General features: G+C 37.5%; 1 protein-coding gene across 2 annotated transcripts; it reads right to left on the bottom strand.

The window, feature by feature from the left end:
• Positions 1–1,942: 1,942 nt before the first annotated feature.
• Positions 1,943–56,079, bottom strand: CTTNBP2NL (CTTNBP2 N-terminal like). 2 transcript variants are annotated; one of them, XM_081306552.1, is made up of 7 exons: positions 55,989–56,066; positions 43,922–43,953; positions 43,184–43,307; positions 39,395–39,502; positions 10,188–10,418; positions 7,196–7,303; positions 1,943–6,100 (listed from the first exon to the last, which is right to left on the bottom strand). In XM_081306552.1, exons 4-7 carry the CDS (start codon positions 39,491–39,493, stop codon positions 4,619–4,621), a joined length of 1,920 nt encoding a protein of 639 aa, XP_081162678.1. In that variant the 5' UTR covers positions 39,494–39,502; positions 43,184–43,307; positions 43,922–43,953; positions 55,989–56,066; the 3' UTR covers positions 1,943–4,618. The 2 variants fall into 2 exon arrangements, with proteins under 2 accessions (XP_081162678.1, XP_081162677.1); XM_081306551.1 differs by lacking the exon at positions 43,922–43,953 and having other exon boundaries at positions 55,989–56,079.
• Between the last annotated feature and the right edge of the window lie 16,010 nt (positions 56,080–72,089).

The following is a 72,089-nucleotide window of genomic DNA, read 5'->3' on the forward strand; positions in this document are numbered from 1 at the left end:
CAATTATTCATCAGTAAATGGGGATAATAAACCTCACAGCATCCTTGGGAGGATTAGTAAGGTAACAGGTATGTGAAAACACTACCATGATGCTTGGTACACAAGCCAGTCCTCTTGATCCAAATATCATTGACATTCTGGCAAACCCATTTCAGAAGCTAAGACATCACTTCAGGTCACAAGTGAATAACAAGTTTTGAAACAACAAATAAGGGCTATAAAGCATTATAAAAATGTGACCCTAAAGGGCTAGGGCTATATGGCTCAGCGGTAGTGCACTTGCCTGGCATGTGTAAGGCACTGGGTTTGATTCTCACAATTGTGTATAAATAAATTAAAGGTCTATCAATAACTTAAAAAAAAAAAAAAATATATATATATATATATATATATATATATATATATATATATATATATATATAAAATGTGAGATCCCAAGCCAAGCATGGTGGCACACTCCTGTAGTCCCAGCAGCTTGGGAGGCTGAGGCAGGAGGATCGGAGTTCAAAGCCAGCCTCAGCAACTCTGCGAGACTCCGTCTCTACATAAAATACAAAATAGGGCTGGGGATGTGGCTCAGTGGTTGAGTGTCCCTGAGTTCAATCCCCTGTAACCCCCACCCCCCCCACCACCAATAAAGTGACCACAGAGCACCTCCATCAGCTGGCCCAACTCTCCATGAATTTTTTTTTTTTTTTTTTAAGCAGAGTTCCTTGTTTATAGTTAAGCATAATGCAGTTGGGTAGAACCATTACCCCAGTCTCCTTCCTCTTTTGCTTTTACTAATGATTTGTACATTGATAATGTGAAAAGATAGGTGGACAGGCTCTCAAATATTCTTAACTAGTTTAAATAGTAATTAAATTAAAAATCCTGTGGAACAATGCTCATTGCCTACCTCTGAATCACCTTGAAAACAGTTTTTTTTTCCTTTTTGTAGTGCCTAGGACTGGAACCTAGGGCCTTACAAATGCTTGGCAAAAAAAAAAAAAAAAAAAAAAAAAATGCTTGGCAAGTGCTCTACCACTAAGCTACACCCCTAGCCCCCACATCCTATTTTGAAGCCAGCATTTCAAGACATTTGAAGTTCTTGCTGTGTGATAGTGCATGCCTATTATCTCAGTGACTTGTGAAGCCAGTTGCAGCAACTTAGCAAGGGTTGGGGATGTAGTTTAGTGGAAAAACTCCCTTGGGTTCAATAATCCCCAGTGTGTGTGTGTGTGTGGGGGGGGGGAGAGTGAAAGAGTGCTGTTTTAAGGACTAAACACCAGAAGCACTCTTAATAAATTCTTTCTTCCTTTCACACATATATATTGACAAGGCAGCATTCAGGCTGTCATGGGAAACCGGATATAGCTAGTATTTGTTGAAATTATCATTAATTGGCTTAAATGCTGGAAACTTAAGATATGTAAACATGCACAGGGTTTGAACATCTTTTGTACATCAAAGGATTTTTCAAGTGCTCTTGTCTGGCTCTAACTTGCATTGCAAACAGTGTAGCACTAGACTAGAAAACAAGGAACGCATTAGTCATATGGGAAATAAGAAGCCAGGATAAGATCAGGCATTCTTATGCTGGAGTACATGACTCAACAATGGCTTCAAGTTTTTGGTTCCTGTGAAGCTATCAAACAAATTTTGTATACAGGCATATCTATTTTTTCTGGAAATAGAGGCTATAGTTTTCTAACATTTCCTAAAGGCCCAGAGCCCCCAGGATAGTTTTAACAATTTACAGACTGGATTACTAAAATATTTTCCCCTAGTTCTATGGTTTGAAAGAAAATAAATGTCCCATTATGAGGTCTAACCTGGATGGGTCTGTCGACTTCATCTGGTTTTTCAAAGCCATCATCAAGTCCTTCCTCTACACCACCACCCCCCCCTTCCCAAAAAATATGCCCAAATTGTGCAACATTTTTCACTTTGTATAAACAAGACTATTTTCCCCCAGACAGTATGATTCAACTTGTTTTAATGTAATCTGCTATAAAAATGAATGAAGACTTCTGCATGGTACATTTGGCTTTACAAACATGTTAAAGATTGGTTAATGCTTATATGTTGCACATCATTACAATCTGTTGACCAGTAACAGCTTTTTCAACGTGGGTTAATACCAAAATTGTGAATTGTGGAACTTTTACTTAGCACATACACACACAACCTACGGCAAACTTAAATACTAATCTATAATATCTAACTTGAATTACTGGATCCATTGCAGGATTGTGCTTATTTATCTCAGAAGATAGGCAACTAGCAAAAATACACATTTCTCTTGCATATCCCCACCCCCATATTACACTGTAAAAGAAATACATTATTCAGTGTACTTCCTAAGAAATAAACTTCCTTATAGCATCTCTATATATATCTATCCCAAAACAAAGGAAGAGCACAATGCAACTTTTAAGATTACCATTTAAAGCAAGAGAGGTAATAACTCTGGCACTGTAGCCTTCCATCCTATTTAGAAGGCTCAGCTATTTTATCAACACTGTTCATTTTGGCTATGCAATGGAATAAAGTTTAACATGATAGCTTTGGAAAGTTTAAGATACCCCCTCATCATTTTGATAGATACTCTGGGGCATCAATAGCATTTTCTTCTTTTAATGTATTTGACTTAATCAAATTATTAGCTGTGGAGTCAGTTGTATACTTTGTTGTGATATATACGTTAATTTTCACAATTGCCTTTCCCCTCTCAACTCAGATTAAGAAACAGAATTAAATTATAGCAGGTTAGGGGCTGCTGGAGAGGTTGGCTAAGAGAATGTATGTGAACATGAAGGCCTCTTTCTCCCTGTGGATACAAAAATCATATAACCACCATGTCTGAACTGAGAGTGGAGTCCCTGTTTGGAAGACGGGAATACTCAGATTTTGTGGACTTGGTCAGGAGTATACTAGCCATACAGTTGCAAGTCTTGAGGCTTCTGTCTTCACTATCATGGACATGGCAGTTTCAAGAATGAAAGAGGTTGGAAATTAGCAGCTTGCAAGCTAAATCCAGTTGCAAAAGCGTTTGTTTAACCAGTGGTACTTATACTACTTTTGAGTCAGTTCTTGTTATTTAAAAATGAGAAAGTTTCTCATGAAAACTTGGATTTCATAAAAAAATTGGAAGAGCTGGTAACCTGTGTCTAGCATTCTTACACAGCAGCAAGCAGCTGGAGCTGAATGGGGTGGCCCTTTTAAGTGGGGGTGGGGCACTTCAGTTTGCTACATGTTCCATAGCACCAAGCAGTTTGACATCACTTGAGGGAGTGATCAGTTTCACTCATTCACATGAACAGTTGAGTTCTGTGACACTGGGGTTAGTTCAGCTGTGCCTTTTTATGATGCTGAGGACAGGCTTCATCTGGAATCTCTCCACTTCCCTGTGGATGAGATTCCTCCTTTGATTGGGTCCCAGCCATATTTAATTGCTTTGGTAGGTAATCTTAATATGCAATTCTACTTGTCCTTTATGCTATATTGCAAACTCCAAAGATATAATCATACTAATATTTTTATGTGTTTTTAAGTGTGTGTATGTTAAAATGTAAAGGGGTATGTATCTATACAGATATATGTATATTTCCATCTAGGTAAAAGGTAATTTGGTTCCACAGACACAGACAAGTGCTGGCAGCTTAGAGAATAAATGAAACAATCTGGTAAATCCTGTATAGTTCTGACTTACAATATTAGAAAGAGAGTGAATTTTAAGTTATTGCTTTTTGATTACAGAATAAAGATTTCATTCTGTTGCAAAACTTTTATACAAAATGAGTAACCATTTCCTATTCAAGTAAAAGCAATCAGAAGTTCCTTACACAACAACAGTAGATGCTTGAAGACATTTTTGAATGGAGGTGTGATTTCATTCTATTCAAGAATTTATGCAGGAAATTGGGAACGACTTAATTTTTCAAAAGTGTAAGAAAATCAGCACCCCAACTCTTTAATGCTCAAGAGGGTTTCTCAAGGGCTCTATAAAGCTTTGCTTTATGGAGAGTTCACACCCACCTTTAGAAGGATTCCCATCCTACTTATGCAGCCTTGTTTTCAGAACACAAAGCTTGTATTAAAATTAAAAAAAAAAACAGTAAAAGAGGATTAAACGCGGTGTTGGTTTTTAACATTCAGAGTTCACAGAGGATCTCTTTCTGCAATTAAATGATCCATTTTGTTTTTGCTGCAGAATCACATTCATATGGCAGTCTTATTTCAGGCACTTTTAAAACATGTTCATCTGGAATAAAAATCTGCATGAACCACTTCTGCATAATTCAAAATGAGTGTTGAGTAATTCTGGTCCCGAAATAAACAGCAGATCACCACCTGGTACTCAATTAACTTTCTTGATCACAACATTAGGGTGATTGCTGAGCTTGAATATTTTTGCAATGTCTTTCTAGCTTCAGTACAAAGATGTGAGCCATACAAATCCAAACTACTCAGTTTCTACTTAAAAAAATACAAAAAGGTAAAATACACTAAATGTATTATACAGATGGTTTCAGCTACTATCAAAATAAATAACATAATCTGACTCAATGGTCTCATTCTGACCTCTTGGACGAAATCTGATGGAATGTCAGATTTGGAGACTCCCTCCTGGGGACTAGCTGCTGGTAGGCAAAAGTATCTCAACGTCCTTGCCATTGGCTACCACAGCATTGGAAGAGCAGCTGCTGGCAAGGTCTTCTGTGGTGGTCAAAGAGGATGCCTGGGAATGCGTTTTGGTCAGTGGAGTTGCAGCAGATGGAGAAGGGGTGAGGCCAGGTTTTTTGGGTGGGATAGGTGGAGGGTTTCCTCTCTCAGCTCTGGGGATGGTAGGGGACTTGATTCCTGGAGACAAGGGGCTCAGAGGACTGGATACTTTCCCTGGAGTAGGTGAATGGCTGGTGTCACTTCTTGGGTTGGCAGTGTTGGCCAGATTTCGATAGTCTGTGCCAAAAGGAGAACTGTTGGGAGAGACGGGCTTGATTGGCCCTTGTTGGCTAGTGAATCTGGAGAGCACCTGAGTGACTGTGTTTCGGGCCAGCTGTTTGGCAGCAGAGTTATCTAAGAGGGTGGGGGATAGATCCCTGGATGGAGGGCTCTGTAGACCACTGGCTTGTTGGTCCTGGTCTGCTTGGGACTGAAATTTGTGCCGGGCTGCATGGAACCTCTGGTTGATCCCTACCTGGTAGGATGACTGGTAGCCGGGGCTGCTAGCTGACGACCCCAATAACCGTTTAGTTAGTACTGGTGAAGAGCAAGGAGAGGATGTTAGAGAGGAGGAGGCAGTGCTGCTGGGAGACAGTGAGCTGCCACTAGAAGGGAGGTGACTGGGCATTGGGGCTGGAGTCTCAGTTCCTATAGGACACCCACCATTTTCCACTAGTTTCTCTTGGGTCAGTGCTATAGATTTCTCTCGTGGAGGCACTTGGTTTTCTACACTGCTGCCTGCTGTCAACTCCCTGGTAGTTTGTATCTCCGGGTCACAATGGCCATTGGTTTTTGCATAAGAGTAAGGAGGAGTGGTGGGACCTGGCAGCCCCGCGTTTGTTGGCTTGGTTATGCTGCTTCCATGGATTCTTTCTGCCTGAACACTCTCTGTTTGGCAAAATACAGACACTAGCATGGGAGGCTCCGTTGCTGTGCCTTTGGACATAGTTACTGGTTTCGTCAATTGCTCACCACTGATACTGTGCTGGTGGGAAGCCTCTAAGTCCTTCACTATCTTCTTTAAACTTTCCATCTCTTCTTTCAGAGTTTTGGTCCGGTTCTCTTCTCGGTTCAGTTTTGCTCTCAGTTGTTCCCTTTCAATATCAAACTCAGACAATTGCTTCTCCACCTGGGCCTCAGTCTGCAAGCCTCGCTTCCTCTCTGCTGCTAACTCCTCCTCCAGTTTACTCACACGGCTCTTCTCTTTCTCCAATTTCAGGCTCAGCTCTCCGGCCTTCTGCCCTTCCTCGGCAGCCTTATTGGTGGCTTTCTTGCACTCAAGCACCAACATGGATGAGAGTTGCTTGTGGCGGGAGCGCTCCTCTTCCAGCTGACTAGAGAGCTTCTTTTGCTCTTTTTCAAACTTTTTTACTTGGGATTTTTCAAATTCCAACTAGAAAAAAATGCCACCACATATCTTGATTAGAGTATGAAAACAGAGATACACTGAAAATTGAGATTACTAAGTAGAGTGCCCTGGCTGCCTATTCCCCGGTGCAGGGTTACTATGAATGCACACACTGTGATTTCATCTTTGATAATTTAGGGGGCACTTCTAGCTCTTAATTATTTCAGGGTCATTAGTGAGAATTTAATGATTCCTTATGTTTCAGGTGTGTGTAGAATACATAGAACCCCTCAAAACAAAACAGAAAACTATTAAGCCAGATTTTGTAGTGAATACACAACACAACTTTCAAATTTCAACAGTAATTTTCTCTGGTTTTAAAAATGAACCAACATAAATGATTGCATTTGAATCATACTTTTCATAGAAATGTAGTCTGTTTTGTCTTCCCAACTTTATTTACTGCACAGAGTGAATGAGAGGAAATGGTTGGAGGAATCTTTTCAGTGAGTATTTTTCAAACTCTAAAACCCATTAATGGGTAGAAAAACCAATTTAGTCAACCATGATGAGAATTAAAAAAGAGGGCTAGGGCTGGGGCTGTGGCTCAGCAGTAGTGCATTTGCCTGGCATGTGTGAGGCACTGGGTTCGATTCTCAGCACCACATATAAATAAATAAAATAAAGGTCTATCAACAACTAAAAAAAAATTTAAAAATAATAATAATAATAAAAAGAAGTAGAAGAGAAAAGGCCAGCCTAGGCAACATAGTGAGACCTTGTCTCAAAATAAAAAGGGCTGGGATTGTGACTCAGTTGTAGAGTGCTTCTGGGTTCAATCCCCAGTACTGTAAAAATAAATTAAAAAATAATTAATTAAATAAATAAAAGGATTTTATAAAAGTATAGATTTGCTTAATATGGAATACTACTCTATACTGTTCTTGAAACACAGTGTAATTCTACATCCTAAATGTTCTAACAAATTAAAAGTTAGAAACTTGTTTAGTTATGTATAATCCAGTAGTTTCCTGACTTGACCACAAAGTCCTGTTTTTGAGCAACACCAACTTATATCCTTCAGGATAACCCATGAGGAATGCTATTCTAGGCTGCTGTGATCCCCTCCATCTTAATTACCTGCTGAGTCAGCCGCTCTCTCTCCTTTTCCAGCATGTAGGTGACATCATCTCCTTCAGCAGTGTCCTGTGCATGCCTCTGCCTTTCTTCTTCCAGGTCTAGGATTACCTTTAACAATTTTAGAAAAATTCATTTCCAAATATCAAGGAATCACACTTATAATACTAAGTGCCTAACTAAACACTGGAGATAATTCCAGAGGTTAAATAAATACATAAATAAATAAAATCCAGCCAGGGCCATCAAGGAGCACACTGTCTAGTGGTGTGAGACATGTCAACTATGTGCTACAGAACAAGATATTTACTTTACCTGAAGTAGATACAGAATGGTATGTAAACACAAGAGAGCAAATAATAAGCTACAGGAGTCCAGAGGGTTTCTGAGAGTTCACAGAAAGTCTGAGAAGTTTCAGGCAGTTTGGTGTGGTCAGGGGCCAGTGCGAGACAGCACCACAGAAAGCTCTACCTGAAGTTCTCCTCTGAATCCTCAAATGAATGAAGGACCAAAAAAGAAGCCTGAAACTGAACATTTTAAATAGGCAACATCCAAATTGTGTCATGCATCATTAACAACACATTTTTCTATAGGTAGATAAAAGGTGAAAAGATTCTCTTGACTTCGTCCTGCATGTAAAAAGACTTGGGTTACTGGGATCACAAGTGGAGATTTCTTAAGTCTTTTAATTAACTTGCCTCCTCATATTCTATTTATCCTCGTGCCAAAGGATGAAACCCATTTAAAGGGACATTTTCTGCATGATCCTGCTGATAAGTGCACATTATACTGAATGGAAATGGATTATTCAGTAACATCTGCTCAATGCCTTGGACGTGCCTTGGCCCAGATCTTCATGGCAGAGCACTGTCATCCCAATGGCCATTTCTTCTCATAATTTTTTTTTTATGAATGAAGAGAGAAAATATTTTGAGATATGAAACTCTTTTAAAAAATGAAAATATTCTGGAGTACTTCCTTCTAGTAAAAAGCATCAAAAAAAATTTTTTTTTTTTTTTTGGTACTGGGGACTGAATTCAGGGGCACTCAATCACTGAGCCACATCCCCAGGCCTATTGTATTTTTTGCTGAGGCTGGCTTTGAACTCTTGATCCTCCTGCCTCAGCCTCCCTAACTGCTGGGATTACGTCAGATTATTAAATTTAATACAAAGGCAGGCTTTTTGCCAAATGTGGTAAGATGTCTCCTTTCCCTTCTGAGAGCTCTCCAAAATTGCAGAAATTGAATGAAAAAACTAAAATCCCAAAGAGATACAGACTTTGATAAGATCCTCCATCTCCATATTAGGGACTGAATCTAAGTGTGCTCTACCATTAAGCCATATCCCAGCACTTTTTCTTCATTTTGAGATAGGGTTAGCCTTAACTTTCGATCCTCCTGCCTCAGTCTCCCCAGTAGCTGGGATTATAGATGTGTGCCACCATGCTGGTGGAAATTTGAATTATTTCAAATTTCTTCTATCTTGTTATCTAGAGCTGCAAATTATCCCAACACTGCATCTTCCATGGGCATGACATCTACCTAGCTCCTTTAGCACAACTTAATCACTTCATATATGAAGAGGAAATAAAGCCTGCCAACCAATCAAAAATGTGGTAAAGATTTTTCTTAAAGGATTTTAAGTAAAGTCCACCCCTCCAATTTAGGCAACTTACTCCAACCCAAAACCTTTTTAAGTTGGGCATAAATGTTTTCAGATTACTTCATTCTAGAGCAAAAGTTAAACTTTTTGGTTTTGGGCAACTCTGAGAATTTGATTAAAGTTATGGAAAAATATATTTCCTACAAAAATGCATAAACTTTTGACATTCTGCATATTTTCTGGGGGCCTGGGGAACATGTAAGGCCCCTCCATAGTTAAGAGCCTTTCATTTATTAGATTTATGAGATTTATGAAGAGAAAGAAAAGATCACAGGCAAGACCCAGAATTGAAAGCAAGTCATCAGACATGATTTAAGCAGGTGGCTTGAATGGAGGTAAATCATAAAAGTAAACTCATGTCTACCCAATTTTATAGCTGCTAACCTAATTTTTCCAATTAAAATGTTTCCTACAAAATGGACCAATACCCACAAGTATAAATCTGATAGCTGAAAAAAAAATGCAGATTCTAGCCAAGCATCTTTTACAAGTAAAATCTGAAAAGTAAATGACAAGCTGGGGAATAAATTCACAAGCACCAGCATTCCAATAAGATGAGATAGAGGAAAGCACAGGTTACCTTCCTAATGTAGAAACTATCAGATATGGACACACAAACACACCTCTCTGAGTCTTAACAGTGTAAAAGAACATTAAGGTAAACAACCCTATGGACTGTTTATGTTTTCATGAGCAATAAGATGCAATGAAACTCAAAACTAGAAATAAATGAAAATAGTCTATTGGCTTATGTGTTTATAGTGAGGTAAATTCTCCCTCTGAGATACAGCATTCCCTAAATACCTGTTAATCTTTTAAAAAAATATTAATTTTTTTTGTAGTTGGAAACAATACCTTTATTTTATTTATTTTTATGTGGTGCTGAGGATTGAACCCAAAGCATCACACATGCTAGGCAAGCGCTCTACCGCTGAGCCCCAGCCCCAGCCCAATATCTGTTACTCTTTGTATTTATCACTTAAGTAAGCAAATACAGAATATTCTGCTCAGCTACAAGCTTGATTAAACTCCAGTTTGTTGCCAAAGTTTGGCTGAAAAAACATACCAAATCTTCTGGAGTGACATACCAAGAAGGAATGTTACCTTAAATAATGTGCCTGGCACATTCCCTAAATTTACCACTTGGAATAACCTCTGTTTTCTTTTCTATCTCCTGGCTCCTACATAAGCTAAGGAACTTTTTGTTACACAGGAAGTCTACCCACAACCACTGAACTGTTGTGAAAACTGGCAGCTGACAAGATGATATCAGGTATGGTTTATAGTCTTCACAAGGATTTGTGCAGCATACATCTACCACACTGAACCTACCTTTCGGTGCCTGCTCTCGGCAGCAGCCAGCTGGGACAGCATGCGTTCCTGCATGTTCTTGCATTGCTTCATCACCACCTTAAGAATAGAGAGTGGGTTTGTGCACACTGGCTGCTTATCACTATCATTTTTCTCCTTCAGTGTTTCAAAATCTCTCTGTAGAGCCATCAAAGGATCACTGATATTATATTTTCCATATCGTTCTTCAATGAAAGTATCTCTGTGTTGGGCCTGGGAAAGAGAAAAATAAATAAGTATTTTGCATTTTAATTCTATTGAGGAGGGGAATCTGCTATCTAGTAGTTATACATTAAAAGTGGTAGTGTTAGTGTAAATGTAACCTGCTGGTTGCAAATCAGATTGAGCCATCCAAATATAAAAGAAATAGCATCAGAAAAGTGATGTGATATAATATTAACAAGCACAAATACTCATATAGAGCTAATTATGTATTAGACGTTGTTCTAAGCATTTATAGTCATGTCGACTTAATATTTACAACCCTATAAGATAATGCTAACCATCTCCACTTTGCATAATGGGAAAACTATTACAGAGAGACTAAATAACTGTTCCAGGTTATTCATCCAGCTGTCAGAATTGGGTCTTGACCAAGGCTGCCTGGCTTCAAAGTCTGTGTCCTTCACCACCAGGCCTTTTGTCTCTGCTTACGTCCACATCTATTACCAACAGGTCTATCTTATCTTTTCTTTCTGTTATGCCATGTGCATTTCTAAAGTATTAAGCATGATAATTTTATGAATTTACATAGTTAGTAATTCAACAAGGTACCAATAGATATGTAAAGGATGCTAAAAATAAGTATGATCACACTATAATCTAGAACTACTTGTGATTTGTACACATGGAACTTCACTTCGCTGTTGATGGGTGCCAGGCACTCACACCAAGAGGCGCAGACAAAATCCTTCTACCTGCTGCCAAATCCAACCCCCTCTTTTAGTCTCTGTTCAGATGCTATCTTCCATCTTCCCTTCTGACCCCTTCAGGGCTTGGTGAGTTTGGGGATGAAAGAGAAGATAAAAAGGAGATGAAGGGTGGTACCTAGAATCTGGTTCAAGGATTTGGGCCTGGGTGCCACACCAGGTGTCTAAGGATCAGGAGATGGCTGGAAAGATATTCTTAGGCTTCTCTTTTTTCTTATCTCTTCTAGGAAGAGCTTGCAGTACTACTTCATAGGAGCACCATATAGCATACACAGACCAACAGAGTGACATCAGTGATCATTACACAACAAAGTACTAAATGACAAACTTTTACATTAAGTCTAATTATGAAAACCTACTGTCATTTATCCATTTTGAAAAACTATTTTGCCAGGTGTGGTGGTGCATGCCTATAATCTCAGTAACTTGGGAGGCTAAAGCAGGAGGATTCCAAGTTCAAAGACAGTCTGAACAATTTAGCAACTTAGCAAGATCCTGTATCAAAACAAAAAATAAAACGTGCCGGGGATGTGGATCAGTGGTTAAGCACCCCTGGGTTCAATTCCTGGTACCAAACAGGAGAAAAGAATCCTTAAAAAAAAAAAAAAATTTCATCAGTTGTTATGGTTTCTTAGTAGAGCAGTCCACAAATAGGAGCCCATTAAAAAAGCGGAGATATTCAAAATTCAATGGCTATGCTTTTATTTAAAACAACCCTCAATTAATCCTCCCCTCCCCACTCCCCTGGTAGCATGTATCAATCAGCATCCTTAAATCAGAGAGATTATTCGGCATTTGATTTTTTAGGATTGGCTAATTTCACTTAGCATTATATTCTCCAGCTCCAACCATTTACCTGCAAATGCCATGATTTTATTCTCTTTTAATGCTGAGTAATATTCCATTGTGTATATATACCACACTGTCTTTGGGGAAGGGAGGGGGCATAGGGGTATGAAAGATGGTGGAATGCGATAGTCATCATTATCCTAAGTACATGTATGAAGACAAGAAGGATGTGACTCTACTTTGTGTACAACCAGAGATATGACATAGAGCACAATACAGTGCTCTATATGTGTAATATGAATTGTAATGCATTTTGTTGTCCTATACAACAAATTAAAATGAAAAAAAGAATTTAGACATACTGAACACTGTATGCAAAAATGGATTCTGAAACATTAAAGAAAATCCAAAAATAAGTGAGGCTATTGGTTATTTTCTGATAAAGATGATAAAAAAAAAAGACTGAGCTTTTATTAAAGAAAAAAAAAGAACCCTCAAGAAAATAAAGCAAACCCAGGATTTCCTCAACACAGAAGTATAGTTTCAGTGCTGAAAATGTGACATCTTCTTTTTTGTTGACTGTGCAAGTTAAAGTCTCAGGAATCACTTAGTCTTATAGGAACACAAATTTGTTCCTATCAGATGGCAAATGTTCAAAGCAGAGTCAGAAGCCCTGGGCTTTATTTCTGGTCTGACTACAACCATCTTAAGTTACATTACTGGAATATTTGGATGGTATTTGTACACTAGAAATACAGAGAAATCCATTTCCTTTTTTTTTCAGTGCTGGTGAATGACCCCAGGGGTTTTGCTCATGCTAGGCAAGGGCTCTACCACTGAGCTATGCCCCTAGCCCCTGTTTCTTTAAGTTACTAATAACTATTTTTCTAAACTTATTTCATGGGGGGGGATTCTATTTTTTTTTCAGATCCAAATTAAAAAAATTCTCAGTAAAATTTTAAAATAATCTCTTTAGGATAGAAGAAAAAAAAGGATCAATTTCTAGCTGGGCATGGTTGTGCATGCCTATACTCCTAGCAACTTGGAAGGCTGAGGCAGAAGGATGGCAAGTTCTGGGTCAGCCTCAGCACATTATTGAGACCTGATCTCAAAATAAACAAAAAGGGCTGGGGATGTGGCTCAGTGGTTCAATCCCCAGTACCAAAAACAACAGCAATAACAACCACAAAAGTAAATGATTCCCAAGCCAGCCATTTTATTATTAATTTATATCACAGTAAAAGTAAAACTTAACACAAGTTATATTTTTAAAAGCAATGATATCAAATAACAACACAGGACTCATGACTGTTTTTCTTTTACCAAGAATATGTTTCTTTAAATTCAGGTATAAAAACATGAGACTAATATCCTAGGATTCAATGAAGATATCTATTTGTACTTATTAAAGGCAAATCCATATTTAGCAAAATGCTTTGACAAAGGAAACAGGAGAAAAAGTCACTCTAAGCAGTGAAATACCTCTTTTCTTACTCATGACAACCATTTCTATAGAGTATTAATAAAAGGAGAATTCTTGATAGTGAAATTGGTTTAGTAGGGTAAAAAAGGAAACAGAAAAGAAATGGGATGGGAGAGGCAGGAGCTGAGACTGCAACTCATGACCTTGACACTGGATCTGCTGAGAAGCCGTCTCTCAGGTTTGAGTATATAGTTAACTAATCCTAAAAATATGACTTTTAAAAACCTACACTGTGATTATCCTGTATAATTAATAAGCATCAAAGTCACAAGTAATACACAAGGAGCTCCTTTAGTGAGGGCTCAGCCCGAGAACAGTTGTTAGGCTGTCTCTTTTCTCTTGAAGTACTTCATAGTAATTCCATAGTCACTAGTACAATAATTACAAGTTATACAAAATAAATGGCTTCACTATAAATGAAAAGGATCTGTGGAATAATTTTGAAAAGGCTCCTCGTCAAGCAGTTCATTTAAGTACATTCTAATATGGGGCCAAATAAAGGAATGATGAATTCAGTCTGTACTTATTATGTCAAATACCTACAAAATGGGAGATGGAATACAGTATTTTTAACTAACTCAATGATTTGATCAGGTGACTTACAGGATTACAGACTTAACATTACAAATAACAACAAAAAACAGATGTTAAAATCTGAAGAATAAAAAGAGCCTTAATGGTGGTCTATAGTGGTTATCTATTACTGCATAAATAATTACCCTAAAATTCAGCAGCTTAAAAAACATTTTAATCTCATCTGGTTTCTGAGGGTAAGGAATATGGAAGGGCTTAGGCTAAGTGGTTTAGGCTCAGGGTCTCATGAGGCTGCAGTCATCTGAAGCCATGATTGGGGCTGCTAGATCCATTTCTAAGCTTACTCACTTGGCATAGGACTTTGTTCCTTGCAAATGTGAGCTTCCTAACACAGCAAGTAACCCAAGAGACAGAGGGAGAGAGCACAAGCATACAAGCAACCAAGATGACTATCTCAGTGACTTTATAACCCAATCTTAGAAGTAATATACTATTACTTCGGATGTATTCTGTTGGTATGTATGGGAGGGGACTATGCCAGGGTATGATTTCAGGAGTATCCTTGGGGGTTATCTTAGAAGCTGGCCATCACAAGGCAAATGACTAGATATGCCACCACTATTATTTATTTATCAGATTAAAATTTAAAGACCTATACTTTAAAAACCGTCAAAGCTGAGTTTTAATAATTTAATGATATTTCAGCTACTTTATGAGAAATTTTACATGATTTTGGGCTTGAGGTTTTGGAAGGAGTTAGTAATAAAGTTAAAATAAATACATTTCTTGCAATTTCATTATTTTTACTTCAATGACAGTGTACACTTTAGCGAAACAGAAATTCCTAAATTGTCAGAAAATATGATCAAAACATGATCATCTTTAATTTCAGAGATTAGGAAAATAACTGGCAGGCTAGACAGATGTGATAATAGAGGGTATTATCACAACAGACAAAACACACTAGTCATCTATTACTCATTTATTTTTACTGTCACAGCCTAAATGAAACACAGCACTACTGAAAGCTTAAAATAAAATCACATACTATCCTTGGAATTTTCCATACTTGGTCTTCAAAAGTTTCAGCTGTTTTATTACTATCTTCAAAAATAAATAAAAGTAGACCTCTTCCCCTCTTCCTAATATAATTTGTACACAGTGCATCATGTGCATATTGCAGTTTTAATCTAGGAAATCAATCTCTTTATTCTTCAGATGATCATTTCCCATATGAAAAGTTGATCCAAATCTAAAGGTGAAGGGGCTGGGGATGTGGCTCAAGCGGTAGCGCGCTCGCCTGGCATGCGTGCGGCCCGGGTTCGATCCTCAGCACCACATACCAACAAAGATGTTGTGTCCGCCGAGAACTAAAAAATAAATATTAAAATTCTCTCTCTCTCTCTCTCTCTCTCTCTCTCTCTCTCTCTCTCCCCCCTCCCTCCTCTCTCACTCTCTCTAAAAAAAAAAAAAAATCTAAAGGTGAAGATTTAAGAATCACTTTATTGGGGGCTTATATTACAGAGCAAAGCTTTATTTTCAAAACTGAAGCTAGTACCAGAAATGGATTAAGAGGCACCTTTGCCATTTATAAGAAAATTATGAAGTGATAATTTAGAAATATAATAAATAAGAAATAATAACTAACAAAAATATTAATAGTGTGGGCCTTTAAAAAATGTGAATGCTAGCCGGGTGCGGTGGGACATGCCTGTAATCCAGCAGCTCTGGAGGCTAAGGCAGGAGGATCACAAGTTCAAAGCTAGCCTCAGTAAAAGTGAGGCACTAACATTCATGTTTATAGCAGTTCAACTCACAGTAGCTAAACTGTGGAACCAACCTAGATGCCCTTCAATAGATGAATGGATAAAGAAACTGTGGTATCTATACACAATGGAATATTACTCAGCATTAAAAGAGAATAAAAGTATGGTTTTGGCAGGTAAATGGACGGAGTTGGAGAATATCATGCTAAGCGAAGTAAGCCAATCCTCCAAAACCAAAGGCCAAATGTTCTCTCTGATAAGCAGATGCTGATCCCTAATGGGAGGGGGCATGGGAAAAATGAAGAAATTTGATTGGGCAAAGTAGTGGTGGTGGGGGGAGGGAGCATGGGGGCAGGAAAGATGGTGGAATGAGATGGACATCATTACCCTAGGTACATGTATGACTGCACATATGGCAGTCTGGCAGTCTACATTGTGTACAACCAGAGAAATGAAAAGTTGTGCTACAATTGTGTACAATGAATCAAAATGCTTTCTGCTGTCATATATACCTAATTAGAATAAATAAGTAAATAAATAAATAATTTTTTAAAAAATATTTAGGTGCAACTCAGTGAGGCCCTGTCTCTAAATAAAAAACAAAATAGGGCTGGGGATGTGGCTCAGTGGTTGAGTGCCCCTAAATTCAATCCCCAGTAACCCCTACTCCCCCCAAAAATGAATGCTTCTATGCTAAGGAACAAAATAACACAATTCCAAGATATCTTAAAAAAATTTTTTTTTGTAGTGTATGGACAGTGTACCTTTATTTTTATGCAGTGCTAAGTATCAAACCTAGTGCCTCACATGCTAGTCAAGTGATGTGTCACTAAGCAATAGCCCAAGCCTCCAAGATGTCTTTTTTATTGATGCTACTAAATGAATGTTAAAAGGGATCATTTTCATATATAAGTTGAATCTGTTAATTGTTGGATAAATCATTCTCTGGAGTTCCTAATAAACTATAAAAAGCTGTCTGAGCAACTAGAAATAAAGCAACGGTACTGGATAAAGATGCTAACTATATTATATGAATATCCTTGTGGAGTTTCTTTTTACTTTTTGAAAGACAACTAGACTTTAATGTTTGATTATATTGATTAGAGAGGACTTAGCCTCATTTGAATTAACTTTAAATTTGGGAAACTGGGCAATTCTTTTTTACCATCCTCCCTCTTTCCCTCCTTTCCTTCATTTTGTGTTGGATATTGAACCCAGGGTCTCATACAGGCCAGGTAAGCACTCTACCACATAACTACATCCTCAGTCCTAGAAAATGGGACAAAAATTTAACATGAGAATAAAGAGGAAAAATTTTCATGATATTAAAAAAAATTTCAACTGACTTTGAAGTAGAAAGAGAAAAAAAACCTGTAATAATCTTTTTCAGAAACTGATAAATAAAAGAAATTCTTAAAAACTTCCTTCAAGTCAACCTGCAAACATAGCTATTTATAAAAGCTATTATTTATGTAAGGACAGATGATCATTTATTATTATTTTACTAAAGTGCTCTAAATTCTATATGAGATTAAACTTGGTTTAGTATAAATAGTTCTAAGTGTGGCACTATTAGCAAGTGGACTTGCTCATTAGAACATACGAGTACAGATAAACAGCAGAGTGCAATTGCTTCAACATTATAGTTGCTTCAACATTCGAATTCCAAAAGAGTTCCTTGAAAAGTTCTAATAAAATTGAAATAAAATGTTGAGTTTGTCTTTTTGTTGATTTATTTTTACATCCTAGGAATGTGGGTTGAAATAAGTTACTTATGTATTCTGGACTGGATGATCCACATGAATACCTTTTTGAGGTGGAGAAGAAAATGTGTATAGGGAATTCAACAGTACAGAACAAATAAATTAATGGAAAAGGAGAATGCTCTGAATGTAAAGGATTTTAAAGTATAATTTTTAAAACATTTCATTCCTTAGAGTAGTTTTTAAATGGACATCAACCTGAGTAAATAGGCAAGGATAACCACATACCCGCTCCCTCCCCGAAAGCATAGCCTGCCCTATTATCAACATTTCTCACTAGAGTGGTACATTTGTTTCTATTGAAAAAAAGTATGATTTCTAGTGATCTTAATCTCTCTTTTTTAGGAGACCATCCATCTCTTAAAATGTAAAGAAAGTAAGCTTGTGTGGTAGCCCACACCTGGAATCCCAGCTACTTGGGAGGCTGAGGTAGGAAGATGCAAATTCAAGGCAGCTTGGGCAACCTGAGGAGACCCTGTATCAAAAAATTAAGAAAAAAGAAAAAAAAAGGCTAGGAATTAGAACAGTGGTAGTGTGCTACCAGGTTCAATCCTTAGTACTGCCAAGAAAACGAAAACAAAAAAAAATGTACACCTCATATTACACACAAAAAATACAGATGGACCACAGATCTAAAGAAAACTCAAAAAGCACATGAAAAAGTGCCCATTTGTAATTAAGAAGGTATAAATCAAAACAAGATACCAATATAGTCATGAGAATTGCTGAAATTGTAAACTGATAATTACAGACTGTTGGAAGGATAAAGAACAACTAAACACTGGTGAGAGTATAAAATAGTACAACTACTTTGGAAATTGATCTGGGAATTTCTCATCAGTTAGACAAAGAACCAGCTGCAATTCCACTTCTAAGTACAATCCGAAAGAAATGAAAACATTATCTATTAGACTTTTATACAATGTCCACAGTAGCTTTATTCATAGTGGTGCTAAACTGGAAATATTCACATATCAATCAATAGGAGAAAAATAGGATGTGGTGCATTCACACAGTGAAATATTACACAGCAATAAAAAGGAATAAATGGTATACAAAAAGGCATCATTGAACGTGAACAACATTATTCTAATAAAAACAACAACAAAAAAGCTAGATATAAAAGAATACATTCTGTGTGACTGTTCAGATAATGCTGTAGAACAGATAGAACTAAACTATGGTGAAAAAAAAAATCAGGAGAGTGTTGTCTCTGGGAATAGGAAGACAACTGACTGGGAAGAGGCACAAGACAACTTTCTGTTGTGATGAGAATGCTTTGTGTCTTGACTAGGTGTGGGCTACATGGCTGTGTGGATTTGTCAAAACTCATCAAAATGAACACTTGAAATCTATGCGCTTCACTATATCTCAATTGTACCTCCAGCTAAAAAAGGTTAAAATGTAAGTAAATGTAATAAAAATTGAAGAGAGAATTAAGTTGTGTGTAATATATGCTTTACGTACAATGTTTCTGAAAGAGAGGGGATAATAAGTATAATAATAATGATAACAGAAACAACAGGGTGCTAACACTTAGGGTTTGTTATCTGCCAACCACCATGCCGAGTTTTTACATGTCCAATCTAAATCTAACAACATTCCTTTTGAAGTAGACAGCTTCAAACATTGAAGTAGATATTACTTGTTTGAAGGGAGAAACTGAACAGTATGAACAGTAGCATGTGACTTTCCTAAGATCACAAATAATTAAGTAGGGAAGAAGAAAAGTAAGTGGTATAAAGCACTGGATATACTCGCTGAATGAGTAATACATAAATAAATATTCCCCAGAACTTTGTAAAAATGAATTTTAATTCACTGGGTCTTGCTCATTATCTTAAAAATGAAAGACAGCTGCTGGGGGATATAGCTCAGTGAGAAGAGTACTTGCCTAGCATGTGTGAGTTCAATCAAAAGAACAGCCAAGAAAATCACCCCTCCCCATCAAGAAACAGATTAGAATAGAAAACACTGCAGAGCACTGAACATTAGAAGGCCAAGTACTGTTACTAGGAAATTTTCTTCCAGCATCAAGACTATAGGTGTGTGCACATGTGTGTGTAGGTGTGTTCCCTGGGTCATAATACAAAGTCTACTTTTTACTATGTGTATGGTAAAAGTTTGAAAAACACTAGAATATAATGAAGAACCCAAGAAGTCTGACTCTTGAATCTATAATTTTAAACATTTTCAACCATAACAAATATGCAAATTCTAACAGAAATGAAAAGAAATAAAAATTATTGTTTTAAACTAACAAATGCTCTAAGTCTATAACCAGGAGAGGTTTGGTCTAACATCAAATACACAAAATGTGGAAAAAAAATCTTGATATTATCAAAAGTTAGACAACCAAAATGTCACCTGGAATTCTGGAAAAATTTTCTGAACATGTGGATGGTTCATGGGTGGGCATGCTTGGCATGCTTTTATTGAATACTTAAAGTTTTCTAAGTATGTTAAGAGATATGGAAATACAGTTCCATATCATCAAGCCCCCTATACGGATAAGTATAAGCTTAAGAGCAAGGAACAAGCAGCCTCTATTTGTTCAAATATTTTCTAAACAATATCATTAATGTTTGAGGAACAACAAGTACAATTTATTTAATCAGAACTTTCTAAGATTGAGACTTTGCATTCAAAGCAACAGGAAGGAAAAGGCCAACCCTGGAAGTGGGTGGGTTCTGGCAGATAAATGGGACTATCAGCAATTTAATGAATGACAGGAAACACCATGAGTTTGGGGGGAGGCACATAACCCAAAACTCTCTCTCAAGTATTACACAGTGAGCCCCAGCTCACAGATTACAGCCTGTGTTAGCCCTATGAACTTGAAAAACTACTTTCTTGGAGATGTGCTTAGGCTCTTTCATTCACTATGTATTAACATATAGTATATAGAAACTAACACTAAGGTTAAAGTATTTAAATAGGGTTCACTGGCTGAGAATGTAGCTCAGTGGCATGTGAAGCCCTGGGTTCAACCAGTACCAAACAATGAACTTACTAAAATAAGATGTGAAGGGACATTTTCTTCTTCCTCTTAGGGGGTTCTGTAGAGGGAGATTGAATCTATGTAACTGGACAATGGCTCTTAACTCTTAATTTGTTTGAAGAAAGGTTCTTAAATTATAGACTTTAAGGAATCATGGCAAGAAATAAGCTGCTCAAAAATGTACAGTGCGGGGGGGGGAGGGGGGCTGAGATTGTGACTCAGTGGTAGAGTGCTTGCTTAGCACAGGCAGGACCCGGGTTCGATTCTCAGCACTACATAAAAATAAAGGCATTGTGTTGTGTCCATCTTCAAAAAAAAAAAAAAAAAAAGAAAGTATGGTCATACAAAGAGGTCTTCAGCTTGACCAAGAGGTACAAAAGTTTACATTTAGAAGTTTATCAAGTAATAAGAAGAAGTTTGGGGGCTGGGGGCTGTGGCTCACACCTGTAATCCCAATATTTTGGGAGGCTGAGCGGGAGGCTGGCAGGGGGATCTCAAGTTCAAAGCCAGCCTCAGCAACAGCGAAGCGCTACGCATCTCAGTGAGACCCAGTCTCTAAATAAAATACAAAACAGGGCTGGGGATGTGGCTCAGTGGTTGAGTGCCCCCACAATCCCTAGTACCAAAAAAAAAAAAAAAAAAAAAAGTTTGGGGAGGTGCAGGGTTGGGGAGTAGAGAGACAGGGTAGAATGAAAAAAAGCCCTAATAGTAGTTTTCAGAGCCACACCATGAGGACAGCAGGATATCAGAGCAGGTGAAGAGAAGTGAGATGGTGTCATCATACAGAAGAAGGAATAGAATTTCTATGACAGAAAGAGAAGGAACAGGCCCATATCACAAGTCAGAGAATGGCAGGGTGGAAATTTCTATTATCACTGCAGCTTTATGTACAGGGAGGTTTAGTAGCTATTTAGTTTCAACTAGTAGTCACTCAGGTAGATTAGGACTCAAAATTAGGAAAGGATCATTCTTTGCTAAAAGAAAAAAATGGGAAGAGAGTAAAGATGTCAAGATTGAAAATGAAAAGGGGGGCTATAAGTGCATTGCGAAATATTTAGTAATAATTTAAAATGTGAACTGACACAGTCATTACTTACAGACACTAAATGTATGGTGAAATCAAGCAAACTAAAGTTGACCACTGCTACTATTTTTCTTTTTAAAATTATCTTAAATTTACTTTATTTTTTATTCCAGATTTGGTTAACATTGCATTTTTTTTAAAGTGCTCTCAACTACTGCTATTATTAATCCTAAGTAATCCCCAGTTTCTCTTCATAAAAGAAACGTACTAAAGGGGATTAGAATATGCACAGATCCGAAGAACATGAGTTTTCTTTGGAGACATTAGCTCTTCCTTTTTTATTCTGACTGGTGGCAATAGCATTAGAAATTTTAAATGTCACGTGATAAGAATGCAATTACCAAGATCCCTTTCCCATTTTAATCTTATAAGGAACAGAAAAACTGGCTCTATTCTGTGTCTTTAAGACTTTGTTTCAGCACTCTCTGTAGTGATTTCTAGGTCTGGTGTAGAAGAGGTAGTCATGTGTCCTATGAATGGAAGATACTACCAGTTGAAAACTAAATAATAATAGGAATGCATTTACTTTTTTCTTTTTATATGACTATAACACAGTGAACAAAGTTATGTTTCCCGGTTATTTGGTACCCTTTACTACAAATATAGAACAAACAGAACAATAATTTCCTCTCTGAAAAGCAAACTGTTCTTAGTACAGGGTGAGATGCAAATAATGTAACTGAATGAGAATTGTTACAATGGTAAAAGTTAGGAAACTTTATTACTACTAGTTAAGCCTCTCTTCTAAAAATATACAAATTAAAAAAATGTCAATCTATTTTGAGCCTTGAATAAATTCAAGTTAGATTTAAAAGGCTTGAATTCAGTCTCTCATATGGCAAATGCTTTTAAAGTACTTAGTAGGTTCTAGACACCTGGGGTGAAGTGCTGGGCAAGATTAAATAGTAGCCCTACATTCAGCGCGCGCGTGTGTGTGTGGGTGTGTATGTGTGCGTGTGCACGCGCAAGTAGACATAAAATAGGAAAGTCCCTATAATCTATGATGTTTATCACATAAATATAAATTCTCCTATTATCTAGTTCAGAAAACCAAAAAAGAAAAAAAACCACAAAGTATGATTCAGTTTTATAAAAATGTATTGGATAACACTTATGTGAGAGGTTCTATGAAAAAGAAGGAAAGGAAAATGGTATTCCAGAGTTGGACATGATGGTGCACGCCTGTGATCCCAATGACACCAGAGACTGAGGTAGGAGGATTGCAAGTTTGAGGCCAGTCTTGGCAACTTAGTGATACCCTTTCTCATGATAAAATAAAAAGTCTGGTAATGTAGTTCAGTGGCAAATCTCCTCTGGGTTTAATTCCTAGTACTATTAAAAATTAAAAAGAAAAAAAGTATTCCAAACAAAGGGAGCAGTTGAAGCAAGACAATAGAAAAATGAAAGTGAATAATTTGGTCTAGAGGTTAGTCTACAGCTGGTAGACGGCAGGACATGAGAGAGGATAAGGCCAATCTGTAAATACCTGAATACAATACCTTTAAATTTAAATTCTGTAGGCAGCAAGGATCCATAAGAAGTTTTAAAAGAGAAAAAAAAATGACAAAATTGAATTGATACTAATGATAGCTAGGATACAAAAATCAAGTCTCCAAAGCTAGAAAGTATCAGTTAGGAAGTTATATCTACTGACCAGTAAAAGGGCAATTTGGATCTAAACTCAAATATAGGAGAGGGAAAGTATATTTAAGAAGTATTTTTAAGGTAGAACTTATAGGTTGTGGCACCTGATTAGATATAGGGAGTAAAAAGAGACAAGACATTTTTAAGTACTTATGTTGGATAGTTGAGAACACAGGCAAAACAAACGGTCTTTCAGGGAAATATGTTGTGATTGCAATATAGGGCATTTAGGTATGTATGTCAAAAAGACACCTGCATATATTATTCTAGGGATAGGAGGGGAAAAAAATCAAATATGGGTGTTAACCACATGTTGAAACCAATGAAATGGAATAGATTACTTAAACAGGATGAGCGAATAGGTTAAGATAAGACTGGGCTAAGAACGAAGTCATAGGGGATATCTGTTTATGTTATTATTCATTCAGCTAACACACTCAGTACATACTAAGTAACAGTGCAATATGCTAGGTATAAACACAGAGGTACCTAAGAGGATCAGTTAAAATAAATGTCTACTCAGACAGCAACAGATTATGTGCACATGAAGGCAACATGATGGACCTCAAAGACACAGAAAGTCCAAAAAGAAACAACGGGCTATATAACATTTACAAGAACACATACAAACAAACAAACAAAAATGTATAAGCACAGCTGCTTGTAAAAGAGGTGAATGGGAATAGAGATGGAGGATAGAAAATTTAAACACACACACACACACACACACACACTCACTCACACAGGAAAATGAGTATTATTTTGGCTTCTATCCTTTAAGGTTTTGAAAGTCTAAAGGGTATGAGACAACACTATTACAATATAGTTATGAAAACCGCTGTGATAGATTTTGAACAGTAAACGAGGGGAATCATAGGAAAGGACATTTTATATGGTCACAGAAGATACCAAATTTAAGAGGCATGTGGAAGAAAAAAAGTGGTCTGAGAAGGAATAAGACTAGAATATCACCGAAACCAAGGAAACAGAAGTTTAAAAAGTTAAGATGGACAGCCAGGCATGGTGGCACAGGCCTGTAATTCTAGCGACTCAGGAGGATGAGGGAGGAGGGTCATAAGTTCAAGGCTAGCCTGGGCAACCTAGTGAAAGCTTATATCAAAATTAAAAAATGAAAACAAAAGCAAACAAACAGTAAAATGGTCAACAGTGTCAAATGCTTGAACACAGGTTATGTAATCTAATGAAAAAGAGTCCTTAGAGGCTCAGGGTATAGATCAGTGGTAGAACCTTTGCCTAGCATTCACCAGATGCCAGGTTCAATCCCTAGCATTGTATTTAACAAAAAAAAAAAAAAAAAAAAAAAAAAAAAGGAAAAGAAAAAAAGCCACTAGAGGTTACTTGTAACTTCAAAAGGTGAATTTTCAGTAGAATAGTAAAAGACAAACAAGTGATGAGGGACAAGAAAATGGAGGCAGAGTACAAATGACATTTAAATATTTGAGTGTGAAGAGAAGAGATAATTTGGTAGCTCAGAATGAAGGCAGGCTTGAAAGAAATCTTAAAAAAAAAAAAAAAAAAAAAAAAAAAAAGCCAGAATGGAGAGAGTGGTCCAAATAGGCTTTGAGCTGAGTACAAAGAGGTAGCATATAGTAAGAAACTGAAACCCTAAGAGAAGGCAGGCAGTAAGTGATGGAGTAAGGCATGAAGAAATAGGGAAAAGATAGGATATCGAGTACAAGTCGTAGCATTAATTAACCTTGGAATAGGATGATACAGGAAATGAGGAATGTAAAATCTCTAGGAGTTTCCAATCATTAAGAATAGACTTCTGGGCTGGGGATATATAGCTCAGTGGTAGAACACTTGCCTAGCATGTGTGAGGTCCTGAGTTCAATATTCAGTACTGAGGGGGGAAAAAATCAAAATAGAGACTTCCAAATTTAATAATAACATAACTGAATATTCATATCTACTAATTAATTTAGCATTTATGAACAAACGGCATGCTAGGTATTGGGTTAGATATAGAAACTTTTTGATGTAATGCATCTTAGAACTCAATGGCTGATGTTTGATTTCTGAGGAAGAAAATATGTTTTTTGTTGTTTAGTGATGGAATATTATGAGATACACAGAAGAAATTGTAGGTGGGAAAAACGTGTTAAAGGGTCGTAGAGGTCCTCCTCCTATAGTAACTAAATCTCATGAAAATCTAAACATGTAATTGCTTGTGCACATATTGTCAGTTTTATTTAGTTTTGAGTCCATGACCCATGAAAGAATCTGCTTTGGAAGAATCACTTTAGTTATTAAGCTATACAAAAGCAGAATTTGGAAATCAATGAGCAAATCTTTGGGGGAAAAACTGGGATATAGAGGTAAAAAGCTCTTGCTTCCCTTGGCATGATATACTGTCTCACTCCCTTAATTATATTGTAAAATTAATACAGATTTACTTGAGAAGTTACTTTAAATTACCTAGTTTAAAATTAAATGTTTTCCCCAACTCCTTGCCATTCCACTGCTTATCCTATATAAGACTTTTAACTATTGTAGATAAAGCTGAAGTCCTTTCTGACCACAACCCAATCTATCATTTCTCCCTCAGTTTTAGTATGATGGGTGTTTCCTTCCAGAGCATTTAAACAACAGGCATACATTTAGATGTGTTTGTATAAAAGCTAATTACATAGACAATGATATTCTGCAAAAAGTTTTCTGCAGCTGGGTTTACTTATTGTCTTGGAAATATAAATCAGTTACACAGCATTTTTTTCCTCTTTAAAATTACATATTACATAGTAAGCATGTACCAGTTTATGTAGTCGTACTTTAGGTTGTTTACAGTTTTCCAATAATGTATTAAACAATGATGCAATGAACATCTTTCAGTGTTAATGAGAGAATATTTTGTGGAAGGGACATATTTCTAAGTCTTTCTAAGGAAGTGATTTTCCATATAATAAAACTGCCAATTCATTCTGTAAATGCCTTATTTCTATAAACATTTTAGCAAGCATACAAGATGGTTTCTTCCTATCTTCCAAATTATTTCTACTGAACTGACACACTAAATGACAGATCATGGGTTTCGGTTTAGAAGCAACCTCTTTATCTTCCTTTGCTTCTTGTCTCTTTTAGGCGCAACTAGAAATAACCTCTGATTAATCCCAAATCACAAGGCAAACACATGTAAGGAAGACACAATAAGAGGAAGTCAAAATAACAGGAATAAGCTGTTTCCCTTTTTTATTTGTTTTACTTTCAGGCTGAATAAATGCAATGAAATTTCTCACTGCTGTAATCTTTTCTGAAGCTCTTCCCTAACTGCTGGAGAACTGTGTGTTCTCTAAATAAGTACCACTTTACAAGCTGAATTCCCCTTATCTTTCCTCCAAGGCATAAAAACAATGAAAACAAAAAGCCACATATACAAAAACAGACCCCACAGGAAGATGTCAGCAAAATGAGAAATTTGCTTATTCTTCTGGCACCTTCACTCTTGAACCCCCCTAAATGCTACTTATAATATTAATGAAGACACATGAGAAAAAGTTGTATAGTAAGTAGCTGATACCAGACAATTATTTTTAAGAGCTAGCTGATACAGATGAGTTTCAATGTTTTTATGAATGGAGCAAAGATGCTTAATCACTCAAGAATGCAGTGTGCTAGTTAGGCGTGGTGGCACATGCTTGTAATCCCAGCAATTTGGGAGGCTGAGGAAGAAGGACTGATTGCAAGTTCCAGGCCAGCCTGGGCAACTTGGTAGTGAGAGTCAAAAATAAAAAGGGCTGGGGATGTAGCTAAGTGATAGCATGCCCCTGGTCTCAATCCCCAGTACTGTATTAAAAACAGACACAAAACAACAACAACAACAACAACAACAACAACAAAAAACAAACGAACAAAAAAAACAGGCTTCTTTTCATGATACGCAATTTATAAATGACCTGCATATATGAACAGTTTTTCCTGCTTATTTTGGCTCTTTTCTGCTAGAGTACCCACCACTGACCTGGTACTTCTCTCTCACCAACTTCATGCCCTTTCCAGGGAAGATCATTTTGGGAGCTCCTTCTATTCTCAGGGAACCAAGCCAAGGGAAAGGAAGGAGAGGCTTTATGAGACATATTTCTGCCTTTACCAGCTGCAATTCGATACTTTTTTTGTTTTCTATGCACACTGTTTTGAAACTTACTTTTTTTTTCACCTTGAAGAGTGTTCCATAATATAAAGATCTTATTTTCATTTACTTATTTCTTTTTTCTTTCTTTCTTTCTTTCTTTTTTTTTTTTTTTTTGCAGTGTGGAAGCTTGGAGTGCTCTATCACCTAACAACATCCCCAGTCCTTTTTTTATTTTGAGACAGGGTCTTACTACATTACTGAGGCTGGCCTCAAACTTAAGATCTTCCTGCCTCATTCTTACAGTTGCTGAGATTACAGGGGTGAGCTACTGTGCCTGGCTATCTCTAGATAGAAATCTCTATCAAAAGAGTTTTCTATTGTACAATCATACCATAATTTCATTGACCAGAACTCTACCAAGAGATACTGATGTTGTTTCTAGCACTTTGTTTCTATGAATAATGCTGCAATTAATAGTGCCTTATTCACATACTTTATTGTACAGGCCTAAGAACATATGTGGCATAAATTTCTAGAAGTGAAATTATTTCTAGATAGATGCCTATTTAATCTGATAAATATTGTCAAATTTTCCTTATTGAATTTATGTACTAGTGCCAGTTTCTCTTCCCCTTTAAGGTTTGTAAAGGAACATACATTTTATCTTTTATAGTCAGATCCTATGGTTAATTTAGCTGAATACAATTAATCTTAAAAAAAAATTATTCGGAATTGAAATATATAAGCTCTAGTACTTTCATGTAAAATGGGTATTAAGACATCTACTTCTCAAGAGAATTCAACAAGAAGATATCACACAGGGAATCAAAGTGTACACTGTAGAGAGCTATACAAAATTCTAGCTCCTCTTAAGGAATAAACTTTTATTTTTTAAAAAATATTTATTTATTTTGAGAGAGAGAGAGAGAGAGAGAGAATTTTAATATTTATTTTTTAGTTTTCGGCAGACACAACATCTTTGTTTGTATGTGGTGCTGAGGATCGAACCCAGGCTGCACGCATGCCAGGCGAGCGCGCTACCGCTTGAGCCACACCCCCAGCCCAAGGAATAAACTTTTAGAAGAGCTTCTGACTTCATAGCTAAGGAAAATTCTTTTGGAATTTTATAAGGAACACATTTAAATAAATCTTGTTTCTAATTTCAGGATTTGGCAAAATGAAACAAAGTGAAATCTAGATACTACACACAGCAATTCAGAAAATTAAAGTTTGCATTTTAGACCAGTGTTTTTCAAACTGTGGGTCATAACCCATTAGTGAATCATGATACCATAGTTAGTGGGGTCACAATAGCATTTAAAGAAAAATAAAGTACAATAAAAAGGAAAATATTATTCCATAATGTAGTACCATATAAGTATTACAGTATAGTAAAATATAAAGTTTATAGATTTTAGTAAATTTTAGTTTTATCTGGATTGTGACAAAAAATAAAATGTATTTCTTTTTTTTTTTTTTTTTTGAAACTGGGGAATCAAACCGAGGGCTTTGCAAATAAATGCAAGGCAAACACTTTGCCATTGAGCTACATCCCAGCCCAGTAAAAAGTATTTCTCTCCGAAAGACACTCTTTTGATTCTGGAATAAAATGGTATATTTATTAAAACATTTTTCTTTCTCTGAGCTCTGTGATCTTTTTATTGTATAGTTTTGGAATTTAGGTTGGTTTTTCTGAAAAAGACAATTGAGCTACTTCAGGAAGATTGGAAAGGAATATTAACAGTGTTAGAAACAATAAAAAAAGGAAAAATTGAACTATAATTTGATTAACTCTAATTTCCCTACAAAGTAAATAATACATAGCTAAAATATATTTTTAGGAAGATATATATGTATGTACACATATAATTCTTCAATTGAGATTCAACAATATTTATTTTGTGACTAGAGACATTATGTCATTAAAAGTTCTTCATATACATCATATTTTAAAGTAGTTACATAATATTCCACCATGTAAATTTATCACCTAATTCATGTAGCCATTAACTAAGAGTTTACTTTTTATATAAAACAACATAACTGTTATTGTGACTGTTTGGGGATACTGGAAATATTGCAATTAGGAAAATAATTTAGCTACTGAACTCAGCAAAATTTTAAAAACTGCAGAATTCTAGTTTCTAAAAATCAGAAAAAAAAAAGCTCTACTTGATCTCAGAGAAGGTTAATAAGAAAAGATGATAAGGCTGTCTTTTAGATAATATTTCAGACACAAAGGAATGACATAAAAATCATTACTGCTCAACAGATACAGAAAAAGCATAACAAAAATCCAATATTCATTCCTGATTTAAAAATCTAAGCATACTAGAAATAGAAGGGAATTTCCTCAACCTGTTAAAGAGTATTTGTAGAAAACCTGTAGTTAACATTTTACTTCATGAAAAAAGACTGAACATTTCCCCTCTGATACCATTAACAAGACAAAGATACCTCCCATTACTTCTATTTTACAATGTACTGTAGGTTCTAGCCAATATAATAAGACCATAAAAATAAACAAAAGGCATCTGGATTAGAAAGAAATAAATAAAACTGCCCTTGTTTGCAGATATGTTTGCAGAAAATCCAATGGAAAGAAACTATTAGAACTAAAAGGTGAATTTTAAAAGGTTTTAGGATACAAGACCAAAACACAAAAAAATCAATTCTACTTGCATAACAGCAATATTTAATCAGAAATTTTAAAATTTAAACCATTCATAATATCATAAAAATAAGAAATACTTATGGATTCATCTAAGAAAAGATAAAGATATGAGACACCTATTAGTTGAAAACTACCAAATACTTCTGAGGAAATAAAGGAAAACTTAAATAAATGGTGATATATACCAAATTTATGGAATGGGGAACACAGTATGGATAGGATACTATTTCTCCCCAAATAGATCTATAGAATCAGTGCAATCCCAATCAAAATGCCAACAGCATTTTGGAGAAATCGACAAGCTGATTCTAAAATTCATAGAGAAATGAAAAGGATCATAAATAAGTAAAACAACTTTCAAAAAAAAAAACACAAATTGGAGGACTAATACTACCTAATTTTAAGCTTTACTAAAAGGCCACAGTAATCAACACAGTATGGTAATGGCATCAAGGTAGACAGATAAATAAAACAGAGTTCAGAGAGAAACCCACAGATATACAAATAACTGTAACAAAACTGCAAAGGCCATTCTACAGTGTGAGGATAGTCTTTTCAACAAATGGTGCGAGAACAACTGGATACCCATACACATACACAAAAATGTAAAAAAATTTCTGTTTCATATTTTTTAATCATATAAAGAAATTAACAGAAGTTACATCACAGACCTCCATGTAAAACTTAAAACTGTAAGGGATAAAAAAATAGGAAACTTTTCTGATCCTGGTTTAGGCATATTTCTTGGTTATAACCCTAAAAACAAAAGTCCACAAATAAAAAATGAATAACTTTTAGCTGGGAGTGGTGGCATATACCTGGAGTCCTACACTACTGGAGAAGCTGAGGTGGGAGAATCACTGACTGATGTGCACAAGTTTGAGACCAATCTGAGCAATACAGTGAGACCCACCTCACCCCACCATGTCAAAAAATTTAAAAAAGAAAAACTGCTCTTCAAAAGATAGTTATAGCTGGACATGGTGGCACATACCTATAATCCCTCTATCTATCTATATAGTTGTTTTAAGTGAAAAAAAAATTTTTTTCAACATAATGTTTGTGAAATGGCTAAATCAAGCTAACATATATGTGTAACATCATATACTTATTTTTGTGGAGAGAATCTTTAAAATCTATTCTCTTTAGTAATTTTCAACTTTAAATATAGTGTGGTGGTACATGCCTGTAATCCCAGCTACTCAGAAGGCTGAGGCAAGAAGATCATCACAAGTTTGAGGCCAGCTTTGGCAACTTAATGAGACCCAGTTTCAAAATAAAAAATAACAAGGGTAGGGGGCATAGCTCAGTGCTGAAGTGCCCTATGTTCAATACCCAGTACCCCCACAAAGTATACATTATTATTAAATATTGTTTAATCCCTGCTACCATCCTCCCAACAAAAAATTCTAGAAAATGTAAACCATTATCTAGTGGCAGTGAGCAGTGATTTGGGAGCAGGGGTGGGACAGAATGAGGAAGGTTAAGCAAGAGGGGTTACAAAGGAGCACAAGGAACAATTGTGGGGTGATGGATATGTGTTACCTTGATTGTGGCGATGTTTTCAGGGAATACATACATCAAAACACTGATTTATATATATCAAACATATGCAGTTTATTGTATATCAATTATACCTCAATAAAGTTGTTTAAAAAACAAATATAATAAGGTGCTAAATCAAACAACAGAAAAATAAACCCAAAAATCATTTGGAAAAAAAAATCAGTTCTGCTAAAAAGGCTTCTAAATTACCCCTGTATTTCCTGTTTTCATTATAAAAAATAAAGGGGACTATAATATAACATTTGTTCCATGCCCCATAGTACACCCTTAATGGTTGCTGCCTGTCTCAAAACATATGCTTTTGGTTGCTGGGATGGGGATAGAACAATTTGAAATCATTAATTCCACAAAGAAAAACAAGCTTAAGTACAAACATTACCAATAACAACAAACATTTAATTGAAAAGTAAAAACTCTTTCTTATAAAGCAGGATATTTTATTAGTATTGCTTACTTTACCAAATATACCTTTGTTTCTAAAGGGATGGACTTTGAAAACTTATGTTCCAATAATAATTAAGAGTAAACAAGTAGTGAGCACCTATTTAGTATTTGCTCTCATTTAATCATCAGAGTAACCATACCATTTTACATAAAAAGCTCAGGGGATAAAATAACTTTGTCTACAATCACACAATAATTAAGTGGCAGAACACAATCTTAGGTCTGTCTGACTTGAAAGTGTATGCTTTAACAGCTACATTTCATATTCTGGTTGATAGTTTTGTAGAGTAGGTTTCATATGGGGACTCAGAGTAGTAATAAAAAATTATCAACCAATCTAACAATAAAAACACATTAAAATATGACCACAAATATTTGGCCACTGATTAGTTAATTGTTTCATAATAAAGATTATGAATGGGAATCTAAAGACTTCATCATTCTATATTTACTTATTAAAATTCTGTTTGTTTCCTAATCTCAGTTTTAAACTAGGTAGAAACTGGGACTTCTTAGTTAAAGCTTATGTTTATATGATCTTTATAAAAGATTTATACTACCCATCCTAATCCTAAAAGCACTTCCTAAAAGCCATCTATTAAAATGGAATCATTTTCAATCAAATAATTGTTAGATCGAGGCTTATGGGTGCAAAAGAATGCTGCAGACTTGAGTATATTTAAGACAATCATTCAGATTTCTCATTAAGCAAGCTAATATGTGATTTTTTTTAAAAAATGCTCTTATGCTTTGGATGTGAGGTGTCCCCCAAAAGCTTATGTGTGAGAAGAAGGTGTGAAGGAGAAATGACTGGGTTATAATCAGTAAATTAATCCCCCATGAGATTAACTGAGTCATGACTCAGGAGGCAGGGGGTGTGTGGCTGGAGGCAGTGGTTCATTGGGGGCATTGCTTTGGGGTATATATTTTTTGTATTTGGAGAGTGGATTCTCTCTCTGCTTTCTGATCACCATGTGAGCTGCTTCCTTCTGCCATACCCTTCGACCACGATGTTCAGCCTCACCTTGAGCCCCAAGAAATAAACGGAGCTGGCCTTCTATGGACTTAGATCTCTGAAACTGTAAGCCCTCAAACACTCTTTTCCTTCTTTAAAATTGTTCTGGTTGGGCCTTTTAGTCCCAGCATCGAAAAAGCTGACTAAAACAAATGCAAATACTCTTTGACAGGCTTATTAGTATATGCAATATATGATGACTGTTAAATTCTATTTTATCTTCCTCATTTCAGACCAGCCTTTATAATAACCTACTTACATAATAGATACAAGGCTATGTATTTTTCTCCTCCTTTTTTTTTTTTTTCTATTTCGAGGTACTGGAGATTGAACCTACTGGTACTCCGTCACTGAGCAGCCCATTTTACTTTTTATTTTGAGACTCTTCTCGTTAAGTTGTCCGGGTTGGCTTAGAACTTGAGATCCTACTTATTTTGGCTCTTGAGTCACTGGGATCACAGACATGCCCAGTTTGTATCTGCAATATTTTTGAGCCACATCACCTTCCATGATGACTTTTACTTTGTTCTATATATTCTATATGTAGTGTCATAATGTCCTTATTATTATTTCAAGAATATTTTCAGCAAAAGTCAATTACATATTGTCTCAACATAGATGTATATGTACATTTAGACTTTTAATTTTTTTTTTTAAAGAGAGAGTGAGAGAGGGGGGAGAGAGAGAGAGAGAGAGAGAGAGAATTTTTAATATTTATTTATTTATTTTTAGTTCTCGGCGGACACAACATCTTTGTTGGTATGTGGTGCTGAGGATCGAACCCGGGCCGCACGCAGGCCAGGCGAGCGCGCTACCGCTTGAGCCACATCCCCAGCCCAGGCTTTTAATTTTTAATCCTTGTTTTCTTAAAAAAACAAAACAAAACAAGAAAACTCCTAACAGGTAAACTTATAGTGACGTATTACATAGTCCCATACTCCAGACATATTCTAACTTTGTCATGTCTACATTTTGCCTGTAAATCTTCTTGCTTGGGGAATTTTATAATGGCCTTTGGCCAAAACCCACAGAGTTTTGTTGTAAGCTTTAAAAGAGTTATACTTGTTTTATGATAGAGGCATCACTAGAAAGGAATTCAAGACTCTTAAGTTAATTCTACATGAAAGTTGTAATACCTTGCCATTTATCATATGTATAAGAAGTTTAAAGAATGCTTAGTACCTATAAACAAAGGCTATATTTTATTTGGTCACAACTTGATATAGCTTTGTATCAGATCTAAGATGTGCAGATGTAATATATAATATACCCAATGTGGATGATTTAAAAAATAAAAGTATTTGATCTAACTTTTAATAGCAGTCAAATCTATTTTCCAGTTTTTTTTTTTTTTTTTTTTTTTTTTAATTTCTTGTACCGGGGATTGAACCCAGGGGACCTGAACCACTAAGCCACATCCTCAGCCCTTTTTATTTTTTTATTTTGAGACAGGGTCTCACTAAATTGCTTAGGGCCTTGTTAAATTGCTGAGACTCATTTTGAATTTACAATCTTCCTGCCTCAGCGTCCTGCGTCACTGGGATTACAGATGTACACCGCCATGCCCAGCTTATTTTCCAGATTTTAAAAGTGGCTTTTAAGGTTCCCTGGTCATCCTCTGTAGCAGTCGAACCACTCTAGGAATCTGTTTTCTAGATTTGCTTGGAATTAATGAACTGAGGCTTTCTCTGAGACAGTTCATGAGCAATGTAATTTACTTTCATTGTACAGGGGATTCCTCTAGTGTTCTCACTTATGAAAATAAAGTGGCTAATGGAAGACTTCTGTATTTTTCTCTGACATGATTGATGCCTTCTAAAACAGAAAGTCACTTTCATACAAAGTTCAATTGGGACTGAATACAGTATAAATGGTCTCTGTAATAACTGAACTTCAAATATAGGAGAGGCTGAATATTACATTATTTTCTATTAGCTGCCTTGGTTCTAAGCCAAATATGCCCTGGCTGTAACCGAAAAGTAAGAAGGCTTTGGGGGAGAAAAAAGAACATAACTTGGGGACTCTAGAAGGGCATAGCTGCAATCTGGTTCTTTGCAGAAATATTGGAAATAAGAATAATGCTCTTTTACAATCCTAACTTTATAGGTAGGATCCACTTAAAAATTATGAAAACTTTATAATGTATCCCTAAAGAAACCTTACTATTTATTGAGAAGCAATGGTTAGCTTATATGATTTTGTTCAGAGATACAAGGCAGAATAAATTTTATGTCCAGAAAGATAAAGAAAAGAAACAAAAATAAACAGGACTGCCCCCCGCCCCCCATCCCACCTTACTGAAAGCAAAACAGAAAGGAAAAACCAAAGCCCTTTCAATATACTAAACATGAATTAAGAACTAATATTAAAAAAGAAGAAATTTAGTAAGATGACATATTAGTACAAAAAAGTCCAGTAGGCATTTACTGATAAGCAAAAGCTGTAAGGCAGTTAAAATCTTAAAACATTACAGCACCAAACCAAGCAAATTAAAACAAAACAAAACAAAACTACTCCACAAATAAAGTTAGATTTCATTCTAACTTTAAGAATCTGGTATGGCAGTTATTTTCTAAAGGATGAAGGCAGCTTTAACACCAGCTGCTGACAATTTTATCTAACAATAGATTGTTTAAAGATGTGTCACTTCTGGTGCTGCTATTCATTTCGCCTAAACTACATAGAGGTTAAGCCTCAGTATAACTTTATCACCTATAGACCATATGCAGACTAAAGACAACATTTGTGAATGATTCTAAGTGGTATCTTATATCAAAATGTTCAATTATAGTTCTTGCTTCTGTAGCTGCCTCTCCAACTTGTCAGAAGCTGCCTATAGTAACTAAAATTGGATTCATGAAGAAAAAATGTATTTTAGGAAAACATGTACAACAAGCACCTAAGCATCTGTTAACATTAAAACCAGAAGGCAGTATTTTGCAGAGCACATAAGAACAGTTTAAAATTTAGGAATTCACAACATTCACTTTGAATTATCATGGAAGTCTTTAAAAGCAACAGATCATGATGGCACAATAATTTTATTTGTTTAACAAATATTTGAGGCTGGGGATGTAACTTAGTGGCAGACATGTGCTTATTACCATATGCAAAGTCCTAGGTTAAATACCTAGCACCTATATAACAACAACAAGATATTTACTGAGCACCTATATGCCAGGTACTGTGCTCAGTGCTAGGGATATACGTTAGTAAAATGGACATATAAAGCACTATAGGTTTGTACAGTTTCTAAAGCTGAGAGAGTAATTATATTGGTCAAACTATAAAAGTGAAAATAAGGTCATCCTCTAATTTTCCCATTATGGGTCCCACTCTCAACCCTCTCCCCTGCCCACTATAAGGGGATTAAGGCAGGAAAGATCAGAAGAAAGTTGTTCAATTCTCTCCCCCTTTTTCCCCCCCTCCCCCTTGCCCCTCATAACCTCTTATAATTTTGTGTATCATTGTAGGGCAGCAGAGGAGGTAGAAAGGGAAGATGGGAGGGGAGGGGAGGGGAGGGGGGATAGTAGGGGATAGGAAAGGTAGCAGAATACAACAGTCACTAATATGCCATTATGTAATAATGTGAGTATGAAACAGTTGTGATTCTGCAATCTGTATTTGGGGTAAAAATGGGAGTTCAAAACCCAATTGAGTCTAATGTATGAAAGATGATATATATGAGCTCTGTAATGTTTTGAACAATCAATAAAAAAAATAAAAAATAAAATAAAATAAGGATATTATGTTCACCAAAAAAAAAAAAAAAAAAAAGATCAGGAGAAAGAAGTGAGAATAACAATAATAGAGGCAAGGATTAGGAAAGAACTCAAACTTTCCTTAATCCTTTTTTCTTTTCTCTTCCTTGATCAGATAAACATGGGACAAGAGATGGGAAGGTGTCTGGTTTAAGCAGGTTAGGACTACTGGTAATACTAAGATTGGGTTTTGAGACATGACATATAGTTTTCAGGAAAGAAAGAAATCACCAAGAATGAAAAAAAAAGGAAGGATGTGAATATGGCAGAAATGTGTCACCAACTGGAGTGAATGTTTATATATCTACACATGTTGGCAGGGAAGTCATTAAGAAAGTAGGAACTGTTCAGGACACACTAGAGACATAGATGTCTGGCAGTCACTGACTGCTCCAATGACATGGGGTACATGACATACACTGAGAGGATATAAATAAATGGATAAGAAAGAATAAATAGTACACTGTTGAGTATTTGTAATATCATGCAAACTGTAAAGTGTTATATACCAATACTAATTATTAATCATTTATGCTACTTATTTATTTATTTGCTTTGGTGGTCCATGAGACTGATCCCAGAGTCTCACATATGTTAGGCATGTTCTACCACTGAACTCCAACCCTAGCCCTAGCCATTTATTCTTATTACAGACAAGGAAATTTTGCTCCAGACATACTGAATAACTTGATCAAAGTCACAAAGCTATGCTTAATGGCATGACAGACAGAAACTCAGGCACTGAACTTTAATATATGTGACTAGGCATGTATTAAAGCCATAAACATGTGATCCCCAGGGAAACCATGAGACATACTCTACTCCTTCCCCCTACAATATCAGAAGGACATGCCTTACGTACTCTGGAGAAATGAAACAACTTAAGATCACTTATCACATATTACAAATCTACAAGGGAAAGCAAAAATTAATAGTTTTAGTGACTTGAGGTATACCTAATTAGAAATATCAGTCCTTTTCAGTCAGCCTTAAAAGATATAAATTAGGGGTTGGAGTTGTAGCTCAGTGGCAGAGTGCTCACCTAGCATGTGTGAATCACTGGGTTTGATTCTCAGCACTGCATACAAATAAATAAAGATACACTGACAACTTAAAAAAATTAAAAAAATATAAACTAGGGCTGGGGTTGTGGCTCAGAGGTATAGTGCTCACTTAGCATGCGTAAGGCACTGGGTTTGATCCTCAGCACCACATAAAAATTTAAAAAAAATATATATAAACTAATGTCACTCCAATTTACAGAAATAACAGGTTTAGATTTTATTATTTATCACAATTACAACCTCAGCGTGATCCAAGAAAAGACTACCCAATTATGACCAAAGGAACACACATAAATCAGTGTGGAAAGGGGAAAAAAGAAAAAAAACCTGAAGAGATGAGTTTTGTTTGAACTCAATTGAACTGTGACTGTTAGCTACTTAGAAAATCACTGACTCTCTTATCCTTCAACCATGGCAATGGAAGAATGATCTTTGTTGCTAAAAAAACAATAAAAAACTTATGAACACTCATGAAATATTGATATGTTCCTTCTATTCAATAAAGAGCTAGGAAAATTTTGAGAAGTACAGTAGAGCACTTCATAAACATTAAATCAATTTTAAGATGTATATCAATATAACCTTTTATATAAAAATTCCCTTGATTAATAAGTTGCATTTTGCAGGGACTAATGTTTCTTTAGCATGCTCAAGTCTCACCTTTGGCTAGTTCTCCTAGCCTTTTGGGGGAACATCTTCTGTCTACTACTCATACAGATATACCCTGAAGTTCGTCTTCTGCTGTCCAAATATGCTTGCAAGACTCAACGGGATATAATATACTTTCAAAAGTGTAAAGAACTCATGACATTTGAAAGGGATTATGCCCTCGCTTTTTTTTTTTTAAATATTTTTAATTGTAGATGGACACAATACCTTTATTTTGTTTATTTATTTTTTTACTTGGTGCTGAGGATCAAACCCAGCGCCCCATATGTGCTAGGCAAACACTCCACTACAGAGCCACAACCCCAGCATGCCCTTGTATTTTTTAAACAGACTTTACAGAGAGTTTCCACATACCTCTTATCCTCACTAACGTATGACTTCCCCAGTTCCTTGCATTTTAACAGATACCAAATACTTCAAAATAAGAATTCTTGGGCGAGGGGAATGGCTCAGTGAAAGAGTGCTAGCTAGCCTAGCATGTGCAAGGTTCAGGGTTCAATCCTCAATATCACAAGGAAAAAGAAAAAAATTAGAAGTCTTAATCTGGGGCCCAGGGAAGCCATACATGTCTGCATGGGGTCTTTGATATCCCAAATATTATATCCTGAAATTTGGAATATGGATATATATATACTTTTCAGGAAGCAGATTTCATCAAATTCTCAAAGAGTTCAAAAACAGCTAAGGTTCACTAAACTAAAAGAATGAAGTTCAAGGTCTAGAAACCAGGTAGACAAAAAAAGGAATTATTTTGAGGGTGTGAAGACTTCTGCAGATGTGCAGCCTATAGAAAGTGTCAATATGTCCCCCATTCAACTTTACTGAAGACGATAGCAATACCCTAGTTATATAAATTCCAACCAATGAAATGACTTTCAAAACATGATGACCTCTCTTTTTCCTTTTAACATACCTTTAATGCTTCTATAACAAGGTCCCTTGCTTCAAGCTCTCCTTCAAGAATGCTGAAGAGTGTCAAGAGTTCAGGCTTGCTGAGTTTTTCCAGATTCATCCTGAAAGCCTAAAACAATGACAACAATCAGCCAATCTCCACAAGACAGTTAATCCGATACAATTAAAGGGGGAAAAAACGGAGATAGAGAAAAGAGCAACAATTACAGTACAAAATGTTTTGAGAAAAGAAATGGTCACAATTAAATAGAAACATAAGAGCTTTCTGATTTTAATCACATATTGAGAAAAGAAAATTAACCTCACTTCAAATCACTGATTTCATTGTAAAGATACATTTTTTATCTTTTTTTTTTCCAGGCATATTTAAAACCTAAGTCTCAAAAAGAATTAGTAACCAATTTTTGCTCATGCTTGTAATCCCAGCTACTAGGGAGGCTGAGGCAGGAGGATCTCAAGTTTGAGGCCAGCCTGAGCAGCTTGGTGAGACCCTGTCTCAAAATAAAAAGGGATGGGGATGTAGCTCAGTTGAGAGGTCACTGGGTACAATACCCAGTATCCTCCCTCCCTCTCCCTCTCTCATAAACACACACAAAAGGTTTGGGGATATAGCTCAGTGGTAGAGTGCTTGTGTACCATGTGTGAGTCCTAGGGTTAGACCCAGAAAAGATCCCCAAGTATTAGGTTTATAACCAAATTCCAAAACTACATATAAAATATTCTGACATCTGTCTGTAATTGGTTGAAATGAAATCTGAGTAAAGAAAGTATGGGAATGACTTTTCTTTTAAATTGTTTATTTTCACAGAGAACAACTATTACAATGTTTATATTTCATGTAGTTAAAACATACAAATGTAACTAGATGCAAATACACTTTTAAATGACTTCTTAAAATATATTAAACATCTTAATTGGCTAGACTACTACAAACTTTATTTCACTTATTTAAGTTCACACTTTCACAAGAATTTGCATCTTTTGATATGTTAAATGACAAATAATATGGCATGATTTCAGTCCTTTTTGCAACACTAATTTCTCATAAACACTTATGGACAGAGATTAGTCTGCTATACAATCTCTGATGGGTCTTCTGATCAGTGTATACGGAAAGATAACATTATATAACTCCAAGGTAGAGCAAATATGATTTTTCTCTCCTACTTTTTGCTTCCAAATTACCACTTTTATATAGTTTTCTTTAAAGTTAATCACAACATCACTAACTCACAAACATTCCCCAGTAATTCTTTACTCTTATTAAATTTGAAGGGGGCACACAAGAGTTACTGATTCCATCAGGGTTACTATGTGAAAGTGAAGGAAAACATTGGGCAAAATGTAGACTTCAATGTGTTATTAGATTGTGTTTCAGAACATGCTGTACAAATATTTTACCACATAGCAAATTATCCTCAATGGAACCTCGGCTCTAACTGCTTACTTTCCAACTAGTGAATTGTAGCAACTAATGATGCTCACTTTAGTACTGGAGATGTGTCTTATAACAGTTACTGTGAAACTGAAAAAAAAAAAAAAAAGAAAAGAAAATCTTAAACAACAACAAAACCCCCACAAACCTTATAATAAAGCTACATTTAATATGAGATGGTATGCTGAAAAGAACACAAGGCTCTGCAGTCACGTCTGCATGTTGCTAGTTGTAGGACTTGGCAACTTTTGCCACCATAATTAGGGAAGATGGGAAATCTTTTTTACTTGAAGATATTCAGTTTCACTTCAAGAACTAGCTTTTTTTTTTTTTTTTTTTAATGTTCTGTAGTTATATATGGACAGAATGCCTTAATTTTATTTGTTTATTTTTATGTGGTACTAAGGATCAAACTTAGTGCCTCACACGTGCTAGGCAAGCATTCTCCCACTGAGTTACAGCCCCAGCTCCAAGAACTAGCTTTTGAGTCTCAGTTTTCTCATCTGCTGAAAAGGGTGAGGATGACATCTAATTCATAAGGTTGCTACAAAGACTGAGTTAATAAATGTAAAATAACTTACTGAGTTCCTGATACCACCTAAATAATAGTTTAATTATTATAACTACTAGCCCCTCATTTTCCAAAAGAATTCTAAGAAAGGCATTACCAAAATTGGAGGCAGCCAAAATCAGTAACATCACAAATACGTTCAGCTGCCCCCTTTGTAGTTGGGAATCACCCATGAAGAACAGTGATAGCACCCTTTGGAATGGTGAAGAATTTAAACTACTAGTTGAGTCACACTAGTTTCTCAGATGAACACCAGTGCCAGGTTTCATGTTTTTACCTTCCTTATAAAGAGATAATAAGGCAGAGAAAATATCCTATCATCTAATGTTCTTCCTCCCTGCCTGCCCCCTATTATATTAAGCAGAATAATGGGCACATGGTAAAGGTACTGCATAAATACTAACTGCACAAAATAAATCAAATGGCTATATAAGCACCAAGGTAGGAAGGTAGAAATAGAGCTAAAAATGATAGATTTCACACATATAATTACTTCCTTTTCTCCAATATCCTTATAGTCTATAAACATTCTTATTTAGAGATCAAAAACCGTGGCTTAGAGAAGTAGTGTGATACAGATAAAACATAATGGACTGAAAGTGAAGAGTATAGAATTTTAGTCTTGGCTTTGCCATAGTTCAGCTAGCTATATATGGCTTTCAGGAATAAAATTACATAGTTTCTCTGGCCCTGAATTTCTAATAGGTGAAAAAAACAAACAAACTAGATAATCTTGGTTCAATTCTAAGCTTACAGAGTACAATTAAATACGAATAACTAAATTAGATTGCACCTAAATCAAAGTCTTTTACCTGTTATGATATGTAGACATCATCATAAAAGAATAAAATCAATAAAAATCTTTAGAATCACTTTAATTATAAAGTAGTCCAGCCTAGGCAAGAAAAAAATTCTACTCTTTGTTAAACACATAAAGAACGACACTCAAACTTGCTACCTCTATGCCTAAATCACTCCCGCATACAATTGTTTTGATGTACTGGGAATTGAACCAGGAGCAGTCAGTCTACTTCTTAGTCATATTCCCAACCCTTGTATTTTTTTTTTTTTTTGTTATATTTCGAAATAAGGTATCGCTGAGCTGCCCAGGCAGGCCTTGAACTTTCGATCCTCTTGCCTCCCAAGTAGCTGGGATTATATGCATGCGCCACCATGCCCAACTCACAAATTTTAATATCTGGAACATTTTACTAATACATAGCAACTCATTTAACTTAAGTGAATACAATATCAAATACTTTTAAAAATTTTTTTCTAGTTGTTGATAGACCTTTATTTCATTTATTTATATGTCGTGCTGAAAATCGAACCCAGTGCCTCACACATGCCAAGCAAGCGCACTACTGCTGAGCCCCAGCCCCAGCCCCCAATATCAAATCTTATACAGTAAGTAAAAAAGGTTAATAGTGGGCTGGGGTTGTAGCTCAGCAGTAGAGTGCCCAACAAGCACATGTGGGGCCCTGGGTTCAATCCTCAGCACCACATACAGATAAACAAAATGAAGGTATTGTGTCTACCTACAACTAAAAAAACATAAAAATAAAAACAAAACAGGGCCATAGTTGTCTAATTCAAGTATAAATATATTCCAGTAACCTTTATGAATTTTAAAATTTAGCAATTTGCTATTCTGCACATGTGAAATAATCTCAACATAAAAAACTTTATAACATTTTTTTGTCTGAAATATAAAGAAAGTAAAACTGAATTACATATTATGACGGCAGTGATCTTCCTGTGGACAGGGATGGGAGTATACTGACCTGATAATTGGCAGTCGTACTTCAGTCCTCAAGTATAAACTCTTATGGTTTTCCTCAATTAAAATTTGGAAAAAATGACAAATATATTTAGAATGCCATCAGCATGGTGGAAAAGTGTCCAATGCTGCAAAACAATAAGAAATTTATTATCCATGTGACCATACTATAAACAATCTGTAAATCTCACTAAAGTCAACTGTCATTATAAGATGAACAGCTATAGGTTGACACTGACAAAGAAGAAAACAGTCAATTCTTCAAGTTGAAACTGAATAATATGAAAAATGAAAAAAAAATCAGGAATCTGACTTCCCTTTTGTAACTGTAATTAGGGAAGGTAGGGGCTTTTGAAATCTTTGTTACTTTAAGATGTCCAGTGCCACTGTAAGGATAAGCTTCTGAATGTCACAGACTTTCTGAATTGACAAAAGTCTATTTGTTTGAATCACCATGACTTATGGACAATGAACTCAGAAAAATATAATTACAACTGAAATATTTAATCTGTCAAATTCAGTGAGGAAAATTCTCATCTCTTCTAAACAACCCGTGACCATCTCCTTTGTCTATAAGGCTGATTATGTATCTCTACCTTCTACTTTTCCCATTTTTGTCCAAATATTAAATGTTGAATTATATGCAATTTTAGTTATATTTTCCTAGCTATATTATACCCAGCAAACTGAAAAAAAAAAGTGGAAGAATAGGATATAGCTCAATGGTAAAGTGTGTGCTTACCATGTGCAAGGTCCTAGGTTCAATGCCCAGAACTAAAAAAAAAAAAACAAATTAAAATGAAAAAAAGACAGACTTTAAATTTGTTAAATAAAATGTAATTTTGTTTTGTGTTTTAAGGCACCAAGTTTGAAAGCCTCTTTGAACTGCTGAAATCTAAAAGTCACATGGGTAGTGTCAAGGGAAAACTACAACAGTAAATTTTTGGTTGTTTCATTTAACCAAGAATCAGTCATTAAACTATGAGCTCTGTGTGGTGGCACATGCCTATAATCCCAGCAACTCAGGAAGCTAAAGCATGAAAACCACAACCTCAAGGCCAGCTTCAGCAACTTAGTGAGACCCCCATCTCAAAGAAAAAAAAAAAGGGCTGGGGATGTAGCTCAGTGGTAAAGAGCCACTGGGTTCAATTCCCAGTATCAAAAACAAACAAAAGAACTAATTATGAATCTCTCAATTTAGGAGAAATACTGTGGGTTTATTGTGTGGTCAAGAATATAGAACCAACTACATGTAGGCAAATCATTGAATAAGCTAATCCAGCAATTTCTACCCAACAGTTTTGGGCAGACTTGTGGCCCAAAATTTTCAGAAAAAGGCTGTTTCTAACCCCATATTCATTATCAGAAATATGACTGCCAGATTTTTGGCATGCCACATTGTATACAGACTCATTCCCTACTTATTTTCTAAATGAGCTGTTACTTGTCAATGTCATCATTCATTAAGTGACTTTGAAAGACAAGATCATTCCAACCAGATGCTCAGCTCATTCTTTCCATTAGATTTTCTCCTAGACGCAACTTTCCTTAGAGTTTACATACAGATATTTCTGTCTAAGGAATGATACAGTCTATAAATTTGAAATAAAAACCACTTGTGGACAAGTTGTCTGAATATTATCATCCTTTGTGGTATGGCCAGCTTTAGAGTTTCTCAATAAAAACATACACACAAATATATACAATAAGAAAGGATAAAGGTATATGTATTTCAATATCCTTGAAAAATAAGACAATTTAAAGGCTAAGTAAGAAACATTTTTATGATACCAATATGTGATTTCACATCAGCTTGCCCAGCACACCATTCAGTCTATTCACAGTATTCACAGCTGCTTCCCATCAAGTTAGATCCAACAGCCAGGACAACCTGAGTCTTTTTCTAGATGAACTTCACGTGCCAGCATTCAAAAGCGTTATGGACACGAAGACGAGCACACACAATAACTCCCTAAGTGCAATGCTGCTTTTGCCTAAGAATTATGTTGCTGTGGCTTGGGCTCTTCTCATTTCTTTCTGACCTTGACCCTTCTCTAGATAATACCTGAGCGCATACAGAAATTGGGTGGCAGAAAATGAAACACCCCAAACAGCTTCTATAATTATGTGAGCAAAGGGGCAGGGCAGGGCAGGGCAGGGCAGGGTGGAGTACAAGTAAAATGTTTGTCTGTCTAGTATCTGGGTGTGAGTATGTCTTTGTGTGGAAATGAAAGATTTATTTCTTTCCAAGTAGTAGATGATACAGTACATGAAAGAGGGAAAACAACAAAAATGCCTCAAAAGAAAAAAAAATCTAAAGACACATTAAAAAAAATTCAACTCAGCTAGTAATTTTTAAAATCAGTTATTTAACTTAGTAGATCAGTAAAATTTCTGTTTTATACTTATATCAAATTTAAGCAACTTATACTTGGGCTACAATGGACTCAATACTAAATCCAAATATGGACAAAAATGTACTGCTATTTTAAAAAATGCATCCAAAGCACCAATTAAAAAAAAAATTGTTATAGTACATTCATACATGCACTCAATAAAAATAGTGTAATTTAATCAATTTCATTCCCCAGTACCTCCTCTTTCCTTCCCTGATCCCTTCTTCTATTCTACTAGTCTCTCTTTTTTAAAAAATTTTGTTCTAATTAGTCATATATGACAGAAGAAGCATTTTGACACATTGTACACAAATGGAGGCAAAGCATCTCTTATCATGAGGTAGAAAGTGTTAACCTGTTACCTGAACTATCTCAAAAAGACTTAAGATTCCCTACCCTCTGGCACTTCTGGCTTTCAGGAGTTAATTATGCATTTGGGGTAAGAGAGTAGTAGAACACTCCAAACAGTCTCTCTCATTCTTTTTTATTTTTCTAGTGCTAAGGATTGAACAGGGACACTTTACCACTGAGTTACATTCTCAGATATTATTATTATTATTATTATTATTATTATTATTATTATTATTTTAATTTTGTGAAAGGGTATTGCTAAATTGCCCAGGATGGCCTCAAAAACTTGTGATCTTCTTGTTTCAGCCCCTCCCTGCCCACCCCCCATCCCCCAACACACAGTGTAGCTGGGCTTACCAGCTCCTCTCATTTCTATTTTAGGATCAGGCTAAGGAAGAAAAACATGTCAATATATTGTAAGAAAGTAATTTTATGACTAGGAAAGTATATCTCTTGTACTCATGTTAAAGAACTGTTCTTGCTTTATTTACAAAAGTTCTAAAATTAGGTATAAAAACCAATTTCATTTTATTGAATTCTATATTAAGCAATTATAAACTACTTTATTACCATTATCTCAAAACAAGTTTCACTCAATTGAAAGTAAAAGACATTGATAGACTCTTTGGATCCCTATAATATATGTATTAATGGGCTAAATGTTCCCCTTCACCCCAGTTCACACATTTAAGTCCTAATTCTTAGTATCTCAAAATATGACTGAATTTGGAGACAGAGTCTTTAAAGAGGTAACTAGGTTAAAATGAGGTCATTACAGTGGTGCCTAATCCAACATGATTGGTGTCTGTATAACAGGAAATTTGGATTCAGACGGGTCAGGGTAAGACAATGTGAAGAAACAGAAAGACAATCTTCTGTAAGCAAAGGATTAGTTTCACACTTTTAGCCTCCAGAATTGTGAGAAAATAAATTACTGGTTTTTAAGTCACTCAGTGTGTGGCACTCTTGATGTAGCCAAACAAAATAATCCAACTTGTTAACCATTTTCTTTCTTTCTTTCTTTTTTTCAGTACTAGGGATTAAACCCAGTGGTACTTAACCACTGAGCTATATCCCTAGCCCTTTTTATTTTGAGATAGAGTCTTAGTAAGTTGCTGAGGCTGGCAGTCTTCCTGCCTCAGCCTCTAGATAGCCAGGATTACAGTCGTGTGCCACTTGCTATTTTTAAACACTATTTGAACAACTCTAAGCCTTCTTGTAAGCATGAGAGTCCATGACATGCTATTTCTCAGAAGCCTTGCCTTGGTCTTATCAATCTGCTTTGTTTTAGCTATATTAGAGACAGCATTCTATAAAACAGAATGGCTCAGGAACATTTTTAGAGACTGTGAATTTTAAGATCCTTTGAGGAATGATGCTTTGAGTTATCCTGAAATGTAATAATAAAAATAGTGCACTTAGAAAGAAATTACAGTGGTGCTAAGAGATCAAGATGTTTATTTATTCAATACTGTCAAGACATATTTTGAAGTAGTCTCAAGAGACCGCTCTGCAGTTAAACTATTACTCTTCAAGGTCAACATTTATAACATTACAGTATTCTATTGAAATACATAGTATTCTATTTAAAGCAGATTCTAGGATACCTGGCTTTATAGATTTATGCTTACTACAGAAATGAATAATGCTAACATTAATCACCACCACCTCACGATTCTATAGCATAGTTTTTGCCAAAGAATTCAAGCAATAATAGTAATAATGGAAAAAAATACACATTTATTGAGCTAAACATTAATGTGTACCAGACAGTGTTCCAACCACTTGATATATTACCTAATTCAATCCTCACAATCACCTTAGGTGATAGATACTGTAATTTAAACAAATCCATCATCATCACTATCATCCCCATTTAACAGATGGCAAATTGAGACATAGAGGCTAAATAGCCTACTCAAGGTCTCATAGCTAGTACATGGCAAAAATGGGAGAAAACCAGGTAATTTGACTGCTGAGTCTTCCTGGTACTGACTGCTACTTGGTAACCACTGTTCACATCTGAGTTCATTTTATCTGACTATGAAATGGTGTGGTAAAACAACCTCGGCTAAAATGTGATTCACAAAGCTGGAAGGGATCTCAGAAATAACCTCAGCACTCTCATTTTACAGATGAGTACTGAGTACGTAAGTATAGTTAACAAAGTCTAGCACTCATGTGTTTTTAAGATCTATTCTAATTCACTTTCTGGTACACCAGGGCAGGTATCAGGTTGTTATTTTGTTCAGTTCTAAGATTCATGCATAATCTGTACAAAGTATGCAGGCATCTGTCTCTTTCTCTTTTTGTATCTCTTATGTGTTGCCAGCAAGATTTACACACACACCACACACACACACACACACACACACACACACACACGAAAAGTAGGAAGTAGACATATGCCCATAAACAAACATTCAAACATCTCTCCCTTCATATGAGGACATTAGCACAAAGCATTAAAAACAGGTCTGTCTACCTGGATATCTGTTTACACCTTTTCAAGTGTTCTTACTGCGATAAGACCAAACCAGAATAACTACATTAGTTAAGCTACTGGAATGGATGTTAATGAAAACAAATAATAGTTTTACATTATTACATTTCTTTCATTCAAAATTTAAGACAAAGATATATATCTTAACATCAGAATATTACCAGAAGTTTGAACTTTTTCAACATCTGTTAGTTGGTTTTATTTAGCTTAAATTATAATTTGATTTCAACCCAATTTGTTTGAAAATTTATATCATCTATTGGTCCATTATATTTTTTCTTTTCTGAAATAAAGCCACCTCAAGGGAACAATAACATATAGATTGATTTTATTTTCAGTAAAATGATTCACAGACCATAATTCTAGAGGAAGCCTGGAATGCAAAAATCCTTCATTTGAACAAGACAGTCATTGACTCCTCTAGGATTCCAAAATAGAAACTCCATAGAGGTATGGAGGATTAACTGTAAACAGTTAAGGTTTGTCTATTTTGGCTATGTTCATAACCTGATCCTCCCCAAACTGGAAAAAACAAAACAAACAAAAAACTTCACACAAGACTCTGACAGAAGTATAACTGGTGATGTTGTTTTGCAAATTACTGGGAAAAAAAAAAGTTTAACAATTGGTATCAACTGACTATTAACAACAAACCTAGTAATTATTTTTGTTCCAAGGTTCTTTAGGGACAGTATTTTGTAGGGGAAAGAGTATGTTATAGTGGAAAGTGCCTGGATTTGGGGTCCTACAGAGGTTGTTTTGTATCTTGGCTCTGTCATTTCAGTTCCTTGACCCATTTTGAGCTCTACTGGTTCATCTATAAAATGGGGATAACAACACATACTCTAATAGGAGTTAAGGATTTAAATGAATTAGTGACTGGCCAATCTCTCATTTCTCATACCTGAAGATCATTCATTTGATTTCATCTTTAAGGTAATGAAGTTTTCCCTTTTTCCAATAGAGCACCATTGTCTATCATTCATGCGCCTAATTTAAAAATCAAAACAAATTTACTCCTGACTTGGGCTGATCTGTTTCAAGGGAGGAGATGGACTGGCTAGGGAAAGTCTCTTTTGAGATATGTTCTACACATGTTCAGGCCAATGACATCTGCACATTACTTGGATAAAGGAAAGGACATTTTTCTGCCTAGATTAGCTTTTTATGCCCTTAGTAATATAAGTGAAAAGCATCCTTTGCTTCCACTGAATTTTTATAGCTTTTAATCAAGTTACAATTTTTAACTTGAAATGACTAAGAAGTGGGTTTTCTAAAAATATCAGAGCTATTTTTACATTAAATGCAGAATGCATATGTATCTACATTCTATTACATCCATTCATCTGGTTCCATACCTGTTTTTTGTCTCACAAGACTGAATTGTGACTATTCAACTTGTTGAAACTTAGCACCCTGTAGTCTTTGTTTTAAAGGAATACTCCAAAAAACAAATAAACAAAACAAACAAACAAACATTGATTGGAAAGAAACGTACATTACTTGAAATCCCAGTCCACAAATGGACTTTATCATTTAGGAAAGGAGCAGCTGCTAAACATTTGTAGTCAGGTAACTATGATAATAAAAGCATAGTTTTAGGAAGGCTGAGGCTTAAGGTACACAGCTGACTTGACTGAAGAAAAATGAAGCATGAAAAACAGTTGGTAGAAAAATTTAACAGCACAGAAATGAGGCAAAAACATGGGAACTAGAATGGTGGTGGCAATATGGAAAAGTGATATCAAAATGATACCAGACATACCATAAAGAAAGAACTCACTTTTAGTAACTTGGTGACTGATTCCATTTAGAAAGCTTAAGAGGGGAAATAATCCCAGATCAGCTGAGGTTTTGAGACTGGGTAGCAAGATGTATGTCATTAACAGAAACGAGGATGTTAGAAAAGGAACTGGTTTTAGGGGGAAATGATGACTGTGATGCGAGACATGCTGAATGAGAAGTTATTAGATCCCCAAGAGGAACATGTAGAGAATTAGCTAGTGTGGTGCGTCAGGGGCTTAAAGGTGAAGAAGCCTTTGGAGATGGAGCCTTTTAAGAAAATTTATCCTGTGTCCTCAATTTAAGGAAAACATTGTTTGTATCTTTAAATATTTTTAAAAAATATTTTTATTTTTTAGTTGTTTTTTTAGGTCGATACAATATTTTTATTTTATTTTTAGGTGGTGCTAACGATCGAACCCAGTGCCTCATGCATGCTAGGTGAGCACTCTATCACTAAGCCACAACCCCAGCCCTTAAAAATTTTTTTGGTTGAAGATGGACACAATATTTTTACTTATTAATTGAATTTTATGTGGTGCTGAGGATCAAACACAGTTCCTCAATCGGGCTAGGCAAGTGCTTCACCACTGAGCTACAACCCCAATGTAAAGGTCCATTTGTATTTGTTCCTTTAACTATTAAGCCAGCTAAGAACTAGACAGGTTCTATTGTTCCTACAGCACCTGCAGTAACAGAAAGGACTTGTTAGCAGAAACCAAGCAATGGGCAACCCCCCCAAAAAAAGTTAGTGCTTCTCTTTTTCCTACACACCCATCTGTTCTTTTTCATCCTTCTCTCCTTTATGACTTATAATTCTTACCTCTTGCTAAAACAATTCATCCTGTCCCCCTTTGTTTTTTCCTGGCTTGTCATTTTTCTATGATGGTAGGCTGCCAGAGCATACTCCAACCTACCTCTCCTCTCCCAGCAGTTCTGCAACAAAGGATCTGCAACAAAGGAGCAAGATGCTCCTAAGGCTCAGGGTGAGTCATCTTTTTTGCTGTAAGCTCCATCATCTTGTGCTCCCCTATTTCCCTTTCTACTTTCTATTAAACTCATTAACAATTATGGGATATAGTCTTTAAACTCAGTAACAATTAAGGATTATATTCTTTGTGGCTCCAGAAGTCAGTAATTCATAAATAGCAAAGGACACATTTAGATCGGAAACTTTGGTGTTATATCTGAAAACATAGTTTGGAAATACCTGTCAGGGAGGAACCATATAATTTGTTTACTTCATCACCTGCTTATAGTCCTGTTCAACCCACAAACTCCCACCCTTACTATCCCCCACCTTCATACTTAACCTTTCTGTCCATATTTTCTTCTTATCCCAGTCTTGATTGTTCCTATACTCACTCCTTACTTTTGAGGAAGCAAGTGAGATGGTCTTCAAAAATAAGGCAAAAATTACTTTATATCAACATAACCATTGAAAATGCCTTACATCTCACAGAACATACAACTCCACACAGTAATCACAGTAAATACAAAAACCATTTATCTGACAGGATGATGCCATTAAACCCTTAAGAATTTAGAATAGAGCAACTAATAATTCACAAAGATGACAACGGATGGTTTAATCCCTTGCCTTTCTTCTTCCTTGAGTCAAAAAAATGCCAGAAAGATAATGTGCATGATAAAATTACACACACACACACACACACACACACACACACACACAAAAGCATGCACACTCCAAGACAGACAGACACATAGATCCTTGGTTCAGGTGCCTGACATCATGACATACACAAGCTTTACTTCTCTACTTAAGAATCCTATCTATATGCTGATAGATTCAAAAATTAAAAACGACAATCAAACACTACTTTGTCATCTTTGCTAAAACATTAAAGGAGTAATAGAATATTTTATATTAATTCTTTAACTCACATGCCAAGTGCTAACAATAAGACTAATAATAATATCTATTAATTATTGAATACTTCCTACCTGTGGGCCCCTCGCTTTGTCTCTCAGTCTCTCTCTCTCTCTCTCTCTCTCTCTCTCTCTCTCTCTCTCACACACACACACACACACACACACACACACACACACACAATCTCACAGCTGAGGAAACTGAGGGAAAGTGAATACAGAAAACTCTGCTTTTGCTCCAGGTTACACATGAAACTGTAGCAGAGCTGGGATTAGAAGGCCAATTTGCCTTTAAAGTTGTGCCACACCCTATGGCCACATTCTATGGCCTCACAATTAAAAGGCCATTTTCTCACTGAAATGGTTTGAAGTGAAACTTGGAAGATTTTATTTTTAATTATTAGCTGAAAAAAATTCGGGAATTAGTGGTTTTAACAAATAGTTTGACAACCACCTCCTAGTGTCAACCACCAGACTCTGGACAGATTTCCTCTAGAAATAAATTACTAGTATGGGCATAATATGCCCACCATGACCATAGTTAGGGACCCAAAAGTGTTCTGTGTCCCTACTTTTTATATGTATGTATATTTGTGTGTGTGTATGTATGTATTCCCCCCACCCCCCAGGGATTGAACCCAGGGGGAATTAACCACTTAGCCACATCCCCAGCCCTTTTTATTTTTTATTTTGAGACAGGATCTTGCTAAATTGCTTAGAGCCTCACTAAATTGCTGAGGCTGGCTTCAAACTTGCAATTCTCCTGCCTCAGCCTACTGAGCTGCGGGGATTACAGGTGTGTGTCACAGCTCCCAGCCCTATTAATATATTTAGTGCTATTTTTTTTAAAGAGAGAGAGAGAAGAGAGAGAGAGAGAGAGAGAGAGAGAGAGAATTTTTAATATTTATTTTTTAGTTCTCGGCGGACACAACATCTTTGTTGGTATGTGGTGCTGAGGATCGAACCCGGGCCGCACGCATGCCAGGCGAGCGCGCTACCGCTTGAGCCACATCCCCAGCCCCATATTTAGTGCTATTTTAAGAGTACAAAATCAGGGTTGGGGATGTAGTTTAGTGGGAGAGTGCTTGTATACCAGGTATGAGAGCTTGAGTTCAATACTCAGCACACCAAAAACAAAATAAAACAAAAAAACCTAAAAACCCACTTTTAAAAATTCCAAAGTAGAACAGTAATATGTCAAAACCAAACACTCAGAAACTATTCTTAAACAAAAATTAGCAAACATTCCCTAGTGTGCTCTCCTAAATTCACTTCACTCCCATCAGGTCAGATTCTTAAGAAAACAGGATCGTAAAATGACTACTACTGATTATATTCCTAAGTGTAGTTCATCTTTCATGACAGTAAAGTTCTATTATCTAACCAGTAAATTTTATAGGAAATTCAGTGTTTTAGAGTCACTTCAGATAATACTTTTGTAAGATAGAGAAAATCAAATTAAATCTATACAAAAAGTAGACTGTTTATACTAATAAGATGTACCATATTTTATTAGCGCATTATCTTTCCAGTCCATTCTAAAGTGACAGCTTTAAAGTAAATTCAACAAACACTTGTTAAGTCATACATGGTGTACTGTGAAAGGTACAAAAATGTAAAAAAATACTATATACCCTCGAAGAATTTATAATTTAATGAGATACATTAGACATCTACATAAAAATCCTCTATATACAATGCTTTTCTTCATCTAACATGAACAAAAAGATGTTGAAAAAGTTAGAGGAAAGATTTCCAAGACCCAAAGGTAAATAAAACAGGTCTTGTTTATTGTGCCAAATAATCAAAGAACCCTATTTACTTTTTTCTCTGTTATTAAGGCCCTGGCAATCACCATTACTTTGGTTTCCTTAAGTCTCTTACCTTAGTTTATTTTTTGTTCTCTGCTCATGTAATAAGATACACCTTTTGGGGATTTCCTGTTCTGCTTTTAGTTTTTTTCTGCTGCTATTGCTGGGGGCCCATGTCTTACCCTCCTACTGCAGTAAACTTTGTGTTTGCTGGAGAGACCCTCCACAGTTTCTTCTTTGTGTTTTCCTGGAGATCTGGAAACAATCACTCAGTAGATCTGTGAGCCATGAGCATGGCTCTGAAACGCTGGAACCTAACTATTAAAAAATAATCACCTTGGGGCTGGGGCTGGGGCTGTGGCTCAGTGGTAGAGCGCTCACCTCACACGTGCAAGGCCCTGGGTTCGATCCTCAGAACCACATATAAATAAATAAAATAAAGTTAAAAAAAATAATCACCTTCAGCAAGTCTACCTTCAGAAGTCTTATCAGGAAGGTAAGACAATAGCCATTACAATAACTCTCTATGATTCCAACTCCTTGCTTCTCATTGCTATCAACTATGGCTACAGGTAATAGTAGTGAGATGGACTTGAGAATAAAACAGAAGAAACAATGCTAAAAATATGGTAAATTTTGATATAATGGATAGTGCTGGCCACAGATGATTACTGGAGATTAACACTGGTTAAAAATCATCAATACCATGCACCTGCTGAAAAGAAGGCCAGGGGCTTCTCCAATGTCAAAATCCTTATGAGCACACTACAGAAACACTTTTTTCTAGTTTATTTTTATCTCTGAGACTTAAAAATTGCTCTTATTTTCATACTCTAAATTTTGGTATACGATACCAGCATTGTAAAACCAATTAACATTGTATATGTATTAGTTTCCTCACGGGATAAAAACTCAATATAAGAGGGGCTACAGAGTAATCAAAGGCCACAGGACCAGATTAATCATAAACCCAGCCAACTGAACCTGAATTTTCTTCAAACATTTCCTGCCTTTTGTTTCAAACTGCAGTACACCTCCAAGGTTAACTGCAGTCTCCCTGAGCAACAGACCAACCCACCCCAAACTGGGAGATACTGATCCGTAGTGGAATGTTATTTACTTATCTATACTGTTTCACTTAAAAATAGGCTGTTATTCATTGACTGTCAAACAATATACACTGCATTCCTACCCACAAGGCCAACTCTGCAGATACCCAACACACCCACCTCACTGTGAAATGTAAGAGGATGGTTTTTCATCGAGTTTCCAGGGAAGAAATCCAGTGGAAAGCAAAAATGAAAACTAACTCAAACCTAAAAATCCCTTAAAAGCTGGGTTCTCCCCAAAGTAATAGAGAGTAAAGGGAAGGTACAAAGGGGGAAGAACAGGAGGTACTTTACTATTCCCCTCCTTCTTCCAGAGTCTTTAAAAAAAAGTCCCAAAGATGGGCAGCTCTGCATTCTCTGCAGTAGACCAGACCATCCCAGGGGCTGCAGGAGGAAAGGCAAGCATCAGAAAATGGGGGATGGGAACAATTTAAGAGGGGAAAGGCCGCTTCGTCTGTGAGGCTGGCTGTCTAGGTCGTCGTCTTTGATGTGTGCTTCGCCCCATCCCTCTTTTTTTTCGGAAAATACTGATATTATCCTACGATGAAAACTAGCACCGGTTCCACCCTTGCGAGCAGGGACAGGTGGAAGGAGGGATGCCTGGCCTCCTGGGGGGTACAAAATGGGGTTGGGGGAGCAGCCTAGAGAATGGGAATCTGTGAGTCCTCCGCCAAGGCTGATGCGCGCGGGGCGAGAAGGGGCTTTAAACGAGGGGTGTCAAGGGGGAAGCCCCTTCTGTGGAGGTGGAAACTGACCAAGGACAATAAGCCCTGCGAGGACCCTCGAAGGATGAGGAGCCGCCTCCTCAGGGAATACCGAGAGGTGGAGGAGACGGCCCCGCCCCCTCAGGGGACGGGCCGTGGCAGTTGGGGCCGTGGCGAGAGGCCACCAGGGCGTCTATCCTTGCTCTTCTCCAGAGAACCCGGCCTCCCAGCCACCGCCAAGCCCAAGCACCAGCAGCTCCTACCTTTCCGCGGCGCCGGGGGATCCACTCCCAGCCGCCTCCGCCACCGGCTCCCCATCCACTGCCTTCCGAAGCCCCGCCCCTTCAACCGCCGGCCGGGCTACTGGCGTTCACCGGGACCAATCGCCGTCTCGCCTCTACAACGCTAGTCCCAATCCGCGCTGGCCGGAGGAGGGGCTTCTCCAATGTCATTCAAGCTCCTCCCGGGGCCCCAAGATCCCTTTTGTTTGGGGAGAGCCAAACTGGGATTGAGCTCGCGTCACTTCCGGGAGGAAGCGATCTCCTCCGGCCGGGGCTGGAGGGTGGGCTCGAGGGTGGGCTCGCGCCCTTCCCGGGCCGGGTTCTGCAACTTTCAACATTCTGTGCGGTTACTGGGCTGAGCCGTGGCGAGTGTCTGGTGTTTTACCCCGATTGTATGGTATGGGAAGTTTAGGAATGGCGGGCTTCTGGTGACCTAAAGGGATTTTATCCAAAATGTTAGTAAATGAAGTGTTTTACTTTAGAATTAGTTATTGAAAAACCTAGTAACGTGGCTTCTCTGGTCCCTCCTTTTTTTCCTGGACCCGCCTGTGGGTGTGGTGCTAGAAGCTAGGGCTCAAAGATGAAGCACCCAAAGACCACCCTTCTATTTTCACGATTGAAGCAGAATAGGATTCTGTCTCTGGAACCCCGGGGGCGGAGAAACCCGATTCCACCGAGAGAACATCAACCCGGCTGACCTGCCTTCTAAGCAGAAGTCAAATAATTTCAAATTTGTGTATGGTTTTTCCACACTATCCTTGCCAGTCGAGGGGACTTTCCTGTGTTCTAGGCTCCATTATACTGTGGGGTAATGGCGTTTGTAAACAAGCTGAAACAAAGAACGTTCGGATGCAATGAATGAATGAATGTCCTCCTTGTGAAGAGATAAACAGATCTTGGTGATAGCAAGACCTACATAAGACCAGATAACTGAGGGAAAAGGATGCTTCCTTCATTGCGCCCTTACCTGAGGTCAAAATTTCTGGTTTTCTTTTCCATAGGCTGCACTTCAGCTTACAAATTGATACAGCTGGCTAAATTAATAAAATTACGTTATTTTAAATACTTCCAAGACAAATATTTATAATGCACAAATAATGTACTACTTTATCATTCTAATTTTAGTATATTTGCTGCTGAAGCAAGCACAAATGTACTACTTTAAATACATTATTCCTAATCTTGACAATTATTTTAGCAAGACAGTATTAGGAATCTAGTACTCAGCCTAAGCAAGCACAACACTCAGGGCCGAAGCAGCCTGCCTTCATGCAGTTTTCAGTGTGGTGGAGGGATATGGTCAGTAGTTTGAAGGAAGTAAACAAGTATTTATCATGTCATCATTGTGCTATGTTCCTTCATATAATGATATTTAATCTAAAGTATAAGAAATCAGTCCCACTCTGCAAGATATCATTGTGTCCAATTTGCAGATGGGAAGAATGAGATTCAGAGAAATCAATTAAGGTGGTAGAGCTAGTAAATGGAAATGGACGGACTTCAAATATGGACTTGTAACTCCAAACCTGTGCCATATTCTGCTCACCATAGACTGGCTCTCCTGAGAACTGATCCAGCCAATGGGCTTGGATGATTTTAAAACCAACATTAGAGCCAGAAAAACAGCTGCATGCCTCCCCCTATTGATTGTAGGCTGAAGAGGGTCATTCCTACAACTGTAGATGAAGTACAGAAAGGTTTGTCAAGGTGCTCCACAGCAGCCCAAGTGCTTTTGGAGTAATAATGTAGGACACAGAACTTGAGAAAGATGTCTGAAAGATAAGATGAAGGGCCAGGCTTATAATAGTTGCTTATTAAATACTGACTTGACCTAAAATGTCTGAAATGGTTAATAACAAAGTATTAGATGTTGGAATAGGCCCACAAACTTGAAAAATCCCATTTCCTCCTCCTCCCTTTTGCTTTGCCTATGGGTGTGCAATGAGGAAGTACCTCATCGCCTGGCAATGAGGCAGATGTGGGACAACAGGCTATTTTTCTGCAGGCTTCTGAGTCATTCTAAGAGTTGTCCTGATAAATCAGTTCCTCGCTCCTCCCCCTCCCTTCCTTTGTAGTTATTAACCCACCACCACCCACTCTACTCCAAGGCCTACTTGGTGGGTGTAGTACCCTGTGATCTACTTCCTTTACAGCATTGGGCAGCTTCTCTGGTGCCCTGGGTTCACTTCTGTGCATTCATGAGTTCCTCGCTCCTCCCCCTCCCTTCCTTTGTAGTTATTAACCCACCACCACCCACTCTACTCCAAGGCCTACTTGGTGGGTGTAGTACCCTGTGATCTACTTCCTTTACAGCATTGGGCAGCTTCTCTGGTGCCCTGGGTTCACTTCTGTGCATTCATGAGTAAGTGTGGACCAATTCAGCAAGGATGAGATCACCCCTGCCTTGTAAGGATTCAGAGTCCTGAGGGTGTACAGATTGCTTTCCCTTTTTTTTTTTTTTTAAAGAGAGTAAGAGAGGAGAGAGAGAGAGAGAGAATTTTTTTTTAATATTTATTTTTTAGTTCTCACACAACATCTTTGTTGGTATGTGGTGCTGAGGATCGAACCCGGGCCTCACGCATGCCAGACGAGCGCGCTACCGCCTGAGCCACATTCCCAGCCCCCAGATTGCTTTCCTTTTGTTACCCCTGGAGGTAGTGAACAGGCAGGGCTTGTGAATCTCATGTGACCTTCAAGCTATGGCAGTGTGAGCAAGTTCTAGAGTCTTATAATTCTTCAATATATAAAACTTGTAAATAAATTGAGAGTCTGGTTCAAAGGTGTACACAGAGATAGAGAATGGGTTTATAATAATATCTTAGATTTATATAACAATATAACATGTTTATATCTGTTATTTTATCAACTTGCCAGTAAGTATTTATTAAATGCCTATTGTGTGTCAGGTAACAACTTTTATAAAAAGTGCTAAAAGATTATAGATTGGGTCAATTTTTTCTCCAAATAGGTAATCTTTCTAGATAGGTATTCTATAAATGCTTATTACTGGTTTAGGGAGGCAATGATAGAGTAAAGGGGGTTAGACTGGAATAAAAAAAATCAGTCACAAACTCTATTAGTTTTCTTGGGCTATCATAACAAATTACCACAAAGTGGGTGGCTTAAAACAACAGAATTTTATTCTTTGTCTGTAAGCTAGAGGTGGAAGATCAGGGTGTTGACAGGTTCGTTCCTTCTGGAGGTTCTGAAGAGGATCCATTTTATGTTCCTCTACTAGCTTTTGGTCATTCCCTGCAGTCCTTGGCACTCATTGACTATGGTTGCATCACCCCAATCTCTGTGTCCATCATCACCTGGCCTTTCCCCCCTATGTCTCAGGGTTCTTATATGACCTTTTATCTTTTATAAAGACATCAGTCATATTGGCTTTAGAACCCAATCTAATCCAGTGTGATCTCATCTTAACTCATTACAGCTGCAAAGACCCTATTTCTATATAGGTTCTCTTTCTGAGGTTCTTGCTCAACATGAATTTTGAGAGGCCACCATTCAACTCAGTATACAAACTTACTTGAAAAAGTAATCTCCCCATTTTACCCTATATAACTTCATTCGTAAATGGCATGAAGTAATGGACTTCAGGAGAAGGTCATTTCAGTCTGATTGTAGTATAATTTAATATATGCTACATGCATTTATCAAGATATTGTCGTGTACCACTACTCAATGACTTTACATAGTACATCCCTTTAAGAACCCTTAAAATAATCCCAATATTACCATTTTACAGATTTGGAAGTTGAGGAACAAAGAGGTCCATAGTCATGAAATTCATGAATGATGAACATAGAAGATTTACTAAATTCCAAAGTGCATCCTCATAATTGCTATGCTCTGTCATCTTTCCATTAAGTTGCATGGGTTAGAAAAATGGGAAATGCAGCAAATATTATAAAATTTGATTTATGGAATACTTGGAGCCGAGTAGCAATTTTCCTGGAGTTATGTGCTTAGTTGGAGCTGATTTTAAAACCAGGGAGGGCTGGAAGTGTAGCACAGTGGTAGAGTGCTTGTCTACCACATGCACTGGGTTTGATCTCCAGTACTGCATTAAACAAAATAAAAACAAACAAGGGAAAACAAGAGAAGAGGAAGTGAAAGCTTAATAGAGAAGGGGACTGCAATGGGCATTTACCTAAATCTCGGTTTCCTCCTTTGTAAAATGGGATAATAGTTTGCCTAGGATCACCAGATGCTTGTGAATATCCAAGCAAGATGATGTATTTCAAAGTATCTGGCCACCCTTTTAAGAGATTATTATAAATCACCTGGGAGATCTTGCTCAAGCTCTTTCTCCTTGTGAATTCTTGCCTTCCAATTAAACATCTGGGCCTCTGTAGGAAATCCTCTAGCCATAACCCACAGCATTTACTAAGATACTGGGTGAGCTAGATGAAGAAACTGGAATGAGTGGGAAAAGTGATATGGCCTGTCTGCCACATCCGAGGGTTACAGTCCAGACGCCAGAAAATGCGCTCCAGCCTGGGTCAGGCTGAAGCCGAAGGGAAAGTGTGCTTCCCCAGTCCCCGGCGTTTCTCCCCATCAATTGTTCTCAGGAAGACCCTCCTGGGTAGTCCTCAAACGCTCTCTGCCTGCTTAGATCTGGGCGGCTGGGGCACCGCGGAAGTTCAGAGATTTATGGGTGTGGCTCTAACTGCGTTCCCGAGCTTATTGCTCCTCCTAGCGTTGAGTGGTGAATCCTGCAACTGTCAACTTTCCTTTTGGCCAACTTCTGGTCCACCTCCTCATAGTTTCTTCTTTTATGGGTGTGGGCTGAAAGCCCAGTAGGTAGAGGATTCCAGCGGCAGGCAGTCCAAAATTCACCTTCACAAATCAATTCTTTTGGCTCTTAATTAAATGTCGGGACCCGCTTGGTTATGATGGAGCTACGAAACCCTTTGCAATGGGGAAAGGTCCCAGAGGGACAGGGAAAGAAATCTAACATTAAGTGCCTACTGCATTAGGTATTGTGCCAGGTTCTTTAAATATATGAATCAATAATCCTTATAATCTTTACATGTTTAATTCTCACAACCATCCTGAGAAATAATTATTATTGTAGTTTTTCAGGAGGGAAAGCAAGTTCAGAGAGGCAAGTATCTTGCTCAAGGTCATAAACAGTAACAATGATAATAATATCAACCAATTATTTAGTACCTACTTTGCATATCATTTCTTTTAATCCTACATTAACACTTTAAAGTCCATTGTGCTTGTGAGGTTACTGAGATTTAGACAGCTTAAGAAAGGAATAACTAGTTAGGCGTGGTGGTGATCACCTGTACTTCCAGCTACTCCGTAGGCTGAGGCAGAAGAATAGTGAGTTTGAGGCCAGCACAGCAAATTAGCTAGACTCTCTCTCAAAATGAAAAATAAAAAGGACTGGGAGGAAATGTAGTTCAGTGGTAGAGCACATGTGGATTCAATCCCCAGTACAAAAAAAAGAAAAAGAAAAAAAATGTGGTGGTGGAATATCTAAGAATGGTTCCTGTAGGAACAGAGCTAGGTCTTCCTGGCTCACTGTTCTCATTCCACTGTGGAGCTGATGGGTGATAGAGGTGGGACTCCAGCTCAGGCCAGTGTGACTCAGGGTTATTTCCATTGTTTGGACTGCCTGACGGTCCTTCTCTGAGGACCAGGAAACTAGGGTCATGTGTTGCTTTGGATCTTCTGAGAAAGCCAAGGCAGAAGTCTATGTGATCCTGGGAACAATTTACTCAAGGAAACATGCAACCAGAGCAGCACTCTAGGAACTGGTACGTTACTGCTATCAGTGGCCAGAACCTGCAGTCCCGTCTCTCTTGAATCATTCTGTGTGAAACTCGCATGCTGCCCTGAGCTGGTGGGCCAGGAAGGGGAATGCAAAGCTTATAGGGACCTAAAAGGAATGGTAGATGGAAAATTCCTGGAAGTAAATGAGATAAACCATGGTGTTTCCAAGTAGCCCAGCAAAGTTCCCAAGGATTTGAATTTATTTTTAACTTCTCCTTTCATTTCCTCCAAATACAGATTAGTTGTAAGTCCCTGAAATAATGCTTTATGTCTCTTTTGGTGAGTCATCAATTTTCCTTTTCATGCTCCTCTTTGAAATTGTTAAAAAATTATTAAATTGTTATCATCACATGTGTCATGTAATGAATTGATGAACAGTTTGATATTTTGTTATTTCTAAACATGAATTTGGTACAGGCAGAGATATGGGAAAAGATTACTTGGCTGTAATTTTTTAAAACTTCATTCCATTAAAGATGAACTCTCTGCGTCTTCTGACTCCTTTCCTTTCCGTCTCTCTTCCTCTTCTTTCTCCTATTCCCCAGGTGCCTTCTTTCCATATATGGCCTGATGCCTTTCTGTCTCTGTTGGCTGTTCAGAAAGTCTTAGTGGCCTAGCCAGAGGTTTGCAGCTGCCTCAAAGTCTGGTCTTCTTTCTCTTTCCTGCCCCCACCCCCTTTTCTTCCCGACACATGACCTGACATTAAGCAGAAAACAATTTCTGTGCTAGGGCCAGAGATAGAGCTTTGGCTGGGCCAGCCTGCCCTACAGTTTCAATTTGATGAAAGCCAATTACACATTTCCTCTAGTCTGTTATTTCAGCTGAAGTACCTCACTTGGCTGAATGGGTCCTTGTTGCTCACAAAAGGGAGACATATTTGTAGGGAAAGTAATGACCCGGTTATGGCTGCACCATCATTTCTAAGCAATTTCCAGGTAAGTGGTCCTTTGGAGTAGGCTTGTGCTGGAAGCTTCTATGCCCTCATTTCCTGCTTCAGGGATCCTGCTGGGCCTCTATGGAGCCTAGTCTGCCCTGAACAAAGTGATCAGGTGACTCAGGAATTCTGCTTCTTTGGAAGAAGTTTGTACATTTTCCATTCCCTTTTCTTTCTGCTACTTGCCTCCCTCTTGTCCTCTTTTATTCCTAAAATAATCATTGAAAGCCTATTACCATTACACTGATAACTAACACACAATTCTGGACCCTGGGGCACTCACAGCTTTGAGGGGAGGTGAACTTGTGTAACTGGCTGACTCAAGTACTGCTTTCTTGCAGCCACGTGTTCCAAATAAAATAACTCAAATCACTATCTTACATCATGATCAGGACTCACACTTTCCAAATAAAATAACTCACATCACTATCTTACATCACAATCAGGACTCCTCCAGATGTAAGGGAGTGAAAACTCTATCCAAATTGGCCAAAAGCAAAAATATTTTTTTAAAATTTTTTTTAAAAAGGATTTTTATTGGCTCATGCAATGGAAAAATACAGGAGTAGCTGATTTCAGATGAGGCTTGATCTGGTTTCTCAAAAATGTTACCAGTATCAGGTTTCTCTCATATCTTTCAATACTATTTTACATGTGTTGGTTCTGTTTTTAGACATGTTTTCTTCCTTAACTAGCAATAAGCACAGTTTTGTAACCTGCCACATTCAATAAGAAAACTCACTTGTCTCTTTCCCAGGAGTTTGAAAAAAATCCTACCGTTTCTCTTTAGCTCTGCTTGGTCTAGTGTGTGTGTGTGTGTGTGTGTGTGTGTGTGTGTGTGTGTGTGTTTTGCCGGAGATTAAACCCAGGGCTTCATGCTAGGCAAGTGCTCTACCATTGAGCTGTATCCCCAGCCCTTTTTATCTTATTTGAGATAGTAGTTGGGATTATAGCTGTGGATTCCCCTGCCAGGCCATGTGGTATTCTTGAACTGGTTATTGTGGCCAGGAGATGTATTGCTTTGATTGGCTAGATTTAGGTCATGTGTGCTACCTGGTGACATGAATGGAAACAGTTGAAAAGCTGTAAACTCAATTGAAAATATATCTGTCTCTGTTTGTCTGTCATCTATCCATCTGTCCATCCAATCATGTATCATCTATATATCTATTAAACATCTATCATTTAACAATCAATCAATCAGTCATCTATTTATTTGTTATCAGAATAAGTGGTGATGAATGTTTAGGCATACTGTAAGTGTCTGCTACTCATTTGAGGGTTTATTTCTTGTTTGCTTTCAGGTTAGCTCAAAGCACGGTCTGCTTCACAATTGTCACTTGGCCCCTAACTTTTCCTCAATCTGCCTTGGCCATGATTTTGCTGCCGATCACTGCCAGCAATTTTAAGATGCTGACTGTGATCCTTATCTCTTGTTGTCCAGAGCACTGCTATTGAAAGACTGCTGTGGCCAGGTATGGTGGTGCACACCTGAAACCTTAGTGACCCCAGAGCCTGAGGCAGAATTCTAAGTTCAAGGCCAGCTTGGGCAACGTTGTTGAGAGCCACAGCCAGTCTGAATGGCCCCTGGCATTTTGCCAGAAGTAATGGTTGAGAGGTGAGCCATTAAGATGATGTTAATTAAGTTAAGCTGTGTATAATTGCTGTGACTGGATGATGCTGGATTGAAACAGGCTGTGTATTCAATTGTATATAGACCCCTGCTGTCCGGCAATAGGGCCAATAGGGCCGGAGTTCCTGCTGCCTCAGGCACCCGCTACTTTGGAGTTCTCAGGAGAGAGTTCTCACGGAGCCTGGTGGAGGGTGAGAGTTCCAGTTGGTGTGTGGTGTCCCTGGAAAGGCCGAGTGGGTGGAGTTCGGGGGAGTTCAGAAATAAAGTCTGTTCCTGCTTGAGTGGCTCGTGATTTGTGCCCAGCCAGACTGCGGCACAACGTAATGAGACCCTGTCTCAAAATAAAAACCAAAAAGGGCTGGCTGGGGATGTAATTCAGTAACAGAATTCAATCTATAGTAGCGTTAAAATAACAACAAAAAGTGTTGTGTGTGGTAGAATTAACTGAGAATTTTGGGGCCTAAATATGGTATGGGAAACCTTAAAAAGGTTTTGAAAGACTAGCAGTTCTCAGAGTTGAGGGTGTATTAGAATCACCTGCAGGTCTTGTTAAATCATAAGCTGCTGAGCCTGATTCAGTAGGTTTGGGTGGGCCCAAGAATGTGCATTTCAACTGAATTCCCATACTTTAGGAACCACTGTTTTAGGGCTGGGGTTGTAGAGTGGTAGAAGCTCAGCGGTAGAGCACTTGCCTAGCACGTGTGAGGCATTGGTTTTGGTTCTCAGTACTGCATATAAAATAAATAAATAAGTTCATTGACAACTAAAAAATATTAAAAGATGAAAACCACATTTTAGACAATTTATTATGCACATAGATCAAGGTTTATCTCAAACTTGCCCAGAAGAACTTGACCTAAATTAGATTTATTTAAAATTGTCTCCTTAGGGATACTTTATAAGAATGAAAATAGTTTTGATTTTCTTTAAAAAAACAACAACAACAACAACAAAAATAGTTACTGTGTTAATCTGAAAAGAAGTAAAAAACCAATTTCTACCAAAAAGACTCTAGATGCTTGACTAAGAGCTGACAGCTGGTTGGAAACTAGTTTCCTAAAAGAAGGCTTTGCCTTTAGTGTTTATCAGATAATTGCGTAAACATTTGATTAGGAATTTATATGATGCATCTTATACAAAGAAGTTCTGTTTCAGCCCAGTTTTGCAACAATGTTTCTTTTCAAAAAGAAAATTTAAAATTGAGTGTCAGTTAATACTAGATCAAGAGGCTCATGGACCATTCCGGTCTCAAAGAATTCAATGTTGACTTCATCAGTCCTCTTTCTTCACCTTATTTCTAGGCTCCTTCTCTCTGCACCCTGCCTCCCATCTTCTCTTTCTTAAAGCACCAATCATTCAACAAAAAAAATATTGAGTACCTGAGTGCCAGAGGCATTCAATGGCTGTGGTCCCACCTCTAAAATTTCTGTAACTTTGTCATGTGAAGCAATTTAATCTCTTGTTGCCCAACCTTTTCTCATTTCAGTTCTATCTTTTGAAGTAATTCCTTCAACAAATGAATCAGTTTGTACTGTCTCTGAAGGTCCACTAACTCAAGCTGCAGCCAGATTCTGTTACAATATTTTTACTTGCTTCCCTGTTGCAGATGTGAATGGGTAATGGAAATACTGTAGGTGAAATGCAATGCTAGAGGTATTGACTAGCTGTGACTTTGGTGGCACAAAAGAGGGAAGGGAACCTTCAAGGATGAGCTGCTTCACTTCTGTATTAACATAGTGGAAAGAGTAACTTTATTTTTAGTTATTTTGTGGGGATAAGTGCATGGAGTACTGCATACAGGGCATCTGAATGGCAAACCACTCCCCCGTGCTAGGCCTGTGAGTGGCAAACCGCTTACCCCTAGGCACAGTCCCTGTGCTTGCTCCATGGCCCACTCCTCGATTGGTCGCTGCAAGGACAGTTAGCAGACATTGCGTTGGTGGCTGCCTGTAATCTGCTTAGCTACTGCTTGAGTATATATACATGGTGACTGCATAATAAAATCAGAACTGCTTCCTGCTTGGTCTCCAGAGGTCTTGATTAGCGACTTTGCAGCCACACTCTTCTCTACCCTGTTCCGTGGACCTCCTCGCTGGATGACAGAGAGCCCACGCATTATTTATTTCTTTTTAATTTTGAGATGAGGTTTTGCTAAGTTGCTTAGGGCCTTGCTAAATTGCTGAGGCTGGGCTTGAACTTGCAATTCTCCTGCCTCAGCCTCCCAAATTGCTGGGATTATAGGTGTGCTCCACCCTCTTTTCTTTCCTCTCTCCCTCCCTTCTTTCCTTCCTTCCTCTCTTCCTATCTATCTGTCCATCCATCCATTCACCCATCCATCCATCCTGGGAATTGAACCCAGGGCCACTTAACCACAGAGCTATATCCGCAGCCTTATTTATTTATTTATTATTAGTTTAGTTGTAGAGGGACACAATACCTTTAATCAGATGTTTCACAATATTGTAATAAAGATTCATTGAGATACCAGGAGATAGATTGATACCTTTCCTTCCCTGTCACCAGTCTGAATCCTGTCAATTTTACTTGTTAGGTATCTCAAACCCTCTGCCTATTTCAACCATCATCATCATCTTTTTTTTTTTTAAATTTTATTATTTTTTTATTGGTTGTTCACAACATTACAAAACTCTTGACATATCATATTTCATACATTAGATTGAAGTGGGTTATGAACTCCCAATTTTACCCCAAATGCAGATTGCAGAATCCCGTCGGTTACATATCCACAATTTTACATAATTCCCTATTAGTAATTGTTGTATTCTGCTACCTTTCCTATCCCCTACTATCCCCCCTCCCCTCCCCTCCCATCTTCTCTCTCTACCCCATCTACTGTAATTCATTTCTCTCCTTGTTTATTTTCCCATTCCCCTCACAACCTCTTATATGTAATTTTGTATAGCAATGAGGGTCTCCCTTCATTTCCATGCAATTTCCCTTTTCTCTCCCTTTCCCTCCCATCTCATGACTCTGTTTAATGTTAATCTTTTCTTCCTGCTCTTCCTCCCTGCTCTGTTCTTAGTTGCTCTCATTATATCAAAGAAGACATTTGGTATTTGTTTTTTAGGGATTGGCTAGCTTCACTAAGCATAATCTGCTCTAGTGCCATCCATTTCCCTGCAAATTCTATGATTTTGTCATTTTTTATTGCTGCATAGTACTCCATTGTGTATAGATGCCACATTTTTTTTTTATCCATTCATCTATTGAAGGGCATCTGGGTTGGTTCCACAGTCTAGCTATTGTGAATTGTGCTGCTATGAACATCGATGTGGCAGTATCCCTGTAGCATGCTCTTTTAAGGTCTTCAGGGAATAGTCCGAGAAGGGCAATAGCAGGGTCAAATGGTGGTTCCATTCCCATCTTTCCCAGGAATCTCCAAACTGCTTTCCAAATTGGCCGCACCAATTTGCAGTCCCACCAGCAATGTACAAGAGTACCCTTTTCCCCGCATCCTCGCCAGCACTTGTTGTTGTTTGACTTCATAGTGGCTGCCAATCTTACTGGAGTGAGATGGTATCTTAGGGTGGTTTTGATTTGCCTTTCTCTGACTGCTAGAGACATCATCATCATCTTGATGTGTTCTGTATCCTGTCTCTCTCCATGATGATAGCATGATAACTAGTCTTTCAGCATTCATTCTAACCCCCTCCAATCCATTCTCCACATAGCAGTTTGAGTAGATTTTAAGAAAACACAGTCTGGGGCTGAGATTGTGGCTCAGTGGTAGAGCTCTGGCCTTAGCATGTGTGAGGTGCTGGATTTGATCCTCAGCACCACATAAAAATAAAGAAATAAAAATAAAGGTATCGTGTCCAACTACAACTAAAAAAAATTAAAAAAAGAAAACACAGTCTGATCATGTCATACTCCCTTCCAATTAAAACTTTTCAGTCCTCTTAGTATAGACTGATTTACAAAATCTTTGTTATTTGACTTCTGCTCTTCTTTCCAGAATCATCTAGTACTACTCTGCTTCCTGCTCTCTCCACTCTAGCCAACTTGTGACAGAGACTTTTCTTGACCAAACTTTAGTGAGGCTTCTAAGTGAACTAAGCCAGATACAGAAGACAAATACTGCCTGACACCATCCATTGGAGGTTCTTCAGATAACCAAATTCATAGACTCAAAAGTGATTGTCAAGAGCTAGGGGCAGGGGGTGAGAAACGGGAGTTACTAATCAATGAGCATAAAGTTTTTGTCAAGCAAGATGAATAAGCTCTAGAAATCTACTGTAAATATTGTACCTATCAATTGTAATGTATTATACTCTGAAAATTTTGTTAGAGATGTTAAGTGTTCTCATCACAATTTTAAAAATAAATAAAAATACCAGGCACAGTGGTGCCTGACTATAGTCTCAGCACTATGGGGGGCAGCAATTTGGGATGCTAAAGCAGGAATATCTCAAGTTCGAGGCCAGCCTCAGCTAAATTGCTATCTCAAAATTAAAAATAAAAAGGACTGAGGGTGTTGCTTAGAGGCAGAGCATTTCTGGATTTAATTCCCAGTACAACAAATAGATAAATAAACACACAAAATAAAAAGAAATCAGGGAGCTGGATGTCTGTGTTCCAAGACCAGACCTCCACTTCCACCCGCCTGATTGCTGATCTCCCAGAGACCATTCCCTGCTCCCTGTCCTTACCTCCCAGCCTCTCCTCATGCCTTTGCCGTCTTCACTCAGGCCTGCACTGGGAAACTGCTATGCTGAGATTGCCAAAGACCATCTTTCTGATCAGCTGCGTGGCTATGTCTAGCTGTTCAGCACTCTGAAAGGTACTTCATGCAGCTTTACACAATAGTTTCCCTTTTCGTCTTCTCTTAGTGGCCATGTTGACCCTCCCTCCCCCCACCCCCCTCCCCCCACCCCCCCTCCCCCACCCCCCCTCTCTTTTTCTTGGAATTGAACCCAGGGGTGCTTTACCACTGAGTTACATCCCCAGCCCTTTTTATTTTTTTATTTTGAGATGGCCTTGCTAGGTTGTTGAGTTTGGCCTTGAGCTTGGGATCCTCTGGCCTTAGCCTCCTGAGCTCTGAGATTGCACACCTGCACCACCTTGCTCCGTTACACCACACTATCTTGTTGGTCTGTTGCCTCTCTGCTCCTTCCCATTCTTTGTGGCCAGTTCTTTCTCTTCTCATGCTATACTTCCCTGAGTGAACCACCTGATCCAATAGCTTAATTTACATCTCTATCCAGATGACGCCCAGATCCATGTCTCTTGCCTAGACCTCTTTCCTGAGCTTCAGACTCTGCTAGGACGTCTCCATGGTATCTGTGACCCTTCCTCTCACACACCACATCCTGCCAATCTTGATTCTTACCAGTTCTGCCTTCTCCACCCACCGGTCTCTCTACAGTCATTCATCTGGACATGTGTGTCTGCTCCAGCTCTTTCCTTTTTGATCCATTCCTGTCTGGCAGCCATCATGATTTTTTTCCAAAGTAAGAATTTGCTCAGCTCTCTTTGCTTAGTTCCTAGAATATCATGGCCTTCCTATTAACTTTAGAATAGATGTAGATTGAGCATGCCAAAGTATCCCTTCTAGGTTTGATCTATCTTTCCTTTCTTCCTTCCTTCCTTCCTTCCTTCCTTCCTTCCTTCCTTCCTTCCTTCCTTCCTTCCCTCCTTCCTTCCTTTCTCTGTTTCCATTTTTATTTTTGGAGGTATTGGGAATTGAATGCAGAGCCTCCAACTTTTACTATGTTCCCTGCCACAGGCAGCACTAAGCCTATGAAAACTGCTGGAGTGCTCTTAATTTATTATGATCTTTGGCTTTAAGACCTTTTGATTTGCTATTCTTCCTGATCTGCCTTTTCTTGATTTTTTTTTTTTTTTTTAGTTCAGTGAACTCCTCTGTCTTTGGGACTCTCCTCAGTTGTTACTTCCTATGATCTCTTAAGACCAGATCAGATGCTACTCTGTCCCATTCGTTCTCCATGCACCTGTACTCCCTGTCCTTTTATTTGTATCTGTGTCTCCCTCAGACTGGAAGCTCTTTGTGGCCTGGTTCATGATTGTATGTCTAGTTTGTCGCATGGTGCCTGGCACAAAGGAGGCATGTGGAATGTTTATTAAATATAAAAATAAGTGATTTCCGAAAGCCTTGTCAAAGTCCGCTGTGATGAAGAACAAGTATATTTTAGCCAGACTACCTCACTTCAAATCCTGTCTCAGATACTGATCATCTGTGTGAGCTCGAACAAGTTAATTAACCTCTCTGTGCCTTGATTTTGTTATTTTATTTTTTTGAAAGGTATATATTTGTTTTATTTTAGTTTAGTTAATTTTAACTGATAAAAGGCATAAAATCATATGTGTTAAAGGGGGATTTTGTTATTTTAAAAATGTTTCTTGCCAGATGGGGAGGTGCATCCTTGTAATCCCAGCAATTCAGGAGGCTGAGGCAGGAGGATCAAAAGTTGGAGGACAGCCTAAGCAACTCAATGAGACCCTGTCTTAAAATAAAAAATAGAAAGGACTGGTGATGAAGCTCAGTCGTAGAGTGCCCCTGGGTTCAATTTCCAATACCAAAAATAAATAAATAAAAGTTTCTTACCTTGTGGGATTGCTTTGAGGGTTACATAGGCTAAGTTTTATATACCTGGCATAAAGTAAATGACATAAATAGGATCATTCATTCTACCTATGACAAACCAAGAATACTTTTGAGAGGAAGAGGGATGCTATTAATAATATGCCACGAGAACAGGTGTAAGCCAGGATTGTTGTGGGCAAAGAGGGACATTGGTTCACCAGGCAGATAAGGGCTCATTAGCTAAATAACTGTCTTCATCTTTGTTGGTCTTGTTATTTCCTATTTTCCTCTAGTGAGTAGCAGTAAACTCTTTCAGCTGTAAAAGCCTATGTGTTTATCTTTAGGGACTACAGAGAAAGGAAGAACTGGGGAGACAGTGTCCCCGAGGATAGATTCAATGTTAAAGAAAGAGAAATGAAGTTGAATTAGGCTCTGGGTATGGGAAAACAGGGGAGCCGTCCCATATCATACTGAAGCAGTGGACACCACTTGGTGTTCTGCTAGGTGTTGGATTTCTAGGGCTCTGGCCTTCCCTCAGGCCTTGATGGGGCGGGGGCGGGGGGGGGGGATTCCTGAGCAGGCAGCCTGTGCTGGTCCTCCTTGACATGCATTTGCAGCCTGCTCATGGAGTTTGCTGCTTGCTCTCAAACTGTTTCAGAAACATGTGGTTCCATTTGCTTCCCCAACAGGGAATTTTTTCATTACCTTAAAATAGTTGTTTTTATGAACTGGGATAAACACCTGGTGGGCAGGAGTTTCATATGCATGGTCATTCCAATTTGAATTCCTTTATTTCTCCTGCTTACCTGGGGAGGGGAAAAATATACCTTCTGAACACAGTTTTCCTTTTTCTGGTTTCCCAGACAGATGCACCATCAGATAACCACCTCTGCAGCTGTCTGTATCTGCCTGGAATACCAGTCACAGGCTGTTCTGGTGGTAAGCATGAGGCCGGAGGGGTGGGGGGAGGAGAGTAACTCTTGTTATCTGTACTGAAGCCTGACAGTCTGAGAAGATGCCATTCAGAGGTGTGGGCCAACTCTGTTCTCACCTTCTTTCCTTCTGGGGAGGGAGTAGAGGTGGCAGAGGGGAGGGGAAGGAATAAGAGCAAGCCTAACATTTAGTGGTACTTCCTGTGTGTCAGGCAGTGGACTAGCC

This window comes from Spermophilus citellus (assembly GCF_964194105.1).
Source record: "Spermophilus citellus genome assembly, chromosome: 9".
Lineage (NCBI taxonomy): Eukaryota > Metazoa > Chordata > Mammalia > Rodentia > Sciuridae > Spermophilus > Spermophilus citellus.

Bases quoted from the DNA above. Each gene is read 5' to 3' on its own strand.
- CTTNBP2NL (XM_081306551.1), bottom strand. From the start codon at position 39,493: ATGAATCTGGAAAAACTCAGCAAGCCTGAACTCTTGACACTCTTCAGC. The intron at 7,304-10,187 runs GTAGGTTCAGTG...AAATTGTTAAAG, and splicing joins CCGAGAGCAGGCACCGAAAG to GTAATCCTAGACCTGGAAGA. The intron at 6,101-7,195 runs GTAATTAAGATG...ATTTTTTTCTAG, and splicing joins GAGAGCGGCTGACTCAGCAG to TTGGAATTTGAAAAATCCCA.